The 72,089-nt window shown below is 42.5% G+C and overlaps 1 protein-coding gene across 2 annotated transcripts; it reads left to right on the forward strand.

Moving 5' to 3' along the window:
- Nucleotides 1-25,675: 25,675 nt before the first annotated feature.
- On the forward strand, nt 25,676-29,389 carry barhl2 (BarH-like homeobox 2). Of its 2 annotated transcripts, none has more exons than XM_079574651.1 (3): nt 25,676-26,628; nt 27,225-27,450; nt 27,885-29,389. In XM_079574651.1, the coding sequence occupies exons 1-3, from the start codon at nt 26,085-26,087 to the stop codon at nt 28,195-28,197; spliced, it is 1,083 nt and encodes a 360-aa protein (XP_079430777.1). In that variant the 5' UTR covers nt 25,676-26,084; the 3' UTR covers nt 28,198-29,389. The 2 variants fall into 2 exon arrangements, with proteins under 2 accessions (XP_079430777.1, XP_079430778.1); XM_079574652.1 differs by having other exon boundaries at nt 25,679-26,628; nt 27,234-27,450; nt 27,885-29,384.
- Nucleotides 29,390-72,089: the final 42,700 nt, after the last annotated feature.

The raw sequence follows: 72,089 nt of genomic DNA on the forward strand, positions 1-72,089 counted from the left end.
TGACATTTAGCTCATACGATTGCTGTTTGTTTTCTACAGTAGTGTTTGACTTTGATCCACCCCGAACCAACATTTGGGGATTCCGCAATATATGACTTAGGGCTCAAGGTTTTAATACCCAAACCTAAACCTAACTTGGACCATACCCTTTGCTTTATTTATTCAAGTTGTTAAAGTGATCATCTCTAAGGTTGCAGAATGTTTAGAGGAAAGAGAGGAACATTTCAAAGTAAACAATCAATCTCCCTCCCCCTCCTGATTTCACCTGAAAGCCCCTCCTCATTTCCTGGTTCACGTGAACGCTCATCTCATTGGTCGACGGGGATTCTGATTAGTTACTGAGATCAGCAAAGGGCGGGACTTTATACAAAATATAATAATTCATTAGAACTTATGGTCAAATTTCAGGCCCAGGAGGTCAATTATATGTCCATCCATCCACCCAAAGCCCCACCCGTCCAAAATCCATCCATCCATCCATCCATCCATCCATCCATCCATAATAATCAGTGATTACTTTACCAAACTCAGAACATTTGAGGTAATAGATAAGATTATTCTTGCGTTTAATCGTCATCCCTTAGCTCTCTCTCTCTGTTATGCTGTCAGATAGAGATTTTGAATCTTGCCAGACTCCATGTGCTTTGATGAAAACGAAAATTAAAATTGATCTTAAGTCTTTATTCAACACAGAACAAATCCAGCAAACATCAATAGAGTAAACGAATGCATAAATGATCAAGAAAAGTTGAATTCATTAATACATATACATAAATATGAAAACTCATAAAATGGGAAACATTTTAGCGGCCTTGATAACCAATGCCTGCTTCATTAATACGCTGAAATGTGACAGTCCTCGCCCCTAAACAGGACAGTTATCCCTTCGCCGCTGGGACCTGCCTGGCTGCTCCGGCTCACTCAAACCTCTTCCGTTTTTTCCACCTCTGCGACGCCGCACACAAACACACACACACGAAAACGGAGCGGCTAATGACACGCCCCGGGTCCGCGGGGTCTGTGGGGGTCAGCGCTAGGGTCCTCCAGGGGCTGTGCAGATCTGCTACGGGGCCAGAGGTCGCCAAAGTCCAGGTGGAGTCTGGGACAAATTTATCAGGGGAACGAGATCATGTAGGCGACAATTTAAAGTACCGTCAACAAGGACAAACGCATTCAGCAGATGGGGCTCGGGCGGACGACGCGCACCTGCCAATAAACAAGAGGCTGCTTTGACCTATCGCTGGTTACAAGCGCCGGCTACAATAGTGTCCCGGAAAACAAGCAATTAAGACGTCATCTGTCACAGTCTTACACCCATTACACACAACTTAAGTGGCCAGATGTTTTTATCCCTCAAATAACTGACCTTTTAACAACAATGTGTTTTTATTATTATTAAAATATCTAGTTAAGTTCTACTATAGGCAATAGGTTGGCCATATCAATACAGTTTATATTTCAATTTTCACTATTGCTGTTAATGATGAATGATGATTTTTTTATTAGTTAAAATGGTTTCATCTTTGCTTTATTTGTTGGTGGCAAAGTGGGCTTAGGTAGTGCAGTATATAGATACAGAAGCAAACATATATACGTACCTAAATAAAAGTATCATAAGAAAGCTATTTAATGCCACAACATTTCACCCAATAAACAGAACAAAATACAAGTATTTCCCTTACTAGAGATATTTTTGCCATTGAAATACTTTAAAAATTGAAAAAAAAAAAAACTTAAGCAATCTGAGCCTGTTCGTACAAATGCACACATTTTGTTATCCGTCAAATCCCGGTCCCGATTTAAATCGATCGTTCTATCCCCATACAAATGAATAGGAAAGACAGGCGCAATACTAATGTACTGTATGGGGAATCATGGTTTGTCCTTTTCATGGCATTTATGTAATTATATAATAACTATAGTTTCTTTATCATTAACACATTATAAGAGGATGTTGGTGGCCATTGGATGTGTGTCTGACCCCCAAAAAAGCAGAAACTTTACTGAATTTGAATTAGCATTTAGCTCAGAGGACATTTTCAGACGCTAATTTGTATCTCAAGTAAAATGTCCATCAATTAGTGATTTCTAACTAGGCAACAGCTGAAAACATGTGGATTGTTCATAATTTGTGATGACTGATGGCTAATGCTAACGGCTAATATATGTATATAAATACATTGAGCCGGCTAACGGACTCTGACGAGTCTCCCGGACTAGCTGACTTGCTAACTGTTTGCATACATGAGGATCGAACACGCTTCTCCTTTTTAATCGATGCACGTAGCTAGTCTATATGGAAATACTGACTAAAGGCAGCCACATATGAGATAATAAGGCAAGGTCCTCATCCAAACCTATTCTTTGATTACCCACTGTGAAAACTGCCCTGTCTTTCTGGTCACTAAGAGCATGTTTTATATCACTGGCAACAATATAATCCAAAATGTTACACAGTGTGACTTTAAAGGAACAGCCCACAGTTTTTACATACTGAGATATGTTCTTACCTGAGCTTAGACGAGTTGATGCGTAACTGTCTGGTCTTGTGCATGCGCTCAGTCACGCAAATATTGTTAGCATTTAGCCTCTCCCAGCAAAGGTAAAGCTCCAAACTTGGGTGAATAGAAACTACTCGTTACACAAAATTAAGCATGACAAACTATGTTGTAATGCATAATTATCCACTTAGAAAATCGTGTCATTTTGTGTGACTAGATTTTTATCGTGTGACTTTTCACATAACTGTGTTTAAATAGGGAAAACGTGGAACAGCTTGGTAGCTTCTAACTTCACCACAGTTTGGAGCTAAACCTATGCAGGGAGAGGCTAATGCTAACAACATTTACGTGACTGAGCGCACGCACAGAGACCAGAGAGGTACACATCAACTCGTCTAAGCTCAGGTAAGAACATATCTCACAGTATGGAAAAACGGTGAACTATTCCAATTAAGTCAATCTGTGTCAAAAGACAGACAGCTGAGATGAGAAGATGTAGTAAAGTAAAAGTAAATGCATCTGCTTTCAAACACATAGCGGCATCTTTGCTAATGTGCTAAGAAGAAACAGGAATATGATTGTTGTGTTATAAAGCAAGTGAAGTAATAGTATCAGTTGTATTACTAAACAGAGAGGTATGTTTCTGTTTGTTATTTGGTCAAATCTTGTTCTCTTGTGAATTGTTGAGGGCTGCTTCCTGCTTTGGTGTTGATACTTTGCAGCACTTTTACTTGATTACAAATTGTGCATGGGTCCCATTTCCGCTCCGAACAGCTTGGGCTATCTCTGGGTTCACAGCGCATTAGGATTCTGCTGATATGAATGTTCGCACAAAGGAAGAGTATCCATTTATCTGTGCCATTAAATTTACATTGGAGCCTTCTGCAAAATGTATTTCCCTTTAAGCGCTTGTGTCTTGTAGGGAAACATAAAACCTCTCATTTTGTATTATGTGTGTACACTTAAGTATACTGATAGGACTTGCAAAGCACTCTGAAAATGCATTGAATAATTATGAATAAAACATAACGGCTGAGCAAATTAGACGTAGCTCCAGTGCGCTTCGCCGAATGCCATGAAAGGTCTTAATATTGGAGATGAGGTATTGGGTGAGTGAGCAGGAAGCACGAGCGGGCGTTATCGAGCCTGGTGGTAAACAATTTAGCGCGGGGATGTGTTTTTAATTATAACTTTCAGTCTCATTTAGGAGGGCTGTTGGTGAGGGGGCGCGGCGAGTCACCGTGATGCAGCGTGGGACAGTGGATCGGAGAGAGGCCTATGCGCTCACTTTGGAGGCAGTTTATGAAGCATGCACATAGCAAACACTGGTTCACCTGAGGCTCTGCAATAATAACTCAACCAGGATTGACCTAGGCTTGGCGTGGACAAGCCTGGCGAGAGATGACGGTCTGGGACCCACTCCCTTGTTGGAAGCAGTAGAAAACTCAAACGAGCCCATGCAAATCAGATGGTGTGGTCACGTGCTGATCGTGAGCATCGGTGGTGAATGACAAAAGAAACATTGGCAGTATAGGTGAGTGTTAGAGAATAAACAACGGTGTCCGAGAGGATTAAAGGCAGGAGTCTGGATGTCTTATGCAGGAGAAGTTTATCTACCATCGATGACATGAACTCGGGACGTTGCGCTAGTCTTACCATTCAATTCTGCCTATGCTTCCACAGAAGAGGGACAGCACCCTCTGTCAAGCTTCATACTGATATGCGGGCAAAACATATAGCAGCTGAGGGAGGGCGCCTGAGCAGCACAATCCAGGCTACGACAGAGATGGTTCGACTGTACAGCATGACCCAGTATGATAATTACCTATTTAATTTTATTCTCTGACAGAGTTTTGTGATTCATAATAATCGCATAATAATCGCCTGTTCAAATATTAACACAGAACCATTAAAAACACCGCATTAACGCAAGGCCGTGGGGAGATGTCTTGGTTAGGGGATGCTGAGAGACAAGATTCTTTGCTTATTTCCTATTTATTTGATATTGCCTGTAATGTATAGATGATCCACCAGGGGGTGCTGTAGCGCCCTCAGCACCCTGGGTTCCCACGGCCTTGCATTAACGGCAGACACCCGCCCTTCGCTGATTGGTTTACTCCGCTTCCTGTTTGCTCGCATATGTTTCGCTCTGGAAATGTAATTGACGCCACGGTCACCAGTCCACGGCGAGTCTAGTTTGTAAAGGCCCAGACCTGAGCTCAAGTTTGTGGACATACCATACTCGAGGACACTATACCTGATTATATATACCACTATACCTGAAGAAAGCTAAAGAGTTTAGACCACATTTTCTGTGATCCCGCTTTCAGTGCTTGTAAACCAGAACGATCTGTTCTGCTTCTTTTGTATTTGGAAGTAACTTTTACTTTAAGTACTGTGTGAAAATGTCATTGTTTTGAATAGAGATGCACCAGATACCAGTATCGGGCCGATACCACATGCTTGTGCTCATACTCGTACTCATTCCTGAGGTCCCGATACCAGAAACCGATACCACTTGACGTGCGGCCAGCGCTGCTACGAGGCGCACCTCTCAGCTGAGGAGAGAAAATAGCAACAAACTGTAGAATTGTTTAGTGTAAATCCAATAATCCACATAGAGCTGACTTTATTACAGACTGCGCTCTCTAATCAGAGTCTGTGCTGGATTTAACCAGAGCTAAATGTTGTTAGTGCTGCAGCGTCTGCAGTGTTTACAAGATACAGGCTAACGTTGCTAACTCGCGGCTAACAGTTTTGTCCATTCTGACGCCGTTTTATGCCCAGGGGTTTATTCATCTGAAAAAACTGACCCAGCGACTAAAAAGTCCTCGGAAAATCCAAATGAAAGAGATACAGCATGTTTATATTGAGCGAAAATGAGCTGCAGCAAAACAATGAAAACGCTGTAGCTACTCACTAAGTTGCTACAAACACACGAGAAAATCCACACGGAGCTGAAGTAAAGACGAAAAGAGACCATTTAAGTAACATCTCAATACTATTGTTAAATAAATATACATAAATGAATAAAGCACAGGCATTGAGGAGCTTTTGGACATGGGCTTTTCTGTCTATGATGGACAGATGGACAAAAATTTTTAATTATATTGAATGAAAATAAAAGAAAGAAAGAAATGGCATCAGCACAATTCTAATATAGCTGCTCTTAAATGTGTCGCCTACTTTACTTAAGGACATGTACTTGAGTAAATTTACTAATTACAAACCAATCTGCTGTGAAAAAAGTAAGAATGTTGAAGAAAATGCCTTGTACTCGTATCGGTATTTGGTATCGGCAAGTACTTAAATCCAAGTACTCGTACTCGTATCGGTTTTAGAAATAGTGGTATCGGTGCATCCGTAGTTTTGAAACTCCTTAGTGGAATCATTCTACCTTGTATCTACTGCTTACCTGAAATAATTTGGTAGCATTTACTCGTGCCTGGGTTGCAGTTTATTTCCTAGTTTGCTGCAAGGCAATCCTATTTTGATACCTCTAAGCAACATTGTTTACATAAATCCTGCTTGTGTTTAGGCACTTTTTACCGCTATTCAGATCCCGTTTAGTGTCATTTTGCTTTTGTTTTACAGCTCGTTTCCCTCCCCCCCCCCCCCTCCTCATCATTACAACGAGCATCTCCCGCCTTGAAAAACGCTCTCGAGAAAACAAGCGGGAACCTTAAACCTGTTAGTCTGTCAGCGGTTCAATGGAAAATCAATAGATGCTCACCTCGTATACCTCCGCACATACGATAGCGAATGATCAAGCAAAGCGAGCAGTAGCGATAGCAGCACTGTTCCCCTGTTATATGCCAGAGAGTGCGTGTGTTTGTTTGTGTGTGTGTGTGTGTGTGTGTGTGTGTCTGTGTGTGTGTGTGGCTGCGGGATAAAATAAGCAACAAGCATTTTGGGCTTGTAAACATGAGCGCGCGGATCAGCGGTGTATGTTGGTTTGCGTCCTTATTATTTTTGGCAGGGTTGCGCACACACACACTCACACACTCACACACACACACACACACACACACGCCCGGCCTTGCTTGATTTCCACTCCAATCAGCCGAGGTGCAGGGGTAGAAAGAGCCACGTTAATTTGTAGTAATTAATCGCCGCGGCGCATTTGACAGCGCGCTACGCTAACGAGACCCCCTTTGATTGTTTAGATCTCTAAGTGTGCCTCGCCTTGTTTGCGTCACCTCGGAGGAATTGGCTGGCTGATATCAAAGCGTGAGCGCTATCTGATACTTGTCAAAATGCAGTTTATAAAAGTTTAATTCTTTTATTGATTTACTTTGGGCCCGGCGCCTGCAGTGTCAGCTCCCCTGGTAGGACTTAGCGGATTCAAATGCTTGTCACCGACTCGCCCTCCTTTTTACTGAGAACAATTGCCACGGGCCAGCCCAACAGGCACGGTTTAATTGCCATTAATTAAAAGCATAAATCTTTTTTTTCTTCACTCGCTCCCCTCTTAAACAGGGCTTTGCGTCACTGCCCCCACCCCGTCCCATCCCATCCCTCCCTCCCTCCCTTTTTTTTTTTTGCCGCGGCTTGTCAGAATCCCTCCTGGCTAGTAAGGGTTCAACCTCACCCCCCCTCCTAAACTACTCCGCATCGCCCACTTCCAAAACCCCGCTCCCCCCACCCCTCCCTTCCCTGAGCATCTCCGCTCACTAGACATTTGCGGGGGGGGGTGATAAAAAAAAAAGAAGAAAAAAGCATATTTCCGCACACGCTCGCTGATCCTATGCAGAGTATAGCGGGGCAGCGTGGTGATATTTAGCAAACTGGCTTTCTCCTTTTATTGTCGGTGCATAATGAGGTCAATGGAAGCGCCCCCGTGTACGCATGCTTAGATGGGCTCGTCAAATCTTTTGTGACAGCGAAGTAAAACAGCCGGTAAACACTGCGCTCTCTCCCACATCATGCACGACCGCGGGAGGAAGAAGAAGAAGAAGAAGAAGGAAAAAAAAAGAAGAAAAACACCCGAGAGAGATCTTTATACCTTGGCAATTTCGCTCCCGTCTAGTCCTTAATTAGACACTTATTAGCCTCTGAACAGTATTGCACTCCTGCTCTAAGCCTCTAATACGGCGCGTAGTGGAGCGGAGAATTAACATTAATGCCAGGTTTATTATCCGACGACGGCTCTATTTGCTCAGGGAACAGAGAGAGGAAAATACAGTTTGCTGTTGAACATTCGGTACCTTCCATGTTTTTACACGGAAACACATTGAAGGTTGGGTTGGGTGAGTTTAGGAATATTACATAGGCCTACACGGCTGTCACGGTATAGGGCTCGGATGAGGTTAACTTGGGGGGACTGTTGCTTTATAAAGTGGGCTTGCAGGATTCAGTATTTCTTGAGAGTTTCATTCATATGTTGAGATCTCTTTTTTTGGGTGTCAAGATTGTTTGGAGAGCCAGAGGATGTCGAGTGCTGGAGGTCTGATCCGGCCCCTGCGCCTGACTGGGACTACACTGGGTCAGCCCTATGTCCCCCCCCCCCACTTCTATTGATTAAGATTAGGCACCAGCTCACTCTCCGTAAAGGAACAGGCCACAGTTCTTCCATGCTGTGATATGTTCTTGCCTGAGCTTAGACGAGTTGATGCAGTCTTTGTGCGTGCCCGTGGAAGAGCGTGGTAGCTTCCAACTTCACCCTCCTTTGGAGCTATAGGAATACATTGGGAGAGGCTAAAGGCAAACAACATCTTTGGTCGTTTTGCGTGACTGAGGGCACGGACAAAGACCAGACAGATATGCATCAACTCGTCTAAGCTCAGGCAAGAACATACTGTATGTCGGTATGCCTGTTCCTTTAAGGTTAGTGGCTAGTTCAGGGTCAGTGTTATGCTGATTGATATGAAGTTCACCATGACTTGTGATTGGTTGATGTACCAACTCACAATGCTCAGTTTGGTACCTGACAGTGCAACTATTTTAGTTCAGTTCAGTTCACTTTGTAATCAACTCTACGGCACGAGGGTTCGGGTGATGAAATGTTCACGACACTAGCGATATGAACTACCCCTCTCTTCACTTATCCCTTTACTGAAGTAGGTCGTTTTGATTCACTCGCCTGTAAAATGACGTCTCCAAATTAAAACCATTGCTGTTAATGTCTTATGGAATTGACATAATTCTTCTGCATGTGAGTCTCTAGTTGTAGACAGATCAGTATGACTATCAGTGCCACTATTGGCAAGTTATCAACTACAGTACTGAATAAAGTAATAATTTTCTTTATCATCGCCTAAATTTTTTTATGAAAATAAAGGTCCACAGCTGCAATAGATAGGTGGAACCAAAACACACTCTGAGCCTATAAAATACTACCACTTGAGCATATATTTCAAACAGGTCAACAATATCTGTAAAAATTAACATTGTATTTCCATTTTTACATGGATATGTCCATGTGTTTTATAGCGGGACCTTTGTCTTACCCAAATCTGTCATTGTGACCAGTAACATGTCGGACAATGTGACTGTGGTATGCATAAGAATGCAATTCTTTAAAGGGCTACTATCTAAGAACAACATCACAACATTCTAAAGAGCCTTAAAATCGACGTAGAGGGCTGGTAAGAATTTCATGGTGGTAACTATGGCAACTGTCAAAATGCAGAATTCTAGTCTTAGTTTATCGTTAATTTCTCTGTCATTTCTGGGCCAATTCACATCAAACAAAAACTGTCACAAAGTTCAAAGTCCTCTCTTCCAGCACATATGAACTATGGTCTGATTATTTCCCCATAAAGGCGTCCAAAAGTGGTGACAATATTCCAAAACATATACGTGATGTTGGCCTGGAGAAAGGACTTTCAGTCATAAAAATAATAGTGTATAAATGTATAAATGTAACCACTATCAAATAGTGATCAGGAAAAACATTTGGACATTCTCTCTGGAATTTTCTTTCAAAAACTATTTTTCTCCCGTAGAGTTGAATAGGCACTTTCCCTCCAACTGAAATACAATTCTAGAACATGAACGCAACCAGTCAACCCTGAATGTGAGATTTGTTCTTCTCCTCTTGCTCCCCTTTGCTGCGCAGCTGTTTCAAAAAGTTTACTTATTTTTTATTTATTTTTTTGCAATGAAGGGATTTAGCTTCGCAAGCACTCAAGAGATGAGTAAAGCATTTCCTGAATCCGTAGGACTTCGGGTGGAGCTCAGAATAGCCACTAGAGCAGCTTCGAAGATCACTCAATGATGCGTGAGTGGGTCGAAACACAGCTCCAGGTATGTTTTTCATGAGGGAACAACACTGAAACATGGCAAAAAGCCCTAAAAAATGTTGTGTGTAACTTTGACCTTGTAAGTTTTGGGTGATTACAAACCTGGTTAGTCGTTCTCGCTAAAAAAAAATACAACTTTGACTTGAAAATATCCAAGGGTTATGTGAGATTCTTGTCAGTTTGGGGATTCAAATACTGTACTGTTTTGATTCTTACCGTCCTGCGCTTTGAGCTGACACTGAGCTACGTTTTCTTCAAAAGCACACGGTAATGGAGCGGCCGCGTTTATGAACATTTACAGCTGACTAGCACGAGCGCTATGCAAAACTTGTAATCACTTGACTGTCCATCAGAGCGGCTAATTGGGAGTGCGTGCCTTCGGAGTCCTCCCCTGTGCCCCGGTCCACGGCGGCGGCTGCACGGTGCATACCTAGCGAGACCTGATTAAAGCCAGTGCTCGCGGTGAGTTCAGGGTCACCGGGAAGAGTACGGCACATAAATATGTCGGCGCATCTCCACTTTACCGCGGCTGATCGATAGCCGCTCCCCGAACGCCTCGCCGACAAACATTTTAAGTGGATGCGCTTCTTCTTCTTCTTTTTTTTTTTCGCTTAATTGGGAGCTTTCGCGGCCCACGTTCTCGCTTATTTGATGTTGATGATTTAGTCCCTGAAGAAGCCGGATGATTTTTATTTCATTTTATTTTTTCATTTTTTGCGTGAAACTTAAATGCGTCGGCGTAAGCGTCTTTATTCCCGTGGTCAAACCGGTTACCCCCGTCAAGCTTGACCCGCAGATATGCTTTTCCCTGCGAGGACTCATTTCCCAAACCCCTCCCCGGCTGCCCGCGAACGACGGCGGGAAAAGTTCCAATTAAAATTAAAATAAGCTCTTCTAACAGCTCTCTTAAATTGACAACCGGACAATGATTTTTTTTTTCTGAAATCGCCGTCTGTCAAAAGGTCCCGGGAAAATCTCCACTTGATAAGGCCCAACGCATCCAATTAGTAGCCGAGCAGGGCCTCAGCCGGTAATGATCTTCCCGCGGTCCCTTAAGATGTGGCGCGGACACTTATTGCAAATTACTGACAAAAGAGCCGCGCTGTATTGATGAGGAGGGGCCAGAGCAGCCTTGGCGTTTCGTGTACCCATCAGGTGAACGAGGACCGCGCGGAGAGCCCGGTGGTGTCTCTCTCTCTCTCTCTCTCTCTCTTTCACTTTGCGGCCGGTAATACGTACAGGTTTCCTCCCGTCGTTTCGGGCCCCCCGCCGCTTCCCTGCGCTCCCAGAGACGGTAGCCCTCCCGACATGCTAGGGAAATGCTAACACGCCGAGGTGCGAGGCGGCGTCGGATCATCAATAATGTCTACGGGTTTACCATCCTCTTCTAATTATAGCTTGGACTCTCTCAGGGCCGCGGCAGGCTTCGGGGCACATCCCTAATTGAGCTGAGCTAGATTTCCTTGCGCCATTTTTTTTTTCCTCTTCTTCTTCTTCTTCTCCTCCTCCTCCTCCCCGCCGCCCAATTGTTTACAGTCCTTGAAGCTGATTGAAAGGAATCAAAAGGATCTGCGGGAGACGGGGCGCACATGTAGTTGGTATGCAGGAAGGGAGCGATAAATAGGGGGGGATTCTTGCTGGTCAGGTAGGGATTTAGATTTGAAGGCCACAGCGTAGCCAGAGGTCATATCACTTATTCGCGGCATTGATGCCCCGCAGACTCGCTCTACATGCCGCAATGCTTACCTTATTACGGCGGATACCTGCACCGGAGGGCCAAACACGGAGCAACCGGTCCGTAACTAGCACTCTTCACCTCAATTATGGGAGTTAATGAATAGATAATCACTCCTTGCATTTAAATACGCTGCTTTTGTAGCGGCTGTTGCTCTTGCGCTTTCTCCTCCCGGTCTCCTGGGAGCGCTGTTGAAAAGCTCTCAGGCCATGTTTTGGATCCCCCCCCCCCTCCTCCCCACCGCTCCCCGCATGTGTTTCTTTTTTGGAGGACTTCTTTTTTTTTTTTTTTTTGAGTCTCGCACCGCGCTCTAGGCTCAGTAAAAGAAGGTGTTGACCCCGGTGACCTGAGCGGGGTAATGTTTGCGCCGCTGCAGGGTCAAGCGGGTTGTAGTTCGTAGTTTCCTCTCGTTACGTGTCGGTGGTAAATGATTGTTGAGAAGTGAGGAGGACTTGGACGGAGCTGCATCGCAGAGAGGGGAAGGTGTTTCTGACGCGAGCCTCATATACATAACAATATCAAATAAGGAGTTTATGCCCTTACATGATACTGCCCATGACCCACTTATGAGAGGCCAATGGAATTAGACAGTGTTTGGCAAGTTACTCCAAAATTAATAATATTATTTTCTATCTATAAGTTACCAAGGGCTTAACTAAGTTAGTTTAGCAACCACATTATTTAAATTACTTAGACTATATGAATGGAGGTGGGAGTAAATAAGTTTGTCTTCTTCCCACTCCTTTTCGAGCTAAAGTGTTGTTTATTTTATTCTGTTGGACAATTATAGAGGCAAAGGAAGTGTGTTGTAAAGGTGCAGATCTTGAACAGATATGGCATGTACCCTTGTCTCTGCATTTGTCCTTGAACACTGTTTGTGTAGTTTTGGCTTGAAATAAAATGTTCAATTCAATTCAAAATAGGAATAATGACACTGAGCAAACGTGCAGTCAAAGATTTCCCTTTCCTTTGCTTTCATCATTCTCTCGTGTTTTATTTTGGCGACGTAAACTACACACAACTACAGATTATATTCACCAACTTCTAACTTGTTTGGTGCTGCATTTGGGGGTAATATGTTATATTCCTTAGTTACTCTAAAAGGAAATATATTTTTGTAACTCGTTACATAACGTTACGCTCAACAATGAAACCAGACGATACACTAGTAAGTGTTACCACAATCTAATATAAAGGTACGACTATAATCCACCCATATCCCATATTACATTTTCTTTATGTATTTATCATAATGTGTGGAGTACGCAGCACAACTGTTTTTCATTTTTCTTACTATAAACGTATTGTCTTTGATCCTGTCTGTCATGTCATTTGTGACTATGTGTGATTTTGTGATGGTGAACCAAAGACAAATTTCCACCTCGCTGGACAATAAAGTTCTAATCTAATCTAACAATGTGATATAATAAACGTAGAGTTGCAACAGGAACACTTCTATGGACAGGCACCATTTTGGGAAAACAAACTCACTATTCAAAAGATCAATCGCTTTGGCAGGACTCCTCACATTTCATTGAAAAAGCTCCAACAATAAAAAAATGGAATTTGTCAATTATTAAAGATGGCCGAATATCATTGACTTCTCATATCAGTCGTAGCAGCATCAAATCTGTTGCATTTTACCAATTACTCTTTTTTTCCTTTAAGCCTTTCTGCTTGTACTGGAGAAAGTATAATATAATAGATTATCTTGTTTACTAATGGGATTTACGGCTCTTTACTGTGATCCTGTCATTTCAAAGAGCCGTTCAAAAGACTGGCTCTTTTAATACAACAATGTAGTAACGCCAGCCAGATAACTCACCAATTAAAGGCACACTTTTTTTAAATGTGGCACTGATATTTACTCTTCGGAAAACATGTTTGTGAATAAAATCTTGCGCCACAACATACATAAAGCGGCTGCCATTGTCTGACAAATCATTTTTAGTGCAAATAAGCTTTCACTTTGGGTCGCCTGCCCCAGTGTTGGGCTGATTCTCGTGTCTTCAGGGAGTTCTGGGTAGAATTGAGTGAAAAGAAAAAGAAGATCCGTCTCTTTTCACAATTGAAACCCGGTTTGAACTGTTCACCTTAAAGAACATTCAGAAGAGCCGCTCAGTCATGAATGTCACAGTATAGATCAATCTCTATGATATAATTGATAATGCTTTGGAAACAATCTACCATAATGTGCCAGTGCCATAATCGTTGTGTTTACCACGTCCTCAAAGCAGAACTTAGCAGACAACACGACTCAAACACTATATTGACACATCACTTAGAATACTGTTCCCATCAGTCTCGGCGCAATAGTCTGTTTGATTCTGATGCTACATGTCTTGACTGCGCGTGTGTGCTGTTGTAATATGCCCTCCAACTTGTATCCCTTTGTATTCTTCCAAGATCCGCTGCGCTCTGATTCCCTCCATCTTTGTGTCACTCTGACTGGCATGCGCTTTGACAGGTGGAGTTTAAAACCCAGCAAAATTGTGGATGAAAATTCGTCAGGCTCAATCTCTTGCCCTGGGCTGTAGGCAACGGCAGACAGAAGCCCACTGCTTTGTGTCAAATGTTTATCAAAGGGCCTGATTAGGCAGCACTGTTGAGGGTAAGAGAGCGGTATCCAGCGAGCCTCTGACCGGCTTCTAAAGTATCTGAATATCATATCTGCCCTTTGTTGTGGCACAAAGAGACACGCCGGCTTAGACGTGTTGTTCGCACTTCCCTGTGTCTCCTCAATCATTCCTTTTCTCTTCATTGCTGGAGGAGATAAAACTGCACCCCCCCCCCCCGTTTTTTTTTTTTTTTTTTTGCTGCTGCACAGGACGGCTGGCTTCCCCTGGCCATTGCTTTCTGCTTTGTTTCAAAAGGGCAAGAGTGTGTGTGTGTGTGTGTGTGTGTGTGTGTGTGTGTCTGTGGCCTGCAGAGGGATGCCACGGGCGATTCTCAGCTCAGCGCTCCGTCACCGCGGGACGGGGCTAACGTCTCCTGACTGCGCTTAGACACCCACAACATTAGGTATGTGCATAAAGCAACAATAGCATATGCGAGCGAGATGGTCGAGCCACGGGATTTTGGAAAAGAGCGTCGGTTTACGCGACAACAGAGGTGATGTTAATGGGAGTCAACCCGTTTGCTCCAGTTCGGCTTAACCCAAATCGAAAAGCTTCTCGACTATAGGTCAATGCGGCGCCTCGTTTGAAAGCTAAGACCTATAGAACTGAGCTAAATGGATCTTTTTCCATGGAGTTGTTGCCGCATGGTCCCTTTTTGAGACTTTTTTTTATTGCTATTATGTCATGATGTTTTTTTTTTCAATTCTTCGTTTTTATCTTGTCACGTTTTAATCACTTTTTTGTTGCTTTTTTGTCACTTTTTTCTTGCTTATTTTGTGGCTTTTTTGTGGCATTTTCATCATAGTTTTCACATTTTTCCCACTTTTTTGTCAAATTTTTGCCACCTTTTTATCGCTTTTTTATCGTTTTTTGTCACATTTTTGCCACTTTTTTGTCATGTTTTTGTCACTTTTATGTCACATTATAGTCACTTTTTTGTCATGTTTTATATGCCTTTTTGATTCTTTTTTGTCACTTTTATGTTGCATTTTCAACCCTTATATTCGTCTCGCTGTTTTTATACTTTTTTTCAACACGCTTTTAGATTTGGGTAAAGCCAAACTGGAGAAAATGTGCTCGGTTCAGGTGCGAGTTAAGAGGTTAAGGCTGCACAATATATCGCTAAAACTATCATATTGTTATGTATATCGTAACATGTGTAAAAGTCCATTTCCTAATTCCTAATTAGCTCAATTTTACTCTTGTTATGATCCCGATTTTGTGTGTTTTTTTCTTCTCCTGTTGAAATGGTTTGGTAAGATATCGCAATATCGCAAGTTACTCCAATATCGTGCGGCCCTAATCCATAGACACCACATTTATGTTCTTCCCAATGGGTGCCCAGTCAAAAAAAAAAAAAAAAGGTAACGGTCAGGATTGAACCTGCAACCTCGTGGTCGGGAGCCCGCCGCTCTATATGCAGCTAAAAGGGCAATGCAAACTCAATCTCTACAAAAAGTAATCTGCAAATAGGTAAGTTAAATTGATTTGCAGTTGATTTGAGTTGGTAAGTAAGCCAATGGAACAAGTAGTTTTGCACATAGGACTGTCACGATTATTACTATATTGACACATTATACATTATATTTCATGTTTATCGCAGCTTGTGTGGTATTTAAGGACATGATGATGCACTTTTATAACATTTTTCATTTTTATGCCTGAGAGTTGACAGTATCCTGTATCGCTAGAGTGAATAATATCGTTATCGCGATACTTTCCTGCCTCAGTATATCGAACTTGAAATTTGTTATCATGACGGGCCTATTTGCACATAAAACAAGATTGTGCTTAAAGGGGCTGGACGCAAGTTGGCCATTTTATTCTCACTACTGCCACCTAGGGCCATACATGTAACTGCAGCTTCTATATTAAGCCAATCAGCGAATCAACCCTTTTCTGAGTGACAGTGCAGGATTTTAGAGGCAGTTGTGGTGAACTGGGCTCATTCTACACATCAGGACATTGCTGGAACATGTAGGGGGAGGAAAATACATACTTTTAACATCTTTAAACTCCATGTAGTCCCTTTAAAATTAGATAAGAAATCTAGTTTTTGTTTTCTGATTTGAAGTGCAAAACTACTCATTCCAATGGCAGATTTTTCTACTTTGCAAGTCAAAATCACTCAATTTGACTTATTAAGATATGACCATTTGCACGACAGTCCTACTCAAGCGGGAGATCTTGACCGATACCCCCAGTACTTTCGCCCCAATCTCACGCCACTTCTCCAACTTCTCCTCCCCGCCTCTGTGACCGCCGCTGTGATTTGTTGCCTGTGTTTTGCTGCCACTCGTCTGTGTCACATAACAGGCCCATTACAGCTGTGTGCATGTGTCCAGCGGTGCCCGGAGACAGGACACGCTCCGCCCATCCCTCTTCCTCCCTCTCCCTCTCGCTCTCTCCCTCTCGTCCTTACGCCCCTTACGCATTTGAATGTGCAGATAATAGGCTTTGACTTCTGGCTGCACGTTTATGGGTCTTTTCATGTTATCAGCTTTAGCTCATCGCGCGCCGCAGCCGAACACAGACTCCTAGTGACAGGCCAGCCAGTCAGCGCGGCGAGCCTGTCAGGATCTCTCATACACTAATGATTCCCCTTTAGTCTATTTTCTGTCTCATTGGCCGTTTCCTTCAAAAACAAAATTGCTCATTTAAATTCTCATGCCTGGGGCTTTTTGGTCTTCAAATATTGTTGGAAAGTGAAAGGATTAGGCGAAATATGCTTTTTTAAAATGTTAATATATTTTCTGGTTCACTTTCTCCTCTGAGGCCAATTAGGGAATTTCTGCTGGCTGCATTAATGTCAAACTGACATCCCCAGCTATAATTACACTGTGCTTGAAACCCAACTTTCACTTGTGCCTGCAGTGACACGAGACTCGCGCTGCCAGCTTTTGATCATTTAATCATTGCTTGCTTTCTCTCGCTCTCTTCTCCCTGCTCCCGATCACTCCCCCCCCCTTTTATTCCTCTCTCTCCCCTTCGCATTGTCTTTTCATTATTTCGGGGGGTTCATCGCGCCGCCGGTGATTCGAGGAGAGGGCCTTCAGGTAGCGCAGACGTTGTTTACACTCTGTTTCCCTCCATTTACATAGTGTTGTGCGTCTCCGGGAAAAAAAGTGAGCGATGGCTAATGCACAGCGCACACATGCGCCGCGTCAGCACCGGGAGGGAGCCTTATTATGGGGGGAAAACAACCGCTCCGTCAAAAAAAAAAAAAAAAATATTGGTGGGATTTACGAATTTCAGTTTCTAAGGTTTTATGTTGAGGGATTTTCAAGTGAGATGTCGCAAGTTACATGTCGGGAAGTGAGGCAGCTCTGAGGAGTTTTAAACTGAATGAATCAAAAGGTGTCTTCATTGTTCCCAGTGCAACTTAAAGCTGCACTATGTAACTTTTTATGTTGAAAAAAAAAAAAAGTTCATTTTAGTGCATGTTCGACGTTTCAGTGACCCAGCGGCGGTTTGGGTGGTTAGCTTAGCGCTTTTACTTTCCATCATGGCGGCTCCGATGATGCTTAAGGATCAACTTTATTTCAGGTTTTTTTAGGATTTCTGGTAGGTTTTCGGGAATGTATACGTAACCATGGATACGGTTCAATCAGAAGTGAAAAAATTAAAAACAATTGATACAGGGGCATCCTACAGGCCATCGGGATGGTAAGTAAAGGTGCTATGCTAACCAAACATATAGCTGTGGGGTCAATTAGTAATATTACTAAAGTTACATTGTGCAGATTTAAGATTTGGAAAGATTCAAAATACACTCATGTAGTTACTTCATTTTGTAAATATCAATATGTCAACTCTAAATACTTGGCTGTTGCTAACACTAATGCTAGTTATATTGTTGTTATGTTGTATTGTAGAAGTAAAACCATATCCTAATGTATTTTTATATTCAATTTCTTTCTATTAATAAGACCTTTCAAACAAAATAATTGCTTGCATTTGTGCTGAGCGATGATTGTAGCTCCTGCTGCCATGGGGTAGACTGATAGGAGCGAGGCTGCCAACTCACGCCATCGGCCACTCACAGGAATGCAAAGTGCTTGAAGTGTCTTGCCCAAGGACATGACATCAGTCTGGACAGTGGGACACACGTCCCACTGGCGCGAGGAGGGTGAAGGTGTATGAAAAAAACAAAAACAACGGCTAACTTTTAGCAAGACATGTCTCGTAGTTGAGGCGAACTGAGCTGTGAAAGAACAAGGGTTTGGATCTTAAAAACTAAGCATCACCTCATGACGTCAGAGTGGGGAAAGTGCTTTAAGGAGGAGACAGACTAAATATGCAGGATTACTTGAATACTAATTATCTTTGTTGATGAGGGACCAATATAACAAAGATAATAAGTCAGATTGGTATTTGTGCAGGTGGATCAAGACCTTCTGAGTTCTTCTTCCACCTATTTTCAAACCAACATTACGCCAACACAGTCTGCCTGTTTAGCGGTCACATCATATTGAACACTACAAGATCGAGCATATGCATGCTGTTAACGTCCTATTCTATAAAGCTCATGTCATTTCAAACCATATCATTTGTAGCTTGACGTTACTTAAATTTCCAAAGTTTTTTTTTCTTCCCAAGTCCCTGGCACATTACGGCACAAAGTAGGGCCCTTCTTTTCATTTGACACGCGATTTTTCAGATCAGTTTTGCAGAAGAGAGGAGCGTTTTTGACACATGCAGAACTCCGCTAGTGTCAGGCTGTCACTGGAAACTTTCTCCCTCTCCCTGTGAACGTATACAGGCGGAGGGGAGGCGTGCCACTGATTTGAGAGGAGGTTTTTTTTTTCTCTTTTTTTTTGTGCGTGTCAGCTCAGATGAAAGCCCGGCTCGCTCTCCTCCTCGTTTAGACCCCGACAGCTCCACAATAGCGACGCCAATCAACTTAATGACCCTGTGATTGAAGGGGAGTGGCCAGCCCTTGTTGGACACCATCAATCTGTTGCTCTGAAGTGGAGACTGACGCCCACTGGAGAACGAGGGACAATGGTGAACCAGCTACGGCTAACTCGGCAGCCAGCTAATGGTATTAGCTAAAGATTGATAACCCAGCGGAGCCATGCCTTTGATAATCAGCAGCTTCTGACTCAAAAAGTTTCTGACAGTGAAAACAAATAACAACGCATTTCACAACTCAGCTTTAACAGTCATTTGGCTTTCATTTTAGTATATATAATGCTTTTGCTGCTTATGTGGAGCCAGATGCCCCTTGTGAGTCCTTCACCCACCCGCTGTGTATGAGTGTCGTGTGCGAGAGTGGGGCCTCGCTTCTGCCACTCTACACTCGGGCAGATGTGGCTACACCAGCAGCTTACCACGAGTGTAGAGCAAATGAAGCTTTGAGAAACTTGCCAACGCCACCACAGGCTTCTACGGCGAATACAAGGGTAAGCCATTATTATTTATATGTCACAATGTCACAAGAACGACCGTCTCTCCCCGCTCTTCACCCGTCACACCCTGAGCTGTCCTGTCTGACTTTAATTCATGAGTCAACACAAGCCAACATTATGAACACAGCAAACTCTATGTGTTCATTCATTTTCTATGTTTGTGTTACTTGTTGTAATATCATTTATCCGTATCATTTCTCACCAAGAATCATGAAGACAGCAATGATGTTCAACTATATTTATTTATTTGAATTAGGACAGTACATAGTAATCAACATGTCAGCAAAGAGCATCAATGTAAATATGCCAGAGTTAGCGTAGCTCATTTTCATCCGTATATGTGTAGTATATATATGCACATTTATATAAATCAGTGTTTTTAGGGTCAAGGAACCTTTTCATTGGGCATTGGGGAAATCATTTATTATTTGCTTTTTTTTTTTTATCATGGTTTCAGATTTGTATTTTTATTAAAGGCTTATTCAAAAAATCATTTGTCAAATTAAAATCTTTTTTTGGCTTGTGATTTAAATCATACAAGTCCAGAACCACAAACTCGACTGTACATCGGATGCCAGATTACTATTATCATTGTACATTTCGAATTGTGGTCTAAAATGGCAAACAAGACAATGAGACTGAAATCCCAATGTGCTTATTCCCTGCAGCATTCAGAGCAGTATCAATGTCTTTTAACCGAGTTCGCACATTGAATATCCCTGTTCTGGCTTTCATTGTTAGTCGTTGACCACTTTCCCTCCTCTTTATCAGAAGTAGCATCACATCACTGTAGGTCTTAAAGTCACACTGCCCGCTCAAACCCTCCATCCCCTGTCCCCTCTCTTCCCTTGGCAGCCTCCCTGTGCATTGTTGTACCACTGCGCGTGTGTCTCCAGGTAATGGGAAATGGCACGGCCCCCTCCCGGACACCGTGCTCCGGATTACCTACGTGAAGCGTGAACGTGTTTTTCGGGAATCACACATCAGGGGAAGGGACTTGTAATTATTTGTGCGCTGCCATCAGGCCCGATCAATCATTCGGTGGGTCCAGCGCTCGCAGCCATGCATGCGGCCAGCAGCGACCCTCGGTGACTGACAGCTTTGGTAATTAAGAGATTGTATAGAGCTCTTTTTCCGACTGTTAGAACAACCTTGTCAGGGCCCGGCGCGCGCTCGAATCAATGTGCTCCCCAGCGCGGGTCTCTCGCGCCAAGCATCGCCGCGGAAGGCAAAAAGGCACGCAAAGAAATCTGACCTCTAAGGCCAAAAGGGTCTCCATGTTTCCTGAGAAGTCTTGTGTTGTATTATTGAGGAAGCAGGGACTTGGAAAGGACAGGAGAGCTACAACTGGTGTCTCCAAATGTGTATGGCATCCAACTTTAAAGGTGGAAGACTTCATTCTACCTCTATTTTTGGGGACTTTGTCGATAATGACCATGAAAAGATTTTTTGAACACCATCACAAACATCTTTTCTTTGAATCCCATTTGCTGCCATTTCCCCTCATTTTTTTTTCTCCATTCTTTTTCAATTTCTTCCCAAAAAAACTTTTGACAATGTTTCCCTACGATTTCCTTTGAGATAAACTTCATATTGTTCCTTTGATGCGATCTTGTAGACATAGGTGCCCACTCGAATCTTTTTCAATTTGCCCTATGCATTTCCCTGCTTGTTTAGCTCCGTAGGTAGAGCGCCGGGTTCGCAACCACTAGTGTGTGAGATCGATCCTGACTGGGCACCCACTGGGAAGAACATAAAATCGGCGCCTTTATTTGTAGATGATATATCGCTCCAAGCATCAGCATTTACGATTGTTGTCTTGTGTTCGCTAACTCCAAAGTTGACAGTTTGATTCGCTGTAAACATTGCGTCGTTCGGCAGTCCATCTGTGACGAAACCCTTATAGGACTATTCTATACTACTGTGTGACATCATAATGAAATAAAATGTTTAATGTGATGCCTAAATCAAATTCAATTGAGGCTTGTAGTAAAGGTTTCCAGAGACAGAAAACTGTACTGGGTTGCCCCTTATGAGGAGCTTTTATTTTGTTTATAACCAGAGGGCGTGACCAGAAAACAGACTGAGAAGAAGCCTTTATGGAGAGGCGAAACTTCCTCCTCCCCAGTACAGTCGACGGCTTTGGAATCTTCTAAGGAAATTGAGTGGCTGTTCTCATTGGCACATGTTTTCATCAACAATTATAAATATTTGTGTGAGATTATTTCAATATTGATTCATTATTTCTTCATGGGACGAATGAAAAGCACGAGTTACAACACAACAAAGCGATAATGGACTTAAATATTTCACTCTGTTTTGAATCTCCAGCAAAACACAGTCCTTTCTTTTAGGCTTGGGGCCGACAAAATGACACAGTATTCGCTTGTTCAAGAAGAAAAAGGGAAAAAGAAAAGCCACAGGCACATTTGAAAGTGAAAGTTGCCCTCATACTTTGAAAATGCCGTTCTATTTCTATCACCGCTTTGTTTCGATATTTGACAAACCGCTTTGACAAACTTAAAGAACGCTCCGACGACGTGCTGCATACGTTTTTTTTTTTTTTTTTGGGTTCCATTCGAACGACAAGAGCAGACTATTTCTACCTGGATATTCTGCAACATAATAATGCGGGCCCTGAATGCCACGTGTTTCATTATGAGGCGACTGCTGTTTATAAAGGTGAGATAATATACGACGTGTCCATCCTGAACGGCCCCACGCAAATGTCACCGCGCTCCCTTTCCCGCAACCTTTGGTCCATCGAGTCCATCGACACCACGCCGAGGAAATTTAGCATCGGAAATGGGACCCACGCGCATTACATTTCATCAATCTGGAGTGAGGAGAAGACGAGGAATGGTGAAAAGCCATGTATGAGTCTGAAAGTAAGTATGTTGTGGAGATATATTGGTCTATGATGCAGTGATTTATAAATACCTCCAGCAAACATGTTTTATTTTTCCTCTTCTGGATCTGCATTGGCACAATCATTCATTTACAACCTTTGATTGTGGTGGTTTGAAAGACATGCAAGTTGGTGATGCACGTGGAATAGAGTTGTTGAGAACAATGGTGTGAGGACTCGAGCAATGATTTTAATGACTTTTGTAAAAATCTAAATTAGCATTATTTTATAAATAAAGGAAAAAAGCGGAGAGCGTGTCTTTGGGTCATTCACTTTTTCGTAGGTCCACTTTAAGGATCCAGGTACAAAAGAGGAGGTGATCCGAGGCACTCTGACTTAAATAACAATGCTTTAATCAAACAGGGACATCACAATAGCAATTATTTCAGAATCAATTATGAGATTGTTTTGTGGAAAAGGTCATTGTTTCTTTTTCCCATTTGGCAAGAAGATTATAAGTGGGTCACATGACAGATTTGTGTAATAATGTTGAAACACGACAAAAATTCTACATGAGTACGTGTGACTAAAAAAGTGTAATATAAAAAAAATGAACGCATTTGATCAAATGTAATGTATGAATCATTGCTTCTAAGAGATACATTTAGTCCCAGTATTGTTGAAATGACACATTTGAGTCGAGGCATTGAGAATATTTATTGATCTTTATTGACACAGAGGATTAGTATCTGACAACAAATCGTACATGGCCTTTACACAGCTCAGAGTAAGATATTCTCCACCATCTGTCTGCACCTGCCACTGCTGCATCAGCTCTGTATTCCCACAAGGCCCTGATTATCTGATTAGCTACAACATATTCACATGTAGCACATGGTGTCATAAACCTAAAATACATGTTACGTCTGAGTTACATTTGTATTTAGTCGCATGGTCCGTGACCAAGAGCCGGTGAAGTGTTTGGAGAAAATCTCTGACAAAGGAGAAGAATGAAATGCTAGATTGTTGACCTTCAAAGTAATGAAGTCATTGTTGAAATATTTGGCAGTAGCAGTTGCCATATTGTGTTGTGCATAATTTGTTATATTATTATAATTATTACCTTGAGAACTTTACTTCTACATGTATTATTTATTTAAAGGTTAAACTTACAGTAAGTGCCACTTATGATTTTACCTGATCATATTTTATTACTGCAGCTAATACTGTGTCTTGTAAAATGTCCTCAATTCAAGAGGCAACTTTTTCTTGTTTATTAATTTAACAATCGAGAATTAAAACCATTTCCCCAATTGCCTGTCGGCTTTGTCCAGCTTAATGTATTCAGTGGTGGAGTGAGAGAACAAACACAAACCTATGATATTAATCACAGTAATAAATCGGGCTCATGTTTAACCTCGCACCTGTCCGTAAACGCGGCTTGAGGATCTGTAAAAACGCTGCTGCGTGACCCAAAGGTCGCCCTCGGTGCAGTGGCAGCGCGCGCACGGAGCCGCGCGCGGATCAATGCGGTGGCAGTCAGTGAACAGGCCCCATCATGAGGCATCACTGAGGCCGATGAGACCATACACATCCGAACTGGTAGCGTTCAATGCGCTCCCGCGGCGCCGCAGACCTCATCAAGTCATTGATCCACAGCGTTTGTGTTGACGCAGCTGACTGACAGCGGTGCGCATCGCTTTGATCCGCTCACGTTCATCGGGAGTGCATCGCGGCAGGACGCGCGCGTGACGGTGTGGACTCTCCAGCTCCTCAGTCCAGACCAGACCAGGTCCAGCCCCGGTTCGGGGAGTCTCGGGTCCAGCTCTTGTGCAGAGGAGCTTGAGCCGCAGGACCGCGCATCGCTTCGCTTTGTCGCCGCCTGCTGCTCACTCTGTGCCTCGGTCTGGGAGCACGTCCACACGGCTGACAGGCGCCGACACACGCGCTATATCTGATCTCTCTATTCATTTAACCTCTGCGGCAGCGAAACCTGTACATGAGATCAATATCTACAATTTTAGGCTAAACTTGTATAAAATGTCAAGTCTTTTATAACAAAAATAATCATAATTTAACCAGATTTCAAATATTTTTTTCTGACCAATGATGAAAACCCTGCACCAGCAGTGTCAATCTCCTCAAGGTAATTTTAATAAAATGTAAAAAGTTTGCAATGAATGATAAGTGCTAAGATTTAATAAATATAGTGACAATATTAAAATATATTATGATGTACTCAGTGCCCTCAACATGAATTAAATTGTAAGTAAGAAATAATAATAAACATCACTTGAATTTTGTTAAAAAATATTTCCCAAAACAATTACAGTAAAATATAAAATAATAAAATAAAAAGTGCAACATGAAAGACACCAAAACTTGTTAATTCGGATGCGTAAAAAGCGTATTCTTCCAAAACACAAACGGATGAAGGAAAAACACCGTCACTTAAAAATAATCATTTCATGTTGGTTAAATTGTTAAAAGGATCGACATCTCACCGTTGTTGTCGTCTTTGTTAAACCTGTAGCAAAAAAAATAAGCAAAGAAAATAACGCAAGGGAAAAAGAATTTAAACAAAAAAATACAAACTCTTCTTAAATCCTCTCCGTGCGTAAAGCTGACCCACCGAGCGCCATCTCCACGTGCGTCTGCCTCCCCTCGCTGCTGCGGCTGCCGTGTGCGCGTCCGTGTCCTGGAGCAGAGCGCACACTTTCTCCTACCTTTTGAAACGCTCATTAGCGCCTCATAATGACTTTACTAATTAGGATGACACGGTTATTAACAAGACGCGCTGTCACTCCGCCCCGCGCCCAAATATGACGACCCCCTTTCTGAGGAAAAAGGGCAGGAGTCCCACGACGCGCGACTCCAGCACTTTTTAAGAGTTTGTTTTTTGATTCAAATACATTTCTGCTAAATTTACCTGGGCGACGTTTCTGTATGATTAAAAAAAACAAAAAAAAACACATGTAGAAAGGTTTAGATAATTGCACGTAACGCGACTGCAGCTCGAAATAATTTGCTCTAACCATTAATAATTTCTACGCGAATTCTACTTTAAACACAAGTTCTTGTTTGTTGCATGGCCTCAAAGCACAAGTCTTCCTGATTCTAAAGAGCTGCACACTCGCTTCCATTGAGTTGAATGGCTGCCTCGCCGCGTCTAGATAAAGAAACAACTCTGTGATTGGTGGAGGGCAGGAGCCGGTCGGGGACGCGGGGCCAATGGAAACGGAGCATGCGCCGAAGGAGTGGGGGGGCGAGGTAGAAAAAGGCGTCTCGTGTTTATTATAAAGGAGAAAATATTAATTCCCCCTCGCCGTGGGCCGTGACGTCAGTATAGGAAGTCATTGTAGAGCAACACCAGAGCGATTAGCAGCAAAAAGGGGGAGGCCGATGTCGAGGAGTCAGCCCCTGTATATCTCTGTATACAGCTCAACTTTTAACACAAAGTTCAATATCCAAACAGCGGAGCACCGGGACGCAGCGCGCATCAGCCTCTCCACGCGTCTCCACTGCGCGTAACACCGGGACGGAGTGAACACTGTCGTGCGTAAAACGTGGATTTTCTTCTCCTTTTGGGTTTATTGGCATCGACTTAGAGATTTTTCGTTGTTGTTGTTGTTGTTGCTGCTGAATGAAAGTTTTTTGCCACTAACTTCCTTTGGACGAGCGTTGCGTCGCTGTTGTTATGAAGACCTCATTCGTCTCGCACTGAAATATGGAAGCGTCCAGCGGGTCCAGTTTTGGAATAGACACTATTTTATCCAACGCGTCAAACTCCGCCGCGCTCATGAACGGAGACTTTCGCCTGAGCGACAGAACCGTGGACTTCAGGCAGCAGCAGACCCCGTCCCCATGCTCGGAGATAGACACTGTGGGCACCGGCCCCTCGTCCCCCATCTCGGTCAACATGGAGTCCCCGGACGGCCTCCCGCAGCACCTTCACCACCATCACCACAACAGCCACGGGCCAGCCTCAGGGCTGCCGCTCTCCCCCCAACCCCAGCCGCAGCAGCCGCTCAACGGGGCCGGCTGCGCCCCTAGGACTGCCACCTCCTCTTTCCTCATTAAAGACATTCTGGGAGACAGCAAACCGCTGGCTGCATGTGCACCCTACAGCACCAGCGTGTCCTCCCCACACCACACCCCCAAACCCGAAAGTGCCACGGCCCCGGACGCCTTCAGGCCCAAACTGGAGCTGGACGAGAACCGAAAGTTACTGGATAAAAGGGACGAGCTGCAAGGAGAGCTCAAGTGCAACGGTACGTCCCTTTTCATTTCGATTTATATTCAACAGCTTTCACGTTACAGCACCTCAAATCACGTTGCTTTATTTGCACAAATACAGTTGTAGAAACGTGTGTTATAATATGTGGGTCATGCGCCTAATTCATTTTATTATTTTAAAACATATTTACAATTGGGTAAAAATATAATAAAATAGGAAAATGACTATAAATAATTCCATGGCCTGTAATAGTAAAACGAATAATTGTAATCCTTGTTTATTTGCTGGAGTGGCGTAAAGCCTTGTCAGCCTTGTAGTTTTCCCGAGCGTGGGCCTCCCTCGTGGGTCAATTAGAGAGATTATAGTTCCTTCTGGAGGGGATCATGGCGCGCAGAAAAACAGCTAAAACACAGATGGACTGACATATAGATTTTTCCCATCCCAGGACGACAAAAATGTGAGCTGACAGCGTGTGTTACACTTTATTAAGCTGCGTCCCCCACGCGTTTGTAATTGTTGTTATGAAGTGTAAATACAAAAGTGTGTTATTTAGGGAGGGTGTCATATTTAAAAATACTGTCGCAAATAAAATAGCCGTGTGTCTAACGATGTGTGCTGTGACCGGCACAGGGACTATAGAAGAGGGAGATCGAGAGATTTCTAGCAGCAGAGACAGTCCGCCGGCGCGCTCCAAAAAACCTCGCAAAGCCCGGACAGCCTTCACCGACCACCAGCTCAACCAGCTGGAGCGCAGCTTTGAGCGCCAGAAATACCTCAGCGTACAGGACCGCATGGACCTGGCAGCGGCACTCAACCTGACAGACACACAAGTCAAGACCTGGTACCAAAACAGACGGTGAGTCCAGACACACTTCATTCATTTATAACTGAAAAATAGCACAAATAATACTATAAGGCTGATTAACTCGCACTCAGGGGGATATCCAGCCTGTTGTGGTGTGTGTGTGCATAATGCTTGTAGACCCAGGGTAGACATGGCTTAAACACGTGTATAACTGTGCTGAATATTCCTGAAGATGAGTCGTGTAGAGCCGCTGTTGTGCACAGATGAAAGCCTTGTTATGGCTCAGAATGTGGGTTAATGAATGCTCGCTCTGCTCTGTTCGCGCCGTGCAGGTACGGCGCTCAGAAGTTGGTGTGAAACGGGTTCAGTTCGTCCTCTTTGGCCAATTAAAGCGCGCCGCTGCCATAATTAGCGCGTGCATACTAATGGTGTCGGCGCGTGGGGAATTTCAATAATTGATGTGTTGTATTTTGATCTGATTTCAGGACCAAGTGGAAGAGGCAAACGGCGGTGGGACTTGAGCTGTTGGCTGAGGCGGGAAACTACTCGGCCTTACAGAGAATGTTCCCGTCGCCCTATTTCTACCACCCGAGTCTGCTGGGCACCGTGGACGGAACCACAGCCGCTGCGGCCGCGGCCGCCATGTACAGCAGCATGTACCGGACTCCCTCTGCGCCGCACCCCGGCCTGCAGAGACCTCTGGTCCCCAGGGTGCTTATTCACGGCCTCGGGCCCGGCGGACAGCCGGCTCTGAACCCTCTTTCAAACGGTATGCCGGGCGCTCCGCACCCGCGGTAAAGGAGCGCTTTGGACGCTGAGCAGCGCAGCTCAAAAACTTGAAGGAGGCACAGGAAAGGACTTTACCGAACAAAGACTAAAGGAGGAACTATATACCAGCCGCGGCCCGGACACAGAGGACTGCTTATGTCTGATTATCTGTTTGTTTGTCTTTTGTACAAATCCACTTACATTAGAATAAACTTATAAAGTTTATTAGATGGACAAGATCGGAATGAATAAAGAAGTAATGATACTAATTTAACGCGGCTTCTGTGCAATTCAGTCCAAATTCATTTTTAACTAAACCTTTTTATAAAATGTAAAAACGTAAATATACCAAAAATAATAAAGTAAAAAATCCTGTTGTGGATTATACATGAGTGTATGGATCAGGCCGACTTTAGAGACTCGTCTCTCTGTGTTTGAAGCTCTAATAATTTGTGTTTTAAACCGCACTGCCTTATGGCCTGATAATGGTCAGACATGAATAATCTACATAAATAAAACAGTAGCATACTAAGTTTTGTCTTTTAAAATATTTGATCACAAAGTGTCAGTCTAGAGCAGCGCGTAAACGCGTGCGCAGTGGTCCGTGGTGATGTGCGCGGGACGCTGCAGCTGATTGTGTCTGAGTGGATGATGAGCCGGACACTGGGAATGTGGCCTTGGCTCCGCAGCTGCTCTGGAGCCCAGTGCGCACAATAAGGCGCACTTCTCAGCTCAAGGATCAGCGCTGGAAACAAAGTGCGGATAACGTGCACGGCCTTGTTCCACGAAGAGAGGAACAGGCTCAGCCTCAGTCCGCTGTGTGGCTCACTGACCGTTCTCAATCTGAATACTTTCCCCACCACCAATTGTGCTTCGGTATTTAACTGCGTCTCTGTCTGATGTTAAAGTTTAGCGCCATATATAAATATTTTTGAACAGATTAATACCACGGGAAACAAACGTGTTTTCCAAGCTGAGATTTGGACGCGCCCTGGAGACTGTGCCATGTGTAAACGCCTCGGGGCTCGTTTGTTTGGGTTCCTTCACTTTGAACCCATTACTTATTAGAGTCAGTCCAATTGACCTTTGGTGCTCAGTGATGAGGCAGCGCAGACCTTTCGCCGCTGTGCGTAAACACTATTAACTTTCACCTTCACATTTTTTAAACGGAAAAGCTTGACCAATTACAGCCATTTTATTTAATTCTTAAATTAGAAAAAAAAAAAAAAGAAATAAAAAGTGGCCTTGTGAACAATCCCCTCCTTTCACTTATTAACACGTTTAACAAATAACGATTTTTGAAGTTATATTTTTGGTTTCAACATATTTCTTATTTAAAATGAATCCCTATATGTCTATGCATTTGGGTCGATTCTTTTTTAACTTGTTTAATTTTTTAACAGTGTAATTTAGTCTTTATTACGAGATGTGAGGCCTTTTAAAACGAAGTTGCGTGTTTTTGAGTCAAACGTTCACAGATTGGTTGGCACTTTTTTAATGGAACAGAATGAAATTAGAACCTTCGTTTGCCAAGTGCATCAGTGGAAGAAAATATTTAGCTACATTTAAATAAATGCGTGGATCTGCGTAAGGACGTCTCCGCGCCACAGAGGCTCAATTAAAGGTCTAGTTCTAGAGACAAACATTTCTTCTCTCATTCTCTTGTTCAGTGTTTTGCGTGAGGCGACGTCTTTTTTGTGAAAGGTTGGGTCCTCATGTTAAAAAAAAAAAAAAAAAAGAAAGAAATCTTGACCGGCCATGGCACCGCGCGTATCGCGACAAAACCCTCCGAACCACGCGTATCACGACGCGACTGAGGGAGAATATTAGCCCAGCATATTGACCCTGGAGCTTGTGGCCATTACCGCAGTGTGTTAGCGGCGGACGCATGTTGTTCATATGCATGACTTGTGCGCCATTATTTATTTATCGCAGCTCTGCGGGTGGACGGGCGGGGGAGGAAAGAGAGAGAGAGAGTGTGTGGGTGAGAGAGAGGGGGGGGAGGCGGTTCTGCCAGCTCTTCCAATTCATTAATAATAGGCCCCAGCCATAACCATAAGCAGCAGTGAATTAATAAGGCTCTACCTGCCTCATTGGACTAACGCTTTTAGGGGTTTTACGCAAATGGATCGGAACGGCAGCTGCGTAAAGGCCAACTGTGACTCCTCTGAACGCGCTTTCGCCACAATCTTATAATCGCGGGCTCCACTATTTACTCTCCAGGGCTTCCATTATTAATACTATTGAGAGAGGAATTGTGGGGGCCAAATGTATCTCTTCTTGTGCGCCCATAAATATTTCAGACCGTTTTAAGTTTGATCAGTGCGTCAGATGGTTTTCAACATTACGTCGTTTTCAGTGTCAACATTTGATAGCAGGGATTTAAATGTTTGTATTTCGACATTTTTAGCTTTTTGTTTTATCCAGAGACAAAAAAAACTAAAAAAAAAACTCTCAGCTTCCCCAGAACCACATCTTAAAATGCAGTTTCTAAAAGTCAGGCTTAAAATGTGATCACAACAAAACCACTACAGTCTAATTTAAAAGCTTAAAGCAATTTATCCCAACTATACATACTGTACACACTATCTTGACAAATAATGTATTAATTATCCCAATAGACAAAAAGCCTTGTAATTTTGTGCTCACGAAATGTGGCCAAATCTCAAACCGTTTTCATGTTAATAATTGTATAATAATTACAAATTGCTTTTAACATGACACTCTTAAGCGATCGAGTATTAATGAACATGTGAATTAAATCACATGTAAGGATTAATAATTAACAACCTTGATACACATGCTCATTTTTTAAAAAGTCACATTTTAAAAGGGGGAAAACATAATGTGTTTGGGATTATGGACCATTACTGTAGAAATCTTAGCTTAAAACAATATTAAAAAGTATCGTGAAAAGAGCCATGGCCGGGTCACTAACTAAGAGAGTATCGTCCAAATGCTTTCCCGTGCCCTCCATTATTTCACAATTTAATCTCCATCGGTTCATTTTCCCGGAATACATTTGACGACACAATCCCGAGCTTTGAGTAATGGTGGAGATCAATGCCGCGGCTTTTAGTTTATTCCCTGACAAAAAGCTCATGACGGGGCCAATATGAGATCGGCAAATAACTATAAATGTAATGCACGGTGGTTGTCGTTTTGTGATCGCCTGGAGTTTGGTGAAAGATGAGCAGCTCCTCGCGAAAAAAACACAAAGCGCGGAGGAAAAGGGCAGCAGACTGAATAAAGAGGATTAGGCCTTTTCTCTTTACACCACGCACATTATCCACAACAGATGGGCTTTTGGAGAGTCCTCTGCCTCTCGCCCGGAGGAACCTGCCTGGGCACTTTAATTGCCACTTTTTTTTTTTCTTTTTTTTTTTTTCTTCCCCTCCTGATGTAATGCTGGGATATCTGTTTCATTACAATAATGAGCTAACACTTGCTCTCCTTGGCCTCTCATTATCACATCTCCTACATCACTCACTGAACATGAATCTCAAGCCTCTTTCTCCTTCTCCCACCCCCACCTCCCTCATCTCCAAAAAAAAAAAAAAAAAATCCCCCAAGTTCTCAGATGGATCCTGGACAGTGCAGGGCTGCAGCTGTTGCCTCCCACTGCTCCTCTCTGTGAGTGTGCGGACCGGCGTTACAACACTGCAGGCTTTTCTCTGCAGCCTGTAGAATGTGGAGCTCCTTTGACTCGTTTTCAAACCAAATAGATGGCACATTCATTTGCGCCGTTGGACGAACAAATAGGTTTGAACACAGCCATCTTAACTGCTGTCTGAATGATAAAAACATCTGAATCTTCTGTCCCCATACAACATTCTAGTGGTTTTTATCACCTTTGCTCTGCCCGATCCCGTCAGACCTCGGAAGCTAAGCGGGGAAGGGCCTGGTTTGTACTCGGATGGGAGACTGTGTGGGAAACACCAAGAAGCCCATGGTGAATGTAGTGTGTGAGTGAGTGGTTGGTGATGGCACATACTGGTAGTAGGGCAGGGCGATATGGACAAAAATCTATATCACGATATAAAAAACAAATATCACAATAACAATATCTTTGGCGATATAATGGAAAATGGACAAATTACTTCAAAATCCCAGCTTTACGTCTACTGGGAAGATTAATTCAGTGATATTTTAGGTAACGCTTTATATTAAGGTGTGCTCATTAAGTCTTTATAAGGTACTAATAAGCGTTAATAACATGCTTGTAAAGTATTAACACACTTCTTGTTATACTTATATCTGTTAACATACTAATAGCACTAATAATACGCTTATTCATAGCCAACCCTAAACCAAACCCTAACCTGAAAATGATTACTAATGCTTATTAATATTTAATGAGCACACTTGATATAAAGCAAAACCATGTTTTATTATCTTTTTTTTTTTCCAGCATACTCATTTCCTCACAAATATGATCTACTCAAACAGTTTACATCCTCAATTTCACTTTATTTGTAAGCGTCTGCCCCGGTCCACTACATTCAGTGTTGATGTTGCGCTGATGGAGCTGAGCAGAACATCAATTATTTTGTGTCCAAATTAACGATATCAAAAAAGTTATTTTGCGATGACGATATGCGATGAGATATGGCCCACCCACAACTGGTAGCCTTGCTTCTGTCAGTCTACTCGTGGGCAGCTGTGGCTACAATAGTAGCTCACCACCACTTAGAATGCAGTGAATGAATAATGCAATATAAAGCGTCTTTGAGTGTCCAGAAAACCAGTGCATTATGCTTATTATTATTATTATTATTTATCACCCTCTCTGGAGGGGTTTGAGCACCCAAATGACCCTGGGAGCTCTGTTGTCGGGGGCTTCGTGCCCCTGGTAGGTTCTCCCATGGCAAACAGGTCCTATAGGTGACGGGTCAGACAAAGAGGTTCAGAAGCCCTTTATGAGAGACCAACAGGCCCGGTTAGAACCGTGAGGCCGTCCTTATGTGGACCCACCACCTGCAGGAGGAGCCATAAGGGGCTGATGCAATGGGATTTGGGCAACTCCAACGGCTGCCCCCACGACCCGGAAAGGGAAAAGTGGAAGAAAATGGATGGATGGATGGATGGATGGATGGATGGATGGATGGATGGATATTATTTATCACCACAAGATGTCCTTCCATATGGGACATCATCTCAAAGTGGTGTTTCGGATTACATTGGGGCAGGTGTAGCTTATAGTTAAATGATGCTCATTAACCACTTGTCACTTCTCAAGGTCTACCTGTAAAACAGAGAGATTACTTTGTACATGTGCTTTGTTTAATGGATTTAAAGCAACTGACGCACAGTGAGAGTGATAATATTAATATTGTTACACCGGTGCTAGTTTCAAATATATCCTGTTCAAGTATTAATTGGTAGGACTTAATGGGCTTCTTTTGAATAACTGAATGAACTTCTAATCAATCAAATGAAATCACGTTTGTGGTTTTAGTTTTTTCACCACATCTTTAAATGATTAGATTCATGAATGATGCTGCTTTTGCTTTCACCTTCTCATTCAGTTCAAGGAGGTCAGGCCAGCAATTGTAACGTTGCACACATCAGGTACGGATTCCTGAACGATGACTATTTCTTTTGCATCATTTATCTGGCGATGGGTCTGAATGCCGATGGGACACAGAACATGACATCACCTCAGCAGGACAACGCTAGCTTAAGCTAATCCAAACTAACCCTAAACCTAACCCTACTCCTAACCTTACAAAACCCATTTATTTGATTAATTGCATTAATGTTGCGGGAAGGAAAGTGGAGGTGACGTAAATTCCTGTGGAGGTCTGGAGCTCCATTGATCAAGTTCAGACCCTCTTGTTTATTTGAGGTGAAACAACCAAGTCCTTTAATGCTGCCCCTGAACACAACATGCATCAACACCTGGTCTCTTCTTGGTTTTTATCATCGTGCCCAGCCTTATATAGTCTTGCGTGTTAATGAAAAAGAGTGGTTTTCTGGGAGAATATAAAATTAGAAAAGCACGTCCGTCACATGGTCCTTGTCGTCCATTCTGCCTCTGTGAACCTTCGTTTGTAACAGCGACGACTTCTTGTTGACACAGAGGGCTCTGTGTGTTGAACAAAGCTCTGAGCCGAAGCCCGTTCCGGCGGACAAGTTCCCCTCGCTCACCGCCACAGAGTTTAAATGGCCTCATCATTTCGGCAAATCCAGCCGGTCTCCTTTCTTTATCTCATCTCCCTCTTCTCTCTCTTTCTTTCTTCCCTTTCTCTCTCTTTTTGTCAAGTGACAGGACAGCTGATGGCACAGACGCTACCTTTCAAGTTTCAACCGCCGCTCGACCGCAAAGAGAAAGAGAGAAGCAAAAAAAAGAAAAAAAGAAAGTCTGTCAGCATATATGTCAAAAGCTTCAATTTCTACAGTGCAATTAGGGGTCTCATCACAGCGGAGCCATGTCAGGATTCATTATGCCTCAACAACGGCTAATTGCTTCAAGGTTAAAGTAACAGATCTGACGGCATTATATTTTAAGTGACAGTCTCAAATTCGGCGGGTGTTTCGCGGAGCAACTGGATGACATTATGAGGGAGAGTGGTTTGGAAACGACAGGGCGTGCGGGCGGGTGCGGGGGGCTGCGAGGCAATTGGAATTACTCCGTGATTGGTTGGAGCTGGTCTCTGAGGAGCAGACTGCGCAGACAGGAAAAAGAAGAAGAAGGAAAAAAGCAGGAGTAGGAGAGTGCTTAGGTTTGCGGTTGTAAAGGAAGGACAAATAGAGAGCGCTTTGCAAACATTATTCAAACGGGGGTTGTTCTGAGGGCGACGCGCAAACCTTTAGGATGCAGACGGGAGGCAAGTGCAGTGCAGTACCGCTGACGGCCAGGTGGGGCTGGCTCCAGGAGGAATCAGGGAGGAAAAGTCCTATGTTTTTGTGTGCAGAACATATCTCTTTTTTGACACATCTTCAACCGTCGTGTCACAAAAGATACCTCCACTACAAGTCACACAATTACTTTAAGAAGTTTATATGGAATGCAGAACCGACTGTAATTGCTTCGAGGTTCATTGATCAGCAATCACAGTAACAAACATAATTCCTATCACAATCTTTACATGTTTGAGACTTTCTGTTGTTAGGAATAACCAAGCAACCTTTCGAAAACCATCAGAAACTGCTAAAAAAAAAACATGCTTGTTACTTGTTCGAAGCACAATTGGCTTTACAACAAAATCAATCAATCTATCTATGGTTTTGTATAGCCTAGTATCACAATGAGAGTTGCCTCACAGGACTTTACTCACGTTAAAGGAATTAAAGGGACAGGCCACCGTTTTTCCATACTGAGATATGTTCTTACCTGGGCTTAGGCGAGTTGATGCGTACCTGTCTGGTCTTTGTGCGTTCCTATAGCTCCAAATGAGGGTGAAGTTGGAAGCGACCAAGCTCTTCCACGGGCACGCACCAAAACCAGACAGATATGTATCAACTCGTCTAAGCTCAGGTAAGAACGTATTTCAGTATGGAAGAATGGTGGCCTGTTCCTTCAAAGCAGTACACGAGACATTGTAAAGTTCAGGCAAATGAAGTGTCCAGACAAACGTAATCTCCAAACGACACTCAAAAAACCCCTGGGAGAAAAAAGAAACCTCGGGAAGGACCACAGAAGGAGAGATCCACTCCCATGGACGGACAGGCTATCGAAACCCATGGCTGATGGGAGTCCCTCAGCAGACAAGCTCGCAGATCGTCCAGTCCTTGTTGGAGCTTCAGTTCTTCTTGTCCAATCCTGTAGGCGGGGTTCCTCTGTTCCTTCACAAACAGGGCTGAAGACCAAGACACCAACAAACCACAACGACTGAAACAGGTTCTCACGGGGGGAGGGACCGGGGACACCATATGAATAGAACAATACTATATATTACTCTTGATCTTTTCTGAACTGCCAATTTTTGCCAGCAGTTTTAGATGTTCTTGCCTTTTCGTCACAACATCCACTTCGTATTCTTCAAAACAACAGCGGTGTTATCTTGTAGGCACCACGACAAGAGCAATGCAATAATGATACTATGGGCTTCATGGGCTTATTTGAGTTCAGTCTCATGCCTATAGTGTAGTTGTCAGAAGTTATGATCTAGTAAAAGTTTGCACGTTCGAGAAACCTTTCAATGCGCAGTCAGTCCCTCTCTGCGATTTCCTACCCCGATTTCCCTACACTGTACGTTTTACATAGTGAGGGGTGACAACAGGAGACCTCAACTTCGTCGGAAAACTCAAGCTACACTGTGTTTTCCCATCAATAACAACGCATTTGCATTCGGCCATAACAGTGGAACGCAATTTGCTTTGTTCAGTGTTTACAATAACTTTGCCTCCCTCTCAGTCTGAACGCTCTGGGAAACACTTGACTTCTGCCTTCTTCTCTTTCACCCCACCGTCCCGACCGAGCCCTGCGTAATCCCGCTTTAAGACAATTTAACTTCATACAGAGGTAATTTAGAGCTTTAGCCTTTTGACGGGGCTTATACGCGGACCTCTTCATAACTCTTAACAACCCAATTTTAGAGCCTAATCGATTTAATTTTCACCCGATGAATTATAGATCGGGGCAGTGATGCCAGAGAGTCCTTTTTCAAATGAGCAGTTGTTTACCCTTGGCTTTTATTTTGTGTGTGTGTGTGCGCGCTTTTTTCCCTAATACTAAGGAAAAAAAAAAAAAAACACCTGACGCTTTGAACTCATTGTTTGTTTAACCGCTGCTGGGAACGGCGGATCCCCGAGGTCTGAGTAAGTGTTGATCTAAGGTTGGATTTGAAATAGCCTAATGAGCAAACTCTTTGGATAATTAGCCACGTAGCTCGAATGCTTGTGGACAAATTACGCACGAAGCAGGGGGAGAAAAAGGGAAGGAGGGCGGATGATGAAAGAACCCCGAGATCAGGGTTAATAAAAATTAGCATGTCAACTTAGCCCTTACCTCTGCAGTGTTGTCTTTTTCTATGCTTTTGTTCTTCAGCCTGGATGTGTTATTGTGCCTGTAATGGTGCAATTAGCGACACGGTTCATAACAGGGAGGATAGCCGGTAATAATTATCGTAGAGGGAAGGCTAGCACCGAAGAGTCTAGAAAGAAATAGAAACGTGCCCAAAGGGACTCACTGCGGCTCCCCTGGCACAGCCCGCAAACTCTCCTCAATAGGAGACCTGCCCCTTGGTAAACGTGTTTGGACTGGCCTGGACTAAACCTGATAATTTTGCCCAGGGTTGGACGGTCACTGGGGCCGGCAAAGGTGTAAATAAATAAAAAAAAACAGGTGGTGCCGAGACCGGTCCGTCCAATTTGTTGTGGCCGCAGGTGTGAACCAGTTACATGTCGAGCAAAAATATTGGCCGCCTTGTTGTCGCAACTGCATTTGCATCGCTGACATGTCAAAACAGGCACAACAGTTTCGGCTGAATGTAGTGGATGCTTCTGATTTGTTTTTGTAATATTTTCTCTCTTTTTTTTAATTTATAAAGACAGATAAAATAATGAAATAAAAATCGGTTGCACTTTATCAAGGGTAGCGTAAATACATACCTCTTAACTACTGTAAATTTACCGTGAATTCTGGACTATTAAGCGCACCTGAATGCTGAATACGGGACCTTTTCTCTTCGTGCGTGGTCAAATTTACCAAGAGAATGGTGGCCTACAGGTACATTTACTTTTATTAAAGTGTGTAAAGAATTTATATTATTATATTATATTATTCTTTAAAGGAATAGGCAACCGTTTTTACACGGCATCTGCACAGTAAAGTGAAGATATTACTGAACGGATATCGAAGTACTCCTGGTATTATTACGCATTACAATATAGTTTCCCTTTTTATCCGCTTAGAAAATCCACATTGTTTAATTTTGTGTAATTATACTTTATAGTGTAACACTTCATGTAACCATATTTAAATAGGGAAAACGTGGAAGAGCTTGGTAGCTTCAATGTTGACCTCATTTGGAGCTATAGTGGAGACGGGGAGAGGCTAAATGCTAACGCCGTCTGTGCTGTGTTTACGTGATAGGAGGCTCGCGTGAAGACCAGACAGGTACTAAAAAACTCGTCAAAGCTAAGGTAAGAACATATCTCAGTATGTAAAAACGGTGGCCTATTTCTTTAAACACAGTGACTCCTCCTTGGCAGTGTGACCGTGTTTAGAGCCGCCCTCCTCGGCATGTTAGCGCACTCAGCCTCGGGAGTTTCCCGTTGTCCGAAGCTGAGCTGGGTTCGTGGTGACCCTACTCCGGTGTGCAGTAAACACCGCAGACAGAGGTGGAGGAAGACAGCGATAGAGACACATGACACAATATTCAGTATGACCATAAAAATCTATAAATCAGCCGAGTTAAGTATTGTACATCCCAATAGTGTTCATTTGACTCACCTTGTGGTGCAGTGGTTAGCGCCCTCACCGCCTTCTTAAAGCCCGACCTCGCTTGGTTTGTACCAGGGTGGGAGGCCCGGTGCCTGTGTGGTTTGTGAGTAATTGGTCATAGGGTGGCCACACATCTGACGATTCATAGCGTATCAACAGTGAGTATAGAGTCAATGACAAACTCTTGTGAAGCCCATATACCCCACAAATACACGTACACTTACACCTCCTTATTTGGGGATGGGGTTGTGAACAACGCAATTACAAATCGAGGCCTAAATGAATTGGACATAATGCTCGTCTCTCTTTTAGGGCTGAATGATTTTGTCAAAACTTCAAAGTACATTTTTGCAATGTGCCTATAAGCTCATCCTTGAGAAGTATTGGGATGCTGTGAATATGTTAGGAAAGTTAGAGATGAGTTTGGACCACAACTAACATATTCACTTCAAACTCTTTCATCGTATAAAAAAAACTGAAATCTGAACGGCTAATGACAGTAATACAAGGATCACAATTTCAGAATGTGTTTGTAGAAGTCCAAACAATGGGGTTGAAAGGTTTCATTCACAATAAGACCTCATGGAGACGGTTTATTTTCTTTGGGAGGGAGGTTTGTACAGTTTCTTTTGTAGGTCACAAAACTGTTGAAATCAACATTTTGATTCAGTGTCGGTCCCTCTTTCACTTTTGGGCTCAGAGTTGTTGATTGGCGCGGCGTTTCGAGATCGTTCACAGCCCGCGTCATCTCCCGCCTCAATCTGAGTGTTGGTGGAAGACGTGTCAACACTCAATATCAGAGCCGTGCAAATCCCGAACATATGTGCGCGCAAAAACACTTGGCCATGCTAACCGTGTTGCTAAACGCATACGGATGCTATTGGGGCGGCTGTGAGCTGCATTTGGATCTGTATTTTTAGATCAGGCCTCCAACCTTCAGCTTGGAACACACCAGGAGCTCTCTAATCGCTACTGCATTTCTATATAAGTTTGAGGAGCCAAATCTGGATGAAATCTTGGCGAAAAATTCCACATGTAGCAAGTGAAATGGACAGATGCATTTTCTCTCTGCGCTACACTGCTACTACAAAAACTAAATGTCAAGCATGGGTTTATGTGACTTGAATGGAGAATGTTAATCTTGTTTCATTTAGACTTTTTTTCCCCTGATCAGACCAAGAATACTGGTTCTGAGTTAATCTTGAAATAAGAAAGTAACACTGACAATGGGAGTACAATCTTCTTAACCCACTGGCGGATAAGTCAACCTGAAGACAAAACGTATTGAATCAATTCAGAAACATTTCAGAACAAGTGAAATAAGTCAAATGCCCGACTAAATCTTAAAACAACTGAAATTTTAAATATTACTCTCAATTTGAGACATTTATACTTATATAGATAGACATTTCTTATTATTGAGTTATGAGTACTGTGAACACACTGTAAACACATTTAGATATATAAAATATAGAATATAGAACATCAAAAGAATAGGAAACTAAATGCATTTTCTGTCTTTGTGTTGAAAATCATCTCGGCTTATGTCGACAAACACAGTATTTGTTTTAATAGTTGTGACAGTAAAGCTGCTAAAGGATGCTTTTAATTAGGGCTGGGTATCGATTTGGATTTCCCAAATCGATTCGATTCTTTTCACAAGGGCCTGATTTGATTCAATTCGATTCATGATTCAGTTTGATTTTATGATACCAATTTGACTTGGATCACTGGAGCCGATGAAACAAGTAAATTCCTCCATTGTGAGATCAATAAAGACTATGTTATCCTATCTTATGTGGACCACATTCTCAGAAGCACTTATGCTGAAAATAGTAGAAACTAACTCTAAATTGGTAACAAGTCTGGCAAGATTTATGGAAATAAACCACTAAATCTTTGTTTGGAAGATTTGTTACTAGTTTTTTTGCCACACTGTTACTTTGCTCCCCTGTTGGCTACAGGAACGGCTTTGAACACGGTGGAAAAAAAGTAAGTCTCTTTTCCATTTAGTTCCGAAGTTATTGCAGATTGAAATACACTGCCTTAGAACCGATTTTAGTGTTTTTTGAATCAATATTGACCTGTTTAAAGGAAAATCGATTCAATTTCGATCAATCGATTTTTTAAACCCAACCCTACGCTTAGCTTATTTTATGCATGCCCTTATAGTTTTATAGTTTTTTATAGTTTGTTGTGTTCTATGTTTCATGTTGCACAGTTGCACCAAAGACAATTCCTAAATGAGTCTGTGGACCTGTTCACTGACAATGGCAATAAAACCTATTCTGATTCTGCTTCTGAAATGACGCCTCAACCTTTTCCGAGATACGTGGCTTTTCCAGCGTGCAGTCCTAACCAGTCTCAGACATATGTGCGTAAACACTCTGCATTGTGAAGTGGCTAAAGTGTTGCTAACTGGATCAGGACAACCTGCTCGCCGAGGAAGGCTGTGCGCCGCATCGGGACAATAGTTGTGTTTTTCGCTGCCAGTTGGAAATAAACAGAGCTTTGCCTTGGACAAAACTGGTCTTTCTTTTCATAAACTCCTGCTATGGGCTTTTGATAAGGTTGTTTTCCCTATAGCCGCACAAAGCAGCTACCCCCCTGGTTGAAGCGATTTGCTGCTCACAATGGCTCAGCTTAACCAGCTAGGTCAGGTCAAGTTGACTCAGACAATGGGGACTTCAGTGTCTCAGGCGCAGTGCACAGTGTCGCCCAAACAAAGCCCGGGCGCTGCAAGTGGAGCAAACATTTCATCAAGTCGTGGCCCCAGTCTATAAATGTCCCCTCTAATCTGCTCTCACTCGTCAAGCAGACCTGTCCACTTTGGGACTTCTCCGGGAAATAACACCAGCGTTTGACACGATTTGGATGCGAAAAACACACGGTGCCGGGTCACATGACGCAGCGCTGTTCGTCAGTCTGATCTGTGGTATAATAATGGAGATAAATATATGTTTATACACTTTTATTTATCGGGAAAGCGGTCAGTGATGTCCCTTAAGGCAGTGGTCATCAGACGGTGGTGTGTGGACTGTAAAAGGTGGGCCCCCTGAGTCTATGAAGCTCTTGTCTTTTTTTAATACACATTTATTCATACTTTTTGTTCTCCCTTGGTTAGAACTACTTTAGTCCAGGCTTAGCCCCATTTGAACCTGATTTAGGCCTGGGTTCGTTATGTCATGATTGGAGAAGGAAAAGATGAAGGAAGAGAAGAAAGAAAGGGAAAAGAAAAGATGAAGGAAGAAAAAGAAGGAAGCAGAAAAAATAAGAAGAAGGAAAAGAAGAAGGAAAAAAAAGAAAGAAAAGGAAGAGGGAAAGGAAAGAAGAAGGAGAAAAAGAAGAAAGAAAAAGAAGAGGGAAAAGAGAAGAAGAAAAAGAAGAAAAGGAAGAGGAAAAAGAAGCAGAAGAAGAAAGAAGAAGAAGAAGAAAGTAAAGGAAGAAGAGGAAGAAGAAAGAAAAGGAAGAAGAAGAAGAAGAAGAAGAAAGAAAAGGAAGAAGAGGAAGAAGAGGAAGAAGAAAGAAAAGGAAGAAGAAGAAGAAAAAGAAGAAAGAAAAGGAAGAAGAAGAAGAAAGAAGAAAGAAAAGGAAGAAGAAGAAGGAAGAGGAAAAAATAAGAAGGAAAAGAAAAAGGAAAAAGAAGAAAGAAAAGGAAAAGGAAAGAAGAAGGAGAAAAAGAAGAAAGAAAAAGAAGAGGGAAAAGAAGGAAGAAGAAAGAAGAAAGAAAAGGAAGAAGAAGGAGAAAGAAAAGGAATAGAGAAAAGAAGAAGAAAGAAAGAAAAGGAAGAAGAAGAAAAAGAAAAGGAAGAGGAATAAGAGAAGAAGAAGAAAGAAGGAAGAAGAAAGAAGGAAGAAGAAAGAAGGAAGAAGAAGAAGGAAGAAGAAGAAAGAAAAGGAAGAGGAAAAGGAAAGAAGAAGGAGAAAGAGAAGAAAGAAAAAGAAGAGGGAAAAGAGAAGAAGAAAAAGAAGAAAAGGAAGAGGAAAAAGAAGCAGAAGAAGAAAGAAGAAGAAGAAGAAGAAAGAAGAAGAAAGAAGAAAGAAAAGGAAGAAGAAGAAGAAGAAGAAAGAAAAGGAAGAGAGAAAAGAAGAAGAAAGAAAGAAAAGGAAAAAGAAAAAGAAAAGAAGTTCCCAATCAGGGGTACGGGGTTTTTGCAGGGGGTTCCTAAAAAGAATGTGCAGCTGAACATTATTCTGAACAGGAAAACAATATTTTTGCAGTAAAATGTATAGATTTGCGAGTATTATAGTTTATTTTGAACACAACATTGTCTTTTCACTTTTCACAGGTCGGGAACCACTGGCTACTGGCACTGGACAATGAAACCATTTCTAATGATTGAATCCAGCAGTATTGCACTGGTTTAAGCATTTAAGCAAGGTTCCAGTTCGAGCAGCTCAAGCAAATATACTTTGACATTTATCCCACTTTGCCCAATACATCAATAAGTTATTTATATATAGAAAAGCCTCATTAGCATTCGTCATAAATGCTCACTTTTGCCTGGGTTCCGTCGAGCTGTGGACGTCCTGAGTGCAGTTTCTCAGAGGCTGCCATTCACTGTCAGCCGTCCTCGCGCCCAGTCCCAATTATAGCGCAACATATGTGCGATAATAGGGAGATAATTGCATGGCGTTCGCAGCAGCCGTTTTAGGAGCCAGCAGCTAATTCTCATCTCGCGGCGGCGGCGGCACTATAAAAAAAAAATACATTTCATCATTCACACTCTGGGCCTGATCCTACAACGACACCGCGCACTTTGGGTAATAAGAATATCAGAAAAACAATTATTACTCTATGTGCGAGCGCATTTATTTTCCCATATAAGTCGATGTATCATGACGTCCCGCAATCGTGTTTGTTTCTTTTTTTCCCTCAAATGTGAACTAGCAGGCAGGTTGGGGCTGTTCGCTTCTGCATCTTTAAACGGGTCACATTATTTTATCTTATACAAGGACCTGTGGGGGACCAAAGCTGCTTTGCCTCAGGGGCTGGACGTTTCATTCACAGCCACATGCCTGATCTGACTAGTGCATACTCTTATCTTTCCTATGTGGTGTGTGAGTGAGTTATGATTACTATTATTATCACTATTAACAATGTAAAAGGACAAATGCAAAGAAATGCCAGTCATCGGCAAGCGCCTTCTGCACTTTAGTCCCCAAAGCAAAAGAAAAAACTATGGGTAGGGTCACCTTCATTGTATCTATGAGACAATTGTCCTTAAAGCAACAAGCCACTGTTTTTTCAGACTGAGATATATTCTTGCCTGAGCTTAGACGAGTTGATGCGTACCTGTCTGGTCAAATATGTTGTTAGCATTTGGCTTCTCCCAGCATTATCAGATGGCTCCAAACGGGGTGAAGTTAGAAGCAACAAAGCTCTTCCAGGGGCACAAAGACCAGACAGGTACGTATCAACTCGTCTAAGTTCAGGTAAGAACATATCTCAGTATGGAAAAACGGTGGCCTGTTCCTTTAAATAATGCTGAGGGATCTGTTGAGGGAAGTGCAGGACAGAAAAAGTCACCACACAAAAAGAGTCTCTATCATTTTGTCGGGCCGCCTTTAGCTTTGGTCACAGCTCACATTCGCGGTGGCATTTTTTAAAAATAAGCTTCTACAATGTTAAAAAATCCAGTGTTGCGTCCATTTTCACCAACATCTTGCATTGATGAAGAGAGAGTGTGACCACTGCACAGAGCACATCTCCTGCACATCCCAAAGATTCTCAAGTGGGTTAAAAAAGGAAGTTAAGAAAAGGTGCTATGCATGCACACTCGGTACAAAACTTTAGGCCTGGTTTTCTCTAAAGGAGCTCCTACGAACTCCAAACTTTCCAGTCTTGGGCTTTGGGATTTTTTACTCTGTAATTCCCAGCCTGATTTATTAACCTTTAACCCAGAAAAAAACAAGGAAAAATTTGAGTTTTTACAGATTTTTTCACTTATGATCCAAAATCCTTCCCTTTAAACCTGGGTGTATCCATTATTCACATTTTGTTGCTGAATATATAGGTAATTTGCCTTATTTTTATATGAAAACATAAAATGATAGAAAACTTGCAATACATTTTTTTCTCATATTTGTATCAGTAATGTTCAGCAAAAGTTTCAAATTGATATCTCTAAATGTATTCATTTTCCCTATTCACCTGCAGTGTCCTGCCTTAAGCTGATCTCGTTCTTTTACCGAGTCCTGACCAACTGCAGCGACCTCAGATCATAACTGTTAATTAGACCTGGGTTGCAGACAGTGTATGTTTGCTCAGGAGCACCAAGCGATTGATGGAGGAAACCGAGATATCGCTCCACACGCCTGAACCACTGAATAAATCTCCCCAGTCATTCACTGTTTGTTCCATCGGACCAAACTTCGGCTGCGTCTGAAACCATCAAATTATAGCCTCTAAGCACTAACACTGGCAACTAATCCTTAACCTTTCATGGGGTCAACTGTTAGATCTCTATGCAATTAGTGAACTAGAGCTTCAGCAGCATTTGCCCAATTCAACCGTCCTTACCCAGGGGAAGTGACATCATCAACAGCTGTTCTTCTTTAAGGTTATTGGCAGACTGCAGGCAAACAAAAGCACATGCCGCCACCTACTGTACTGTGTCCAACTACAACATAGTGTCCAATTAAAGACACTAAAGCCGAAAAAAATCCAAATTATCTTTTACATTTCCCTTTATCTCAACAGCTGTTTCACAAAGCTACAGTATGCAAATGAATGTGTTTTGTCACTAAAGTTTGGCTTGAGCAGAATCTTATTTTTTTATTATGATTTTCATTATTAAATGTGCACCTGTCAATCAACAGTGGTTGTGCATGAATCACTCAAGGGTGGGGGCGAGGTCCCTATGCTAAAGTAGCTATGATAGTTAGCATTGAGGCTCCTTTTCCTAACTCCTTCCTAACTAACAGCCCAATTCGGACGCTTCTGATCATGGCGGACGCTGATGCAGACCTCTTACCAATCTGCTCGTTTCGGAAGGGGCCCTCTTTTCACCTGCGCCAAATTCTTATAAACAGAGTTCTGGCAACAGCGCGCAGTCTTTCCGTCGACGCACATCTGATTTGTCACATTTGAAAGCGCTAATGTTTAAACCAAAAGGAAGGGCGCTCCGTAACGCGTTCATTCATCTGCATTAACACCACCTGTCCCGACTCCACTGCTCCTCCAGCGGTTTAAAGTTTAGCGGCAGCGCTAGTGCTATATACACACACCCACCGAAACGGGAGGGGTGGGGGCCCAGCTACCATTTCTATTTATTTTCCCTTCTCCCCCATCCCTCAAAAGTGTCACAAAGTACATTTACTGGTTACGGGGAGAGAGGCAAGCCTTTCATTTGGTGTCATCCTGCAAGCGAGACGCACACGGTAACAAAAAAGCAACGTTAAAAAAAAAAAGAAAAAAAAAAGAGAAAAGAAACAAGGTTGTGCACGCGCTATCACGATTGACACCTAAAGCTAATTTATGCCGGCCCCTTATTTACTCGCATTCTTGAAGGCTAATTTGGAGACGCCTTGGCACACGCGGCGGACCCTTTTTTCTTTAAGATTCCCCGTCATTTGTCTGCGGCGTGAGCGGTGTGTTATCAAAATCCGCTACAGCATTGATCACCTCCGCCTTTTTTCATATCAACAGCTCCTTAGTGCCAGCGCGCTTGTTTATTTCGTTGTTGTTTCTTTTTTCACCCCCCCCCCCCCCCCCCCCCCCCCCCTCACTCCACCAGAACAATACTGTCACTGTCTCCCCGCCTTACGACTCCCTTTCCCAAAGTGGAATATCGGTGTCTTGTTGCTCGAATGCTGCGTGTAATGAAAAGGAAACCGGTGCCAGGCGTGACACCTCTCAGCGGTATGGGGAGGGACGCAGCTTGTAGCGCGGTTTTGATGGTTAAAGAGCCGGCGATGGCATCTGGCTTCGTAATTATTGGAATAAATTAGCTTTGCGGAGCTGATAAAGCAAACAGAAGGGCGTCAGATGTTGATCACAGCGCGCTGCGACAATAGAAGTGTCCTCAGAAGTCTATTTTCTTATTATGTGTCATCTCTGGTTATTGTTCTTTTTGTTTCATTCTTGCAAATTAAACTTATATAATTTACTCTCTTGCTTTGTTTTTTTTTATACACAATAACATTTTGATCAAGGTCCTTTATTGTCCTGCTGTGTTTGAGCCATCCCGGGTATCCAAGACCAGATTCTGAGCAGATTTTGGTCAGGTGTTAGTCTATTATGCATGTTTTAGGTTTGTTTCATGTCAATGCTTGACCAAAAACTTTACTGTTGTGATCTGGGGTCGCTGCAGTTGGTCAGGTCTAGGTTCAGTAACACTATGAGCCCAAAGAATGAGCCTGACTACGTTATTCCATCAATGGATTTCTTCTTCCCTGATCCAGGGGCGTATTCCAGGATGAGAAGGCCAGGATATATCGAGCTGACATTGTGAAAGAGTAGCTCAGGGAGAATGAGACATCATTTTCACACATGGATTGACCACAGGGTCCAGATTTTAACCCCATTGAGAATCTTTAGGATGCGCTGGAGAAGGCTTTGCGCTGTGGTCACACTCTCCCATCATCAATACTTGGTGTTCTTGGTGACAAAATTAACAACACTGGATTTTTTGGTATTGCAGAAGCTTTTTGAAACAATGCCAAAGCAAATGTATGCTGTAATAAAAGTTAAAGGGACTATACAGAGATTCAAAATGTTAAGATTAAGTATTTTCCTCCTCTTACATGTTCCAGGCATGTCCTATTGTGTAGAATGAGCTCAGACCTGTTCACCACAACTGCCTCTGAAATCTTGCACTCACTCAAAAAGTTACTTCGGGTTCGAAAGTGTCGTCATGCACGAGCTGAATATAGAGACTGCAGTTACACGTAAGACCTGAGGTGGCAGTAGTGAGTATAAAATGACCAACTTGCATTGAGTCTCTTTAAAGGCGGTTTAACCAAATGTTAGAGCTGGTGAAGTTTTTATTGCAGCAACACTAACCTCTTAACCCTCACCTTTACCAAGCACATTTTCTCCAGTTATTATCCAGGAATCCAGACATTACCCAAAATCTTAAAGCTTCCTGAAAAGAGCATCAAAATAGTGACAAAAAAGCGACAAAGAAGAAGTGCAGACAACGCTGCCACAACGCATGGAAAGACGAGGAAGAGTCTTTGAAGTTCTGTAGGTCTTATCTTTCAGATGAGACGTTGCACTGACCTATGCTGTAATAACAATGGCTTCCACTTGTATTGTGCTTTTCAAGCCTGTTGCCAAGTTTCTCAAAGAGCTACACTGTCGTCAATATTCAGTCACTCCATACTCCAGTCTGTGCCATCGGCCCCTACGACCACCACCAACTAGTAACTCACACACTGCATTCATTCTGGCCTATTGTACATGTTTTTAGTGGTGGGGAAACCAGAGGAAACCTACGCAGACACGGGAAGAACATGCAAACTCCACACAGAAAGGCCCCGTCCAGCCAGGGATCGAACCCAGGACTTTCTAGCTGTGAAGCACGAGCACTAACCGCTGTACTACCGTGTCGCCCAAGAAGCTTTTATAGATTTGGGTAAAGCCAAACTGGAGTAAAGCTGACTGATCCAAGACAAAAGAGGTAATAGTTTCTGTACAATGGCAGGTGTCATTCAGAAATGTTTGGCTTCTTAGATACGAAAGGCAAACCGACGAAACCAACAAATATTATAAAACGTTTTGCACAACATAAATAAATTCACTTTGACTGAAATTGCATTAGAATCAATAATGTTGAGAGCACCAATAGTAAAAAAGAAAAGAAAAAAAAGAAGTTGTTGGCCTAAAGAGCAGGACGTTTCACTTTAAATCAAATCCAATTATGAGTAAAATGCTCCCGTCCAAAAAACATCACAAAATCTTGCATGTTACACTCCACAATTTCATTTGTGAACTGTCTGCTTTCCCAAGAGCCTGTGCCTCTTTTCTTCTTTTTTTTTTCTTCCTTTTTTTCTGCTTTGTGTCCACAATTGTAGTTTAGGTAATAGTCACTTCTTTCAAGTAGAGCCACTTCCGTCAGAGGCTTTTAGGGCCAGAACTGCCGCCGCCGAAATCGCCCGACTGATCTGCGCGGGAAGAAAGCCCCAATTAGAGATCATTTGAGGAAAGAAGCTTTGGATTGCTTTCACTCGGCTATTATTGCTGCTTTTGTTGACCCGGTCTGGAGATGCTACTGCTCCGCTTTCATCTCGTAAAAGAGAGCGCGGCGAGAGAGGAAGGGAAAGAGTCTGCCGATCCACTTTAATCAACTTAATGCACGCGATAGGAACTGCTGTTATACGGGCGCACAGATGGGCATTTCTACTCTGGCTTTTTTTCCCTTTTTCGGTCAAGCCTTTGCTCGACGCAGACACATGGGGGTCAGGGTACATCCAGACACCACTCAGACGGGACACCGGACGCGCCCGATGCCGGTACCCTCACATCTGATGGAGCACGCGGGTGATGGAGAGGTGCTGCGTCGTCCCGAGTTCAAAGGGTGCGGCGTCTTTATTCCTAAGTCCCTTTGTGGATGCTTTTCTGCTGCTCTGGGCCTGAAATATGTATAACTGTCCTTTGACTGAGGGCCCATATCAAAGGCTGAAGTTTTCTGCCGGAGTCGGTTTGAAATGGAGTGTCCGTGCATTTCCTAACCCGCACCAGTCGCTCGCTCTGACCTCCAAAAACATGAGCGGATCCACGGGCCTCGGCTCATTTCTGTGCTCGATACATACAAGCTCCTTTCCAGAATGTCTAACCCTGTTTCCTATGTTTGAGGTTGTACTTAATAGTTACACGATATTTCAGATTTAGTTGTGTTTAAAAAAAAAAAGAAAAAAACACTTGCTGCACTCCTTTGAATGTCTGTTAAATATTCACTTTCACCTTTTGTTATACCTGCTCAGTCTGTGCTCCTACAGATCCCCGTGCTGTTGGTTGGGAACAGGGCTGTACTGGCCTTCGGGAGTACTGGGAGTTTTCCCGGTGGACCATGATGTGAGATCAGGCCCGTATTACGGCGTACCGGCCCACAAGAAATCCTGCATGTCTTATTGATGTGCTCCTCATTATTTGGATATACACAGTATAACCACATATCTGGTGCTTTTTATACCCCTCCGTTGGCATCCTTTCTTGAGTTATGATTCCCATGATAATCTCGTATATACTGAGCAATGGGCCTCTTGGATTAAACATTGCTCCTGCCCCTCACATCATATTTGCCAGCATAAGTGAAAAGACTTTGTAGAAGGTTCATACTGTCTTCTTAGGTTAAGACTATTACAGTTTTGTTTCTTATAGTAAGACAAAAGGTTTAGTTTACCTGCTTGACTAGTTTTCGATCACTTCCTGTGACACCTAGCGGAGATAAGTGCAGCAGCTACGCTAACCCCAGAAGTAGTGACTTTAGTAAATATTACTTTTATAGCAGGAGGTGAGGCATTTTTGGCTAATGAGTCTGAGAAATAAGTAGGTTCAGTAACTCTCTGTTGAGATATTGATTGTTGTGTTGTTAAGAGATTTTTTATGTTTTTTTCTCGCACATTTGCCGGTCTGCTACTACCCGAAAGCGGAAGTCGTGAAGTCACACTGAACAAACGTATTAATTTGTAACATCATTTGTGAGATCGTGAATATAACCGCACTGTAAGCAAGTAAGTTAGGGCCATCTTTTTATCAGCATTTTTCTTTTACCCTCATTAAAATCTCCGACTTGATCACTGGAACACTGAAACTTGGACTAAAAACAATGCAGCAATAATGTTGTTGCTGTACCAAGACAATTCAACAGCCTTGCCTGCACAAACACGCTGGAGGTGGTTGGAAGCGCCACATCCTCTCACACAGAGCCAGAGGTGTTGAAGTACAATCGACGAGAAAACATTTGTGACCTGAAAAGCACAGCTTTAATAGATAATATACATCCCACTTCGGTAACACTTTGGATTAAAGCCAGCAAGTTCCATGTAGGTACAGAAACAGGTGTACGTGTCACAAAGGGACATAAGCTGTACTGCTGGGGTACATAGCATCTCTTTACATATAGGCTAGTTAAACTGGGGACGGCGTATTCGCACATTAGTTTTGCAGCAGTTTTCATATTCCACCTCTTTACTCTTTATTCTTGTCTGTTCCCCCTTATTTCTTTGAGTTACAGGCCATAGTGTTTCACTTTAGATTACAGCCCGCGCTCAAATGTAGTTACACATTAGGTACGGTGTGTTTGCACATTAGTTATGCGGTCATTTTCTCCAATTCATCAAACTAGTACCTATGCCCTTTATCAATATGACGACCAAAACACCTGCAACCACACAAACCCCATGAATGTGTAATTACTTTTTTGTTCCCTGCACTGCCACATGGAACTCGTGTTTCCCAAACATCTTCCATTTAAATTTTGCTCGACATTATCTGGGCAGGGCACTTAGACACCTTAGACACACCTTGAAAAATAAACTTTTTCGAGCATGTTTTTCTGTCCCCGCTGTCTTTTATCTCTCGAGCTTTTACATTCTTTCAGAGATCTTGACTGTTTTGTTTTCCAGTGTTGCTTTTTTCTGTTCTTGTATTTGTTCTTTCCTGCCACGACAATCTTTCATAAAAATCTATCTATGTGTACTTTCGGGGTTATAACTGTAGCTAAAACACAAAACTGTCCTCCACATTTATAAAGCCCACAATCCAAGATCGGATCTGTGATGAGTACATCTGCGCTCAAAGGGGTTCAGAAAGGTGCTAAATAGATAGTGCAAGCCGGAAAATAGCTGCCTGTGGGCATGTTGCATCTAATTTACCATATGAAATTGCCAGTATTACAGTTTTAGGGCCTCAAATCTGATATGAGAGAATGCTGCATGAGGAAAAATGTATCCATGTTGCTTATCCACGTGCTACTTATTTTGTGCATGAGCAAATGCTTTGGAAATTACCCCAACTGTGTTCATCACAGCGCCAGGGAATTATATTTCTCCAAACAGAAACGTTAATTTCTAATTATAAAGCATAAAAATACAATACTGATGCACTGACGCAGATTTTTTTAAGCCTCCTCTAACACAATATATGTCCACTATAGTGATGACATTGTAGCAGCGTACACTGTAGCTGACATCAAAACATTATTAAATATTTTATATTATGTGGCATATTGTATACTGCATGTTTAGAACTGCCCATATATGGTCATGTTCGAAATAGCCAGAGGGAAAACAAAGAAGAAAAAAAAAAGAAAAGCAAAAGTTTTTTTCCCCATTTCTCCACCATTTAACTTTTGCCCCTACAGGCCACAAGCGCCACTGCAGCTGTCGTGGCATGTTGCGTTTTTTTTTACTCATTTATTGTCCGTGAGAGTAAATACTTCGCTGAGAAAAGACCAAATGGAAAGAGGGATATTGTACATTGTGCCACAACCCATTATACAATGGAGATATTTTTTTTTCCCCCGTCCAAACTTGGCTGTAAATACTGCTAAAGTGACGCTAGCCCACGGTTAACTTTGCCCATTAGCTTTACCCATTAACCAAATAACGTTTTGCAAACTGTTCATCAGCAAGCCGAGAGCTGCAGTCAGGCCTTTACTGTCTGTCATGTCATAAACCTCAGAAATGTGAGCCAAGCTGAGAGTATAGCGAGGGAGTTTTTTTTCCATTAGTGTGTATTGGGCTGCCAGGTCGGAGCAGGGAAAGTTGCAAGTGTGGTTTTCTGGCCAGAGACACCACGGGGAAATGAAAGACCCCCCCAATCATCCTATTAACACTTCAGAGGGACTACGAAAAGGATTTATTAAGGTAAAAAAGTTACTTAGTTCTGCTTTAACAAATGCTGAATTATGAATATAGTTTTCTACTAAAAAGAAATCCAAGGCACGGCGAGGAACAAAATGGTTCTACAGCCCATATAAACGCGCAATGCTAACCAGGACGCAAGCAAGTACCATTTTTTGCTTCTACTGAACAATTTGCTGCATCTATAGACCCGATTTTGGCTTGACTTTATTGTTGTGTGTCCGACCAAAAACGGCTACAAAGAGGGAAACATTGTAATTCCAATGAGAGGTTTTCCTCCCCCTCGGCTAGGCCACGCCCCCTTGTATGATGTCTGTATATTGGCAACATGTCACAGTGATGATTTCTTCTGTCAGGCTGCGTGCAGTGCTCTGAAATGGAGGTTTAGAAATCTCCCTAATAGTCCAAGATAACAGCTGATCGTCCTTTCATTCTGTTTTTCCATGTGCATTTATCTCTGAAGCCGAAAAGTTGCCCCTCCTTTGTCTGGACGGCGGACCACGCTTCACCCCTGCCTCCTCCTCGGGGCGCGCTCTCCTTGTTAGTGCTTCGCCGCTGCGGAGCTCAGCACTTTGCCGAGTCAAAAACAATGTCATGCCTCGAAGGCCCCGGTGTCTCTCTCTGTCCCTCTGTGAAGATCCCACTCCACTCAATTAAATTTCACTCACAGCGGCAGACAGTGGACGCGCAGGTGAGCAGACGGGCCTGTTGTACTGTCACCCCGCCGGCGTTTCCACATGTAAATGAGGCTAAGAGCAAGGCATGGGCTTTTTCACCCCAGACCGTCTCCGAAACACAAACTCATGCAGGTGCTGTAAGTATTATAAACAGAGAGAGCTTGTATTTGCCAGTAGGAGTCAACATTAATAAGTTAGACAACATAATACCGATCATCTTGTGCCTCCTTATCTCTGGGAAAAGTAAAATATGTGCCGTGGAATATTTAGATGAGACTGAATTAAGGTTTGTAGCGCAGAAGCTTACTTTAAAGACCTCATTATGAACAGGCAAAACAATAAATATAATCATAATAAACGTTGTTCCCTCTTCAAAAACAAACATGCCATAGCATCTTGCTTTAGTTAGCAATTTTGAGTAATCCTCTTTACTCTGGTAGTTTCTTCTTCTGCTGCTGAAGTGATCTGATCTAGATTTTAATGGATTTTTTTTTACACGATATCGGTAGAATTGGATGAGCATTGCAATAAATCAACTCACTTTTTTCAACTTGTTTACCTTAATAAATCCTTTCCGTAGACCCTCTGGGGGGTAATACAAGTGTTAATGGGATGATTGGGGGGGTCTTTCATCTCTCCCTGGTGTCTCTGGCCAGAAAACCACAATTGCAACTTCGCTGCCGCCGGGTCGGAGGCCCCAATACACACTAATAGAATCATGAAGAAGAAGCTAACAGGCTAGCGCAACTTAAACAGTATTTACAGCCAAGTTTGAGTTAAAAAAAAAGATCTCTATTGTGTAGCTGGATGTACAATAACCCTCTCTCCCATTGTCTTTTCTGTCAGTGTAGTATTTACTCTGACGGGAAATTAATAAGTAGAAAACCGTAACATGCTCTAACACCTGTAGTAGCGCTTATGGCCTGTAGGCGCATGAGTTACTTAGCACTGCTTTAACATAAAACATACATGTTCGTCACAAATGCCCGGCCGCGGATTCAATAAAAAAGTAATTATCATCTTATGTAAGAAATGACATAAATCTACTTGAAATAAGGGATTGAATCTAAAGTTTGAGTAGGTTTGGTTTCTTAGATGAGATAAAAATAAAAATAAAACTTTTATGGCTAATTGAACAAGCACATTTTATTCTTAAATCAGATTATTTTGTATCACATCAAGTGCAAAAGAATTATTTTTGAATGTAAAAGTGAATTTGTCTGATTTCATGTGGGATTTATACTAGTTCCATCGACATTGGCGTTTTTATCTCATCTTAAATTAGTTCAAACCGCCTCCAATTCAACATAGTCTTCTTTCATCATTTATTTATTGTATTATTATTTAATTGGCAACTTTTTCAGTGTTGATGAAATTGCACTTTTAAAGACTTTCCCTAAAATCCAACTTACATCCCCAAACAATCGCCTTTGATGATTATATTATCAGGATTTGCTTCCCCATTTCACCTTACACTACCTCTCACATCAGGCTGCAGTTCTATAATAAAAATTAAGATCATTTTATGCAACATCCATCATTTTTCTTTTGTTTTGCGTTCATTTTCAAAGCTCTCAGCCTGGATGAAGTCTAACTCCGAGTCTTTTATCTTCTATTGAGAACAAACTCATGTACACCATTGATGTTATATGGGCGCTTTGTTGTCTGAATTGCTGCATCGGATGCGCTCTCTCTCTCTCTCTCTCTCTCCATCTTTTGTTTTTATCTTCGGATTAAGAAGGCAGAGGTCCTTTTTTTTTTTTTATAGAGATCGCCCGTCTGGGGTCAAATAACAGATTAATAGGTCCAGTAATGAGCTCCCCGGAGTGTCCGAGTCTCCTCCACTTTCCCCCGGCCGCCATTACGTCCTTTTATGACGGATAGCAGCAAACATTTTTCACTCGTCTGGCGGAGAAATGACTGTGGTGCCATTTTTGTGAAGGAGAACCATCAGCTCCAGTGATGTATGGTGGTAGGTCCGGTCTGATCCCTTGTTTCGTGGTTTGTCATTTGTCTCCTCCAGTTTGTTCTGTTCAGAGAAACCAAGAAGAGCTGGGGTTTTCTTTAAGGAGTGTGCAAAACAAACTTCACATTCACCCGAAATGGATTCACTTTTGTCAGCCGACAGCGAAGGAGGATCGAGATCATGGGGACCATTTTTCGTGGCCGTTGGCCTTCTTGCTGAATCGGTACGCAGCATCAGAGACGGTTCATTTTAATTGAAATGTAATAATTCTACACAATTCTAACCTAACAACTAACATAAATAAAGGTGTGGGGCACAATTTAAACCACTGCTATAATCAAAGGTTTTGCCGCACTAACCACCGATCTATGGCCCTTCACCCCATGTACGCTTCAATATGCGGCCCGACATGAATGAAGTTTGGAGACCCCTGATCTAGATACATACTATATTCACATTTTATTATTTTTGGAAACATTCATGCTATGAGCAAGCATTGCTGCAGCTCTGCTCCAGGCAAACCTTTCCTTTTCCCAGTTGTGGGACACAATGGTGTGTTTCCAATGGCAGGCCCTACGCCCAGCCCAATGCTTGGTCTACCCTGTAAGGCAAGCAACCCACTGCCCAGGCCAGGACCAATCTGGGCTGACCAGTTACACGTTTTGGGACTCTGGTCAACTCAGGGCCAGAGGAACTAATACTAACAAGACGTGAACTGACTGCTGGCCCCGGATTGGCCAGAGAAAAGGGGACAGCCCACTAAAACAGGCAGGTAATACGGATTTTATATTTCACAACATCATACCGCTGTTGAAACAGTTCATTTTCATAGCATTTAGACACTGTTAGCACAACTATAGCAACCTTTAGCATAACATTAGCACTTAACTTCCATAGTTCGTATTTTAGCTGCTTCTTCCTCTAGTATTTGCCTTGGCACCTCCTTGGCTCCACAAACCCCACCACAAGGCAACTGTTGTCCACATTTTTCTCAGCACGGCTCACAGAAGTTTTCATTGCTGTGCTGTTATTCCTTCAGTAATGTGTATTCCAGCGTGCGCGTCCAAGGAGGGTTCTTGAGTCATCATCTAGTTGAAGTGTAGGGCGTTTCACCTCTCATCCAAGAAGGTTCATCAGCAACACTAAAGAGTTTTGACCACAGTTCTGACCTAATTTTAGCATTTAGGTTCCAAATCCTTGTAAAACTAAGCTCATCTGCTGTACCACGAATTGAGAACACCTTGATTTTTGTTTTCGGAAGTCCATTTCTCATCATCAGAACATCCGTCAAAATCCAAATAAAAAAGTTTCGACTTGAAGTAGGCCTCTTAATTCTATAACTTTTCAAAACTGAATTACCACTCGGGGATGGCTCGAGATATGATAGAGCGAGCTCTACCATATTAGCATGTTCTTTTGAGTTTTAGCCTGCATTCGTTTGCTCTTCACACCACTCCCGTTTAATATTCAGGACGGGGAAAGGGAAAGGCTCTGATAGGGCGACCGTGCGGCCCAATCATGAGTATGAAAATGATGTGATTCTCCTGCTCCGGTGATCGGCCGACGAATCCCAGTGCAATCGAACACCTCAGGCTGAGCGATGTGTGAGACGGGGCCTCATTCTCCATCATCAAAACACCGTCGGGCCAGGGCCTTCTGAAGGATGGACTGTAACGGTGGATGGATGAGCAGGAGGTTTGGGACCGCTCGGACTGGGACCATGAAGAAACACGGCTGTGTATTATCTGTACAATAAGTCCTTGTGAAGAACTGACAAAAGAGCACCTACAGGAAAACCACAAGCATATGCTAGAGAAGACAATTCAATGTATAATATGTGAACTGTATATTGACTTAAGCATTGTCATGTAGTGTGTAACATGGTGCAGGTAAAATAACTGACGTATACATTCTAGTTTTGTCTTGGTAGAGGCTTTAAAGTCATCAACTTGACTTGGTTCTTTGAGTTGAAGACATTTGCCTCTCACCTCAGTGGCTTCTTCACTCTTATCCGATCAGACTCAGTCGCCAAAACATTGGTTAAACTATAAAAGGCTACCTAGGTCTTGTTTAGCTGAAGCCATTTCTATCAACCCACCAATGTTCACTACAAATGACTATGAAAACCTCTATGGCAAACTCCTGGAAATACTTGAGAGGTTGCACAAACATTCTGATTTTGTTTTATAGTTGCATTAAGGACCTTATCACTAACTACAAATAATCAGGTTCAACATCTGTGGAGTTTTGAATACAGTATAACAATTGTAAAAGGCCGCACTACTCGTTGTCGGCCCCATGTACTTCTTTTTTACCCACTTCTGATAAGCTTCATGTTATGCCCAATGTTCCAATAAGATTTGAGTGCTCGCTGTTAGAGATAAATCTTACAGCTTCACGCCTGCCTCCTCGACTGGACCGGCTCCAGTTTCAGCCAACGCGATCTTTGATGAGCAGCGGGGAACTCTGTAAGTTGCATCGGCTTTGAAGTCTTGCATTAAAGAAGCAATCTAAAGTAAGATTCGATAGTCCGAGTTGTGATGTTTTAGTTGGTGAAAGTACAGTACCAAGGCTGTCCAAAACAAATACGGAATAGCACTTCAGCTTATTACTGTGCAGTAAAGTACACAGCGCGACTCAAAGACGGTGTTTATCCATGAAGGGCCACCCAGGCAATTTAAACTAAAAAAAAGTTGTTGTCAGATCATGTGACCAGACCACAACTGAACGAAGATACGAGACACCCTTGTACCTTTATGCATATTTATAGTCATTTTTACATCCTGTTATGCCGAGCCATACTTCATTAGAGTCCAAGCTGAAGGAAAATCTCTGAGTTTCACACCTGCCCACTCCGGACCAATTCCGGCTTGAGCCAGCGAGATCCGTGATGAGCAGCGGGGCACCTGAAACATCCTTAACAGCGTCGAACCGTGTCGTCTGATTAGGACGTGTGGCGAGCGTCGCATTATCAGCTACTTCCCGTCTCCTGCCTAAACCGGATCCGGTGTGTGTGTCCAGCATCATTAAGTGACCTTACAAGTCGCAGATTGGGTAAGGGCTGGAGGGGGGAGGGTGGGGGGTTTGGGGGGGTGTCTCGGCAGGGGGGCGGACAGACAGTACGGCGACCCAGCGGAGATACATCTCGGGAGGTGATTACTTTATGCTACACCATGGAGCGATGCTAATGACCTCTGTGCTCCTGCATTAATGGCCTTTGCTGTCACATTATCGCGTGGCAGAGGTGTGTGAAGAGGTGCTCAACCCGGCGCAGACAGTTTAATCAGACGGAGGCGCCGCCGGGCCGCCGTACGCCGGGTCAGGACAGGTGAGGAAGGGGAGTCACTTTAAAGGTGGCGCGGGCAAAAGTTGTAGATTTATTCTGCAGAAGTTTGGCTCGCCTGATTGTAAAATATTCAAGATACAATAGATACAAGTGTAATTCAGTATTTACTGCGTGGTCGTGTAGTCCCCTCCTCTTAAAACATTCATGTATGTCTACCACACCTGTTTACGCTTTGCTTTGTATTGTTTTTATCGTCTTAACCTCCACCTGGACCGAGCACATTTTCTCCAGTTTGGCTTTACCCAAAACCTAACGGGACTATACAGAGTTTAAAAATGTTAAAACTAAGTATTTTCCTCCCCCAAATTTTCCAGCCATGTCCTAATGTGTAGAAGGAGCCCAGACCTGTTCACCACACTCCTGCACTGTCACTCAAAAAGTCTTTACTTCGGGGCTGAAGTGCCGTCATGCATGAGCTTAATATAGAAGCTGCAGTTACGCGTAAGACCTGAGGTGGCAGTAGTGAGTATAAAATGGCCAACTTGCATCTACTCTCTTTGTAGCTTAAAAAAAAGTATCAAAAATAGCGACAGAAATAAGGATGAAAACAGCAAAAAAGCACAAAAACAAGACGAAAAAGCAATGAAAAGGTGACACCAAAACGTGACAAAAACGCAACAGAAAGCGACAAAAAAGCAATGTAAAGTAACAAAAAACGACAAAAAGTGCTTTAAAAATGTGACAATGCGGCAACAATGTGACAACAACCACTTTTTTATGTCTTAGCTTTCAATTGAGGCATTACACTGTTGCTCTCCAACAGGTTGGCCATTTTATACTCACTACTGCCACCTCAGGTCATACGTGGAACTGCAGCTTCTATATTAAGCTCGTGCATGACGGCACTTCAGACCCAAAGTAACAACTTTTTGAGTGACAGTGCAGGATTTTAGAGGCAGTTGTGATGAACAGGTCTGGGCTCATTCTACACACTAGGACATGGCTGGAGCATGTAGGGGGAGGAAAATACATCATTTTAACATTTTTAAACTCCATATAATCCCTTTAACGCTTCTGTGCCATCATTTTCCAGTTTTCAAACCGTACACGAGAGAGTTGCTACGTTTTATTATTTGAAGTCATGAATAAATTGTTTTTTTTTAAAGTTCAAGTTGGCCCAGACTGAAAAGTACAAGCTTTTGCTTTTAGCTGACAGCATGCTAGCAAACTTCACAAATGTGCGGAGAATTGTTTTCCCATCTATGGCCAACAAAAATCAGAGCGCTTCATCAGCAGAAGATGAAACAATCAAATAAGCAGGAAAACAAGGAGCTCCCTGCTGAAGTGTAACACTCCTCTTTGATGAAGGAACCGCATTAAAACATGGTTGAAAGCTCAAAAAAGTTGATTTTGCATTATATGTCCCGTTTAATAACCTGTAGCTGCGGACTAAACTCATTCCTGTTCCTAAACATTTCGATAGAACGCAGAAGATGCAAAGTCATCTTTGAAGTTAAATGAGTACATTGTTGAAATATTTCTCTGTAAGTTTTGGTTTTCGATTTCCCAGTTAATTGGTTTCCACTCGCGATGGGATTTATGGCTCTTTCCTGGGAGCCAAGCCTTTGGGATCCATTCATTTCATTCAAACGACAACACCGGCCAGATAACATACAATATCCAAGACACAATCAATAAAAGCCACACACTTTTTGTACTTCAAACATTTTTCACATAAAATAATTTCAATGTCCCATACTTGCTCATAGTTGAACCCCGTATCCGCTCCGTGTGTGCCATGATGCCAGTATAGTCGACTCCATCCCAGGACCTCATTTCAAAGTGAAAGGGGGCTGATTGACTCTGGTGCATGTAAATGAGTGGCGGTGCATTACTCTCACTGTATGAGACGGACTAAGCGCTGGGCTAAACTGTTTGCCTTGTGCTCCGGTCTGATCTCTTCATTATATGGATCGGAGAGGATTACTCCAGGATTTAGACCCATCCCTCTGATTGTAATATGGACTGTGTGGACACTGCACTGGCTCAAATAGAGGAGCGACATATGGGGAAATCCGCCGTGTCTTTGCCTTTTGGCTTGTGAAATATAGGATTGTAATTGTAAATAGTCGAGCAATGTCCTTATGGAAGCAAGGGCAAAACAGGATTGTGTAAGTTTGAGAGCAAGAAAAGGCACTCTCAGACTGTGGCAAACAGTCGGTTTAGTCGATACAAGTGAGAGTATTTTACCATCTTTGAAGAATTGGACAGACACACTTGGGTCGCCAGATTGTATTTTTTATTTTATCTTTTATTCGCTAAGGAAGGTTCCCACAATTTAATTATATCAGTTAAAGTTATTGTACTAGTTTTATTTTTTTGAATCAGTGGATTGAACTGTGTTTTGTCCAGAAAAAAGACCACATTCGCTTAATCACTTTGGTAACACTAACTACATCTTATTCAGCCTCAATAAATGATGAGTTAACACTTAATTCATCATGAACAAGTCATTAGTTACCGACTAACACTTAATAACTACTTAACAATGAATACGTGAAGTATGGGAAGAACTATTCATTATGAGTTAGGCCATAACTGTAGTATAGTTGTGTCACACTTAAAGGAATAGGCCACCGTTTTTACAGACTGAGATATGTTCTTACCTGAGCTTAGATGAGTTCATGTGTACCTGTCTGGTCTTCACGCGTGCCCTCAGTCACGTAAACACAGCACAGACGGCGTTAGCATTTAGCCTCTCCTCCTCTCCTCTATAGCTCCAAACGAGGTGAAGATAGAAGCTACCAAGCTCTTCTAGGTTTAGGAGTACTCCGGCGTCCGCACAGTAAAGTGAAGATATTACTGCATGGATGTCAAACTACTCCTGGTATTATTACGCCTTACAATATAGTTCCCCTTTTTTCGCATAAAAAAAATCCACAATGTTTAATTTTGTGTAATTATACTTTAACCACATTAAAACAGGGAAAACGTGGAAGAGCTTGGTAGCTTCTATCTTGACCTTGTTTGGAGCTATAGAGGAGAGGAGGAGAGGCTAAATGCTAACGCTGTCTGTGTTTACGTGACTGAGGACACGCGTGAAGACCAGACAGGTACAGATGAACTCGTCTAAACTCAGGTAAGAACATATCTCAGTCAAAAATGGTGGCCTGTTCCTTTAACCAGTGAATTGTTCATGAATTAAGTGTTTTAACCTCTTTACCGCCTTAACCAAGTGCATTTTCTCCAGTTCAGCTTTACCCAAATCTAAAAGGTCACAGCCTATAGGCCAGTGTCACGCCTCATTTGAAAGCTAAAACCTACAAAACTCGAATATTTTCTAGCATTGTTGCCGCATCGTTGTTGTCACTTTTTTGACATTTTTTTCATTGCTTTTTTATTCCGTTTTCGTCACACATTTTGGTCACTTTTTCCAAAAAATTTCCTCACACTTTTGTAGCTCTTTTTTTCAAGAAACTTTCAGATTTGTGTAGAGCCAAACTGGAGATAAGGTGCTTGGTTCGGGTGCAGGTGAAGAGGTTGAAGGGACTAGATGCAAGTTGGTAATTTCTATACTCACTACTGCCACCTCAGGTCTTATGCGTAACTGCAGGTTCTATATTAAGCTCATGCATGACGGCAACTTTTTGAGTGACAGTGCAGGATTTTAGAGGCAGTTGTGGTGAACAGGTCTGGGCTCATTCTACACATTAGGACATGACTGGAACATGAAGGGGGATGAAAATACTTTTTTAACATTTTTAAACTCCGTATAGTCCCTTTAAGGCTAAATAAGGGGTAGTTATTATCAAGTGTTATCAACGTCTTTTAAAAAGGCAACTTCTTGGTGCTCGTATTACTGTGATGGTAAAGCCCTGCTCAGTTCCCTAAAGGTTGTGATATGTGCTTTTCAAATCCTCTCCTGTGAAGAACTGGGATGTTAGAAATGTGTTATATAAATAAAAACAAAAATCAAGAGCTGATTAGATGTTTTTATTGCGTTGGATGCCTGTGGTGGTCTTCACGGTGCCCTTATGTTGCACTCTTCTTCTCGTGTCAAGTGAGTTTGGGTTGCCCTCTCTCTCTGTCTGCGTCTATTCGCTCGCCCCTCTGTCCCCGGTGCATATCCAGGGCCCGGGGCCAAATGTGCTCATTCACAAGGTCGACTGGACAGGCCTCTGTGGCTCATGGACCTCATACAAAAACATATGAGGGACCTTCGCTTTGCATTTGCATCGGGGGCTCGGTCTGTGCGACGAGGAGCTCACACAGCACCAATTTAAACGCATAACGGCCCTCGCTTTTGATGCTTACGTCTTAATCACTGCAGTTGTCAGCACATGGCATTTGTAAAGCATTTCAGTCGATTTCATGACATAAAGGACATAAGCTTGTTCTTTCAGTTTTTAAACAAATCCATTGTCATGTGCAGTGACTTTGAGCAATTTTTTGTTTCAGTAAAGAAGACTATCTTGACCTTTTAATTCTGACACACACACACAAAAATAAATAGTATAGTTATACATTTTGTCCTCAAATGATTCACTGTTTAGAAATCATCAAATACAATTAGTTTTCTTTTGTGCAGCTACAACATTGTTTTCAGTGATCTGAGTGTTCGAGAGTCCGTCTCTCCAGAATCTTTTAAATCAAAGTGGATTGACATGGAGCAAAGCCGGGGCGGTTTTGTCAGGGACAATGCCCGACGAGGCGTCCATTATCAGCAATAACTGGACGACGCGGGACGGTTGCTACTGCAAACTCCAGTTATTTTATTATTTATTTTTTATTGGGCAGGAGTTATTTCACTTTTTAATCTGTTTTACCTGAAGCTAGTTCTAGCTCAATTGTTTATCGTTACTATGGAAACCACTGCAGTGGAGTGATTGAGAACGTGATTGAACTGTTGCCATACTAGTGTAGTTATATGTAAGGGATAATGCACGGCGAGGTCCATTATCAGAAATAACTGGACGACTTCCTCCACAAAGTGCATTATAACCGTCTAATGCACGGCTCCGAGATGTTTAATCCGCTTATACCACGGTGCCACAAACGTAACATTTATAACAAATGTTTTTTTCATTTACGAAACTCACTCAATATGCCAGACTGGGGCTATTTTATGTGGGTTTTTAGCTGGTCTTACACTCGTCTCAGAGCGAGTCTCTCGCTGCTGTGAGGATCTCCGTCAGGCTCAACGAAACAACCTCAGCACACGCTGCATCACCAGAATCACAACACAACAGGACTAACCCGGCACCTTTCTGTGGAAGTAAACACCGATATCCGGGACTCCTGGGCAGGAGTTATTTCACTCTTGCGCTGTTTAGCTAGCTAGCAGCCTGAAGTCTTTTTTCACAATGTCGCTTTACTGTAGCTTCAACAAATGTCTTGCAATACTTGAGTCTGTGGGTTTACCCAGTGGGGACAAAAAAGTCCTTATTCCCTGATTAAAGGCTGTTTTTGTTGCTAGTAGTGGAGTAAAATTTGTTTAGTCCTCCATTAGTACATTGTAAACCCAGGCATTTGTGGGGGGAAAAAACAAAACACTGTGCATCTAGTTAGGCTATTGTATTGTAATAATAATAATAATAATTAAAAAAAAATCAGGTATAGGGCCCTAAACTACAACTCATATGAACTGAACACTTGAAGAGTTATTTGCAAAAACAGATAAGTGCCACTGAATCTGCTTTTGCAAATCTTGTATTTTTTTTCTTTTATCTTTACCAAACCATCATCCAAACAATTAACTAACAAACTTTTTTTTCCCTGAATACACAAAACAAAGCTCTGCAGCCTCCTCTAAAACCCTAAACGTGCTCCATTTGACTCGCCGCTCGCCTTCTGCCCACGGCCGCAGTTAAACATCTCAATTGGTGCGTCCTCAGCTCAAGCGCCATCTTTTCTTTTAAACCCAGACCCAAATCTCCTGCCCCTCTCTCTTCTCCACGTCCCCCTTGAAGTTTTTATTTTCTTCTCCCTGAAAAGAGCAGGGCTGCGCTTTTTCTTTTTTTTTTTTTCCTTCTTCTTCTTCTCCACTCTTCTTGGTGTTTTAATCTGGAGAATGAGTGCTTTGCCATGCAGCCTCAGCTCTGGAGAGAGTGCCAAGCCGGGCCGACCAGTGTATTAATATTTAAATCCCCCCGGTCCACATAATCAATAGAGGGGGTACTTGTGCGCGCTGTTGCCCTCCGATGGGAGCGGTAATAGGGGGAAAACCTGCTGATTAGCCTCCTTGGAAGCTCTCTTCTCTTGTGTAGTGCTCAATACTTTAAGAGTGATTTTAAGCTATTGAGGCAGAAAACCTGATCGAATATGGCCTCTTTTGAGTTCCTTGTTCCTTCAATGGCGTGTCAAAAAGAGCATTCAGCGCCCCCGTGTTGCAAAATGGCCGCCTCTCGCTAACTTATTCTCATTTCTTAGGCACATATGGCGCGCCGGGGGAAAATCTTTATGTTAGGCTTTAATGTGGCTGCATAAATCGAGCACCAAATGAAGAACTTATATTTTATTCTTCTTTTCAGTGTACATATATTGAAAAAAAAAAAAAAAAAATCCCCCAGCTTAGGCCCTTTTTTGTCTTTTGAATGCTTTGAACTCCTTTCAGGCTTTGGGGGTGAGCGTTTTTGTGCGGCCCGACTGTGGATGTGCATTCACTGTAAAGGCACTCAATGCCGCAATGAGGCCACAAGCAAAACTGAGAGTGTCTTAAGCAGGACCACACATCTGAGCGGGGCATTTGCATAATTTAAGGAGGAGGAGGAGGAGGAGGAGGAGGAGGAGGAGAGACACCGAGACCCGGCGTTTGGGATGGGAATCCAGCCGGCGCATACCACTCATACGCACCCATTAGACCCTTTTTATTGTGTCATAAGGACTTTATTCTTTGATGTCATCAGCACGTCACATGGTAGATTAACAAAAGTATGTTTTTTTTTTTATAAAGGTTTGCTCATTTTTTTTATAATACTGATCGAGATGTTGGGGTGGCCCAAAAGGAAAGGTCATTACAGCAAAAAGGAAAACTAAAAACTAAGGGGAAAAGATATATTTCCTCCTGATTGAGATGTTTCCGCATGTTTCGCAAACACCGCCTGAAACACAAACACAAAACTTCAAACTGCAAAAGTTCAATTTTAGTCATGATTTTTCCTGTTTAGTTCAGTTCTAGCTTAGTTTCAGAGGGCTGCAACTAACAATTATTTTGGTAATCGCTTAATCTACCAATTATTTTTACGATTAATCGATAAATCGCTTGGCTATGAAAGGTACAATTTACGACACACTACATACCCTAAATATAAAAACAAAGTTTTCATCAAAAATATGCAATTTTCCTGTCATTTTTGTGCTCTTTGAGTCTGTGTTTGCCAGAAAACGATTAATCGAGTACTAAAATAGTTGTCGACTATTTCAATAATTGATTAGTTGTCGATTAATCGATTGGTTGTTTCAGCCCTATTTTAGACATAATTTTGTTTTTAGTCTTGTAGAATGGATTACAACAACCAAACACATTTTCTCCAGGTCAGCTTTACCCAGATCTAAAGTCTTCTTGACTGGAGAGCAAAGGTGTAATGCCTCGTTTGAAAGCTAAGACCTTCAAAAGTGACTTTTTTGTCACGTCACCGTGTTTTTTTCACTTTTTTCTTGCTTTTCCAGCATGTATTTTGTCACTTTTTTGTCACGTTTTTGTCACTTTTTTGTCACTTTTTTGTCATGTTTTTGACACTTTTTGGTCATGTTTTTGTTGCTTTTTTGGTCAGATATTTTTGTGTTTTCATCCTCATTTTCGTCGCTATTTTGATTATTTTTAAAAAAAAAGCTTTTAGATTTGGGTAAAGCCAAACTGGACTTAAACTTAAAAACTGTTACTGTGGGATCCTCATTTTGTGCGGCCGGATAATCTTTAAAATCTCGGAACATTTTAGAATATTATTCCTACGATACAAAACGATCCTCAAACTCCAGTTGCTCTTGCCTGTAACGTTCCATTTTCTTTCTGGCTTCAACTTTATAGTTGTCTTCTTTTGGTTACAAATGGTGATTGTTTATTGATGCAAATTTAGTAAAACTTTTTTTGTGGAAGACTGTTCTTGTTTGATACAACCAACAGTGTCCTGTCCCGTCAGGAAGAAATAAATGAAACTGATGCAAACATTCATGAAAAGTCTCTCGAGATTCCAGGCCCGGCGTTGGATTCTGGAGAGGTTTTTGTCAGCGCTATATTCTCATAACCGTCTGCAAATGTTTAGGAGAGGTCAGGATTTGTCGCCATTGTCCCCAGTCATTGAGATAAAGAAAGAGAAAGAGGGGGTGTGCGGGGCGGGACGGCGTGGGGGTGGGGGGGTGGGTCATATCTCGTTTGAAGGACCCGGGCTGAAGAAAGGCCCAAGGAGCAGCCGCTATGAGCTCCGAGGCGTCTTGAAAGAAAGGAAACCAAGGCCAAAGCGAAACTGCTCACTTCATTTTCCAGCTCAGTGCAGAGGCGTAATCCCGGCCTGGGCCAGCTGCTAACAAGATTGAGTCTGAAGTTTACCTCCACAATGAGATAATCAGATTAAGATGCACAAAGATCAAATAATGACCCGGCTTTAGGGCAAGTTCAGCTGGCCCTTGATTGAGATGTGTGGTCCTCGCACTTATTAAAAAAAAACCTAATCGTCCCACCAAGACACATATGAAGTTATCAGGGAGTCAAGACTGGATCAATTTCACCCACAGTCGTTTAGAGTAATTATGATTTCATCCTCAATGATATTTCAGGAATTAAAAGGTCCTAGAATGTGCAGATTTTTGTTGCTTGTTGTCTAAGCTTTCTGGACTTATCTCTAACATCCATCCAAATTTGTTCCAACAGGAGTCAATTTATTTTTTGTTTCACAGCTTCCAGGGAGCTTTACTGAAATAGCAATGCTAACATCAAGTAGCCTGTGTTCAGGATCGCCAAAAATGCATGAATTAGCAGCAGTCTTTTCACTAATGTCTGCTATTACTATAAACTAAAGGAGGGAAAAACAAACATTAGTCAACTGGTCAACAGCCAAAATTTTTCCCACTTGAAAATTACGACTTACAACCTCAAAGTGTTCCAGGTGATTAAACTCGCCTGTAAACAAAACGGCTAATGCTACAACGGTTAGCGAATACGATGCTAACATGATATGAATGTTTATCCAAACTAAACAAAACATGCTACATAACGTTATAATGAAGGCATGTGACCAAAAGTAATGGTGCGTTCCAGGCAACTGGTCAATTTCCCACCCACGGCTTTCAATATAACGCTATGTTGCATGTTTTTAATACGTTTGTTAAGTGGTAGCGTCACAGCTCTACTTCTGGGTTCACATAGGCCGGCAGATGTGCGAGAAACCACAAAAAAAAACGTTTCTATACCACAATTAATATTTCTGAAACTCAACAGTGAGTTACTGAAAATACTTATTTATCAGGCCCATTAGCCAAACATGCTGTTCCGACTGCTGTAAAAGTATTTTTTACCAAAATAGCTACATCTGTGTTAGCAAAGAAAATGCTAAAGTCCGAGGTGGCGCAGCAGCTACGCTAACTCCGGAAGTAGCGACTTTAGTAATAACTTTTTTAGCAATAGATGCAGCATTTTTGGCTAATGAGTCTGAGGAATAAATAGGTTCAGTAACTCTCCGTCTTTTAAGAGTTTTTTCTCGCATATTTGCTGGTCTGCTAGGTCTCGTGACATATAACATAAGCATTGTGTTAGCTAACTGTTGTAGCCTTAGCTGTTTTGTTTACATACGAGCCTGAGCTCCTAAATCGTAGTTTTCAAGTGGGAAAGATTAGACGGATTGGAAAGTTAGGCAGTTACTAATTGCCTGTAACGTACTGTAATGTTCACTTCACTGTTGCAGTGGTGTCATGAAAGTTTAATCATCAGTTGCACTTTTCCAACGGGGCCACCATTCCTGTCTTCATCTCGTATCTGAACTCGGAGCAGTCTGGAAGTCCCAGTTTATAATTACCACTTCGAGCGGCGTTCCAAGGCATTTTTCCAAGTGGGAGATCGGAAATTTACTAGTTGCCTGGAAAACTGTTATCCCCCAATATGGTGCTGACTGTCCTGCGTTGACATGGAGATCAGATATGATGTTGGTGCTGCCATTTATTTTTATAATCTACACATATTTTTGAATAAGTTACCGAACAATAGAAAGTTATCGCGGATTATGAACCCAATCGATAATCTCCCCCTCCCTCGTCTTTGTGTATAACATCCGTGGGTCTGAATGTCATGCCTCGCTGAGCCGTTTGCAGGGCCTGGTCTTATCTACAGAGTCCGGCCTATTCCTGAGCCCGATGTTTTGCCTAAACAGAGTAAAAGGATTATCGAGGCCGCCGTACAGACCTGATTGTCTCCCAGGCAGATGGCGCGCACTGCTTCACCTCTCACACAAGTTAATTAAGGCCCGCCATATTGTGCCTATCCGAGGGAGAAAAGAAAGAAAAAAAAAAAATGGACATGGATATCGAGCAATCAAACTCGGCTGCGGCTGCTGGGCTCGGGGACAGAGGAGGCTATTGACGCGCAATTATCAAGCGACTGCAATTAGTTCTTCAGAGCACTTCCAAAGGAGTCTTCCCACGTCCCGCACTGAGGACCGGGGCTAAATGGGGCACTCTGAGATGGCTGCCAGAATTCACAAACAGTGGCGTTGTGTGATATCAAACGGGCCGGTGGAGAGGAGGGGGCTGTTCTCCAAGTGTCTTTTCTCTTCTCTCTAAAGAAATTACCTAACAAGTGTTTTGCCAAATCTGGATTCATGCCTTTATAATGACGCACTGATGGCACCTGTTGACTTTTGAGCAGCCTAAACTTGATTCCTCATAGTTTTACGTCTCAGTCGATTTGTTTTTTAAAGGTTTTTTTGCACATGGACATGGAGAAGAGTCATTATTTATATATGTTTAGATATTGACAAGTTTGCTTTTTGTTATGTTAATGATTCAAGAACCAAGAAAAAAATGATAATAAGGAATACCAAGCTCTAAATGAGCATATATATAAGATGATTTGGTAATTCGCTCCATCTTGATTGGCAAGAGGAACCAATGAATACATGCGGGGACTAAACTTGTCCCTGTGAAGAACTAGGATGCTGAAAATATGTTTGGAAATGTAGGAATTAATTTGTACCACTACTAGCACTTTAATTGCAAACTCTTTCATTGTTTGTGATCCACAAATGAGGTATAGCGCCTTTATGAAATGTTCTCTGTGATGGTAAACCCTTGTGCGATTGGAAACATACAAAAACAATCAAGATTCAGAGTTAATTCATGACCTTCAGAGTCGTTAACCTCTTACCCCTGCCTGAATCGAGCGCATTTTCTCCAGTTCGGCTTCAAATCTCGAAGCTTCTCAACTGGAGAGCGACAGTGTAAATTTGAAAGCTAAGACCTACAAAAGTGGTCGTAACTTTTTTGGGTGAAATTGTCGCCGCATTTTCTCACAAGTTTTAAGCTTTTTGTTTTGTTTTTTGTTGATTTTTAGTCATGTTTTTGTTGCCGTGTTTTCACCACGTTTTTGTCACTTTATGTACCTTATTTGACGCTATTTCATCGCTTTTTAAAATTGCTTTTTGTCAGGTTTTTGTTGGTTTTCAGGCATGTTTATGTCACGTTTTCATCCTCATTTTTCAATGCTATTTTGAAGCTTTTTAAAAGCTTTTTTAAAGCAGTGCTAAGTAACTCTTGCCCTTAGAAGCCATAAGCGCAACTGCAGGTGTCGTATCAAGTTGCGATTTTTTAACTTGTTAATTGTCCGTGAGAGTAAATACTATGCTGACAGAAAAGACAAAGGGACAGAGGGATATTGTACATCCAATTACACAAACTTGGCTGTAAATACTGTTTAAGTGGCGCTAGCCCACAGTTAGCTTTGCCCGTTAGCCTGTTAGCTTCTTCTTTGTGATTCTGATAGTGTGTATTGGTTGCTTGACACGGTGGCAGTCAAGTTGCAATTGTGGTTTTCTGGCCAGAGACACCAGGGTGAGATGAAAGACCCCCAATCAATCAAGATTCAAGATTTTTCTATTTGTCAATCCATGTGAATGGTTTGAAATTATATTTCTCTCATCCTTGATTGTGGAGCAGGGGATGGCGGAAGAGGGGTGGGAGGGAGGGCAGGGAGTTCAGCTTCCTGATGCCCATGTAAATGAAACGGTTCTTCAGTCGACTGGAACTGACCTGTAGATTCCGCAATCTCCTCCCTGCAGAGACTGTGTGATGGGTGTGTAGGGTCCCTGGCGATCATCCCATTAACACTTGTATTACCCCCAGAGGGACTACAGAAATTACTTATTTTATTAAACAAGTTACATAGTACTGCTTTAAGCTTTAATGTGCTTGGTTCAGGTGGGGGTTAAGAGGTTTATGCCTTAACTCAAGACTGAAATAGCACAACACAACTACAATACAGCTGCAATATTTTGCCATGACAATCAATAAAACATTTCTGTGCATATCTTTCTCTGGTAACATGTGGATATGTCTTGATGCTATAGTAGTGAGCTTTCTTGCACTTCCTGTTTTTTCCCCCACGAGTTGAAACCAAATACAGTGCGAATTCCTCCCAAAACTTCAAAGTGCGAGTTTTAAAAAGGAAGATTAAAAACAGGGAAGTGGCCATTATTAAACCGAGTCAAGTCCTAATAACTAAACAGTGTTCAAAGCGCTGGCATGGAGGCTGACCCGCTGAGTCCAATATAAAAGTCGAGGTTAAGCTCTTTGTAAAGTGTCCGGGTTGGTCCCAGCGCTGGACGTTGCGTGTGATTAAAGCCGCTCCTCCTACGGGCCAACTCTGCAAGCCACTTCCGTCCCGGTTGAGCATTGCTAATTTTTTAAACCTCCGCGTCATGTGTGGTGCTGCTGTGTGGCTTCAGCGCTCGGCTCTTTGATCCCACTTCAGGGGCGACTGCAATTTTCTGCTAAAACGCCCGCTCAAGCCCTATCTGCTAATGTTTAATCATGCTTGGTGCTCCCGAATGACACGGCAAGGTCCCCCCGCAACAGGTTTTTATGATGTGACTGTGCGCTGCGAGAGCGTCCGCTTACTTGATTGGGAAGTTACTATCACTGGTCAAAAGTTATGAAAAAGAAAAGTTCAGCACATGCACAGCTGAAGTCATTTGGAGACATTGCAGATGGTGTTACAGCCTGGAAACAGAAGCCACATGAGTGAGTTTAGAATAAGAATGTCGTATATGATTTTTGACGGCATTTGTGCTGTTTTTTAAACTTCAACACATCAGAACAAAAAGTATTTTATAATAACCTTTTCCTGTTTGAATCTTTACAACAGGTTTCAGTATGGATTAGATCGGGCTGTTAACCCAGAGGCTCATAGTACTATTGTTTGGGCCGCGTGTTTCCCTGGGATTGACCTGACAGGTGCTACAGCATATAGACGGCATCTCTGGAATGGCCCATATATGGTCATGTTTGAAAACAGTTAAGGGGGAAAACTATTTTGAAAAAAATATAAACTTTCTCTAATTATTCAAAAGCGACTTAAACAAAAGCTGAATTATTAATATAGTTATCTACTAAATAAAGATACCAAGACATGGAGAGAAGCAAAGTGGTTCAACAGCCCATAAATACATAAAAATACGGAGAATGCTAACATGATGCTACATGTTAGCATTGTGCTAATTCTAATGCTAGCTAGTGCTTGCTATGACTGCTGTTTTTCGCTTCTACTGAATAATCTGCTGTGAATAAACATCCATATGGACCCGATTTACA

Source organism: Gobius niger, assembly GCF_951799975.1.
Source record: "Gobius niger genome assembly, chromosome: 17".
Lineage (NCBI taxonomy): Eukaryota > Metazoa > Chordata > Actinopteri > Gobiiformes > Gobiidae > Gobius > Gobius niger.

What these genes read in the sequence shown, in the direction of transcription:
- barhl2 (XM_079574651.1), top strand. Translation starts at nt 26,085, where the DNA reads ATGGAAGCGTCCAGCGGGTCCAGTTTTGGAATAGACACTATTTTATCC. An exon ending in AGGAGAGCTCAAGTGCAACG is followed by an intron (nt 26,629 to 27,224) that starts GTACGTCCCTTT and finishes TGACCGGCACAG; the next exon opens with GGACTATAGAAGAGGGAGAT. An exon ending in ACCTGGTACCAAAACAGACG is followed by an intron (nt 27,451 to 27,884) that starts GTGAGTCCAGAC and finishes ATCTGATTTCAG; the next exon opens with GACCAAGTGGAAGAGGCAAA.